The following is a 70,374-nucleotide window of genomic DNA, read 5'->3' on the forward strand; positions in this document are numbered from 1 at the left end:
AAAAAGAAAAATCAATCTGTTGTCAATTTCCTGTTACCTTTTTCCCATAGAGGCACTGGTAGAAGATCACACCAACTGACCACACATCCACTTTATTAGAGATCTTGGGTGGCTCTTTCCCTACCACAAAGCATTCTGGGGGCAGGTACCTACAAGTAGGACAGGGAATTAAAAAAATAATAATCCCCTCAATGTGATCTTAACTAAAATAGTGTGTAGGAAGCAGAAATTCACAATCGATGCTGATCTATAAGCAATCGTACTTAATTATGCACTGAACAAATTAGTGTTGGTGGCACAAGCTAACACACAAGCATACCAGTAAGTCCCAGCTCCTTGCGATGTAAGCTCCATGCCATCTACACCGTAGTTGTCGTCGTCCATGATCTTAGACAAACCAAAGTCTGTTATTTTTATCTCCCCGCATGCTGTGCCGTTCACCAGCAGGATGTTACCTGGATGCAACCACAAGAATCAGGTCAAAAGGTCAGCCAGTTAGAAGCATGGTGATTGTTTATGACAAGTCTTCCAAAACAATAAACCGTTTCTTTAGCTATAGAGATAGTGGACTCCATTTTAAGGGAGTCTGTTTCCCTGTAGGAAACCATTAAGACATCAGCGATGTGTGTTCTGTTGCCATCAATGGATTGACACCTTATAATTGCCTTTTTACAGTTTAATTCATACACACCTGGCTCTGTTAGTTCAATTTTACTGACGAAGTTACAACTGGAGCAACAAAAAAAGGTTTTCAAGGACAAATACCATGATTTGGATACATGACAGCTGTTGAACATGGAATGTTGTTTAAGAATGATTCACATCCGCCAACATCCATGTTAAAGCAAACTACAACCAACTACCCCTTATTAAAATTATAACCTAAATAAATTACTTTGATAACAGAAAAAAACAAGTCTATAATCTTGAACCTGATTGGTCAAATGGCGTGGGCTAATTTTCTATAACAGTAGCTCTGACAATAGTGCCACCTATCATTCAAATCACATGTTTATATACGTATTTAAACTCCACATGATCTAAGACTAAATATCATACAGGTTTGCAGAGAACTTTGCATGTTCCGGTTTATTTCAAACATGGCAAGCTGTTTTATTTGTTTGGTAAGAGAACAACTATTTATAGCTTCTATAAGTGTCGACAGGAACTAACTTGTTTTGTGAACATGCCACAACACGTAACTATAAACGGATAAAAAAAAGTATGACATGTACTTGTCATACGAGCAAAAGGTATGACAAGCAAGGCGCTTCAGGAAATGCTTTGGGTTGAGGACAGGAACTCCATTTCGTGTCTGCATCACGCCATCTTATCATCGCCCACTCAATCAGACAGATGTGCATATATACTGTTCATCTGTCGAAACTACAAAAGATGGGTCTGTGACCGGATGCTCAAACAAGGCACCAACATCCTGAATAGTGAAGCATGTACAGTATTTTCTCTTATGTCCATGGTAATGTTCCAGGACCTAGTTGATGATAATTATTTTAACCTCATCAATAGGACTCCCTGTTGTCACCTAGTTTAAGGTTTTAAAGTGTAACTGTAGTGTTTATTTAGTCTTACCTGGTTTAAGATCATAATGGATAATTGGTGGGCGGATCTCGTTCAGGTATTTCAGGGCGTTGACAACCTGCATAATGATGGACCGGCCCTCTTTCTCAGACATTAGCTTGTGTTGTTTCAGATAGAAATCCAGATCGTTGCCTTCACAATACTCTAGTACTGTGCAGAACCTACACAAACACACAAATAACACACAATCATTTTTTTCTCTTCCAATAGAAACAGCTTTATTTGTGATGCTCATAGTAATGGAAGTGTCATTTTACTGCATGCATTTTAAATCCATTCTTGCAGTCACAACCAGTATGGTCTACAGTGCATCCGGAAAGTATTCACAGCACGTCACTTTTTCCACATTTTGTTATGTTACAGCCTTATACCAAAATGGATTAAATTCCTTATGATTGGTTTGTGCTAGGAACATGCATTGCTAACTGTGGGACCGAATTTAGACAGGTGTGTGCCTTTCCAAATCATGTCCAATCAACTGAATTTACCACAGGTGGACTCCAATCAAGTTGTAGAAACATCTCAAGGATGATCAGTGGAAACAGGATGCACCTGAGCTCAATTTTGAGCGTCATGGCCAAGGCTGTGAATACTTATGTACATGTGATTTTTTTTTGTTTTTTATTTTCAATAAATTTGCAAAGATTTCAAACAAACTTCTTTCATGTTGTTATAATGGGGTATTGTTTGTAGAATTTTGAGGAAAGTAATTAATTTAATCCATTTTGGAATAAGGCTGTAACATAACAAAATGTGGGAAAATTTCTCAAAATATTCTCAAAATTCCGGATGCACTGTGTGTGTACATACAGTGTACGTGTAGGCAGTTAACGTGTCTCTTACGAGTCGGTGTCCAGAGAGAAGTAGTCGTAGAGTTTGACTATTCTGGGATGATCCAGTTCCTTATGGATGCGATACTCTCGGCAGGCATGTCTGAAACAAAGCATACAACAGGCATTGAGTCCTTGTGCCTTAAAAACCTCAAACAGTTTTTGCACGTTTCTTAACCCATGATATCACATGTCAGACAAGCCAATCATAGACATCAATATTTTAAGTCCACATGAAGTCAATATTGATGTTTTGTGGCTTTTAGTATGAATATGTTAGACTTAAGGCTATCTATAAGCTAGTGTGCTCCAGAACTATTGATGACATATTGATGACATCATTCAGCACTTCAGCATCTCATTAGATTTACTGTCCAATCAAACGCTCTCTAGAATCAGAAGTGTCCCGCTCCCAATATTATAAAAAATCCATGTTACTAACTGTGAAGTATTACTTAGCCCAAGCTGTGAGGTAAGTTAAACACTACAGGCCATTTTTTTTTTAAAAATGGGGGCATGTGCTGCCATGACTTCCTGTTTCAGGGGAAATTATGTCAACACATCGAATAACGCTGCACTTTTCAAGGCACTTCACAGGGACTTTAACTTCTCATAGATTCAAAGGAATAGGAAAAAAAAAATGTACACAATTTTCCCATTTCACAAATTCATCAGCGAAAACATGTTTAGTGTCAGAAGTGAGACATTTTTGCTAATGTACCTGACAAGTAAGGAAAGCATACTGCCAGGGCTAATAACTATTATTTATAGACGCGCCATATCGTTAACAAAAGGCACGTCACATAGCTACAACCTGCAGTAGTAATAATCATTTTCAGTTTGCTTCTCTAGAAGCAATATGGCTTAACTGCAATCATATAAAGTGAGTCTGTGGAGGTACAAGTCTTTTCCACTCTGGGTAATGTCTCTGGTGTAGTACACGGAGCTTGCACCCTCAAAGAAAAAAAGCAGTAAGAAGCTAGGAGTTCTCAGCTTGCATCATACAAAAATAAGAGTGTCATTTATGCACCTCCATATGATGTGTTTAACTGCAAAGAAACCACAAGTTTGCTAACAGCCTAGTTATAGGACAGTTTTGCATTGCGGTGTAGTTTTCATCCAGTATTTCCATTTCATCTCATAATTTTGGTGATTATGAAAAGACTGCATCATCCATGCAAGACCATTAATAATTAATCAAAAACAATTTGCACTGAAGGCCAGCGCAGTGTTTCTCAATCCTGGCCTTGCATTACTCCTACCCAGCACATTTGAGCTGTTTTTCCTCCTCTAACTCACCCAGCTCAACTTAGTGTCGTCTTGGTAATTAGCTGAATTGGGGAGGAGGGAAAACACCAATATGTGGAGGGCCAGGGATACTCCTGGTCCAGACTGAGGAACATCGCTCTAGAGCAAAACTTCTGACACTCAACAAGTCTTATCTGATGAACTACATTTAGTTATAAGTGTCCCTCTGACACAAAGATCTAGTTTTTACTAAACAAAAAGCATCACAGAGGGTGAAATGATCATAAATGTCCTACTTGTGGTAGTTTTCCTTCTTCTCATCTCTCCAGTTCTTATTGAGCTGATGAATTTTCACAGCCACGTACCGCTGTTCTGTCAAGTCAAATGCCTAGAGGAGGAGGGCAGAAATTAAAAAGAAAAAGAGTACACTCCAATACATAATCTACACTAACATTTATTCATTTTGCAGACACTTTCATTCAAACAGGGTTCGTACAGATTCTTCAGAATGAAATTCCAGGACTTCCAAGGACTTTTTAAGCACTTTTATTTGTTTTCAAGGACTATAGAAGAGGTGTTCATCCATTCTCTGTACCGCTTATCCTACACAGGGTTGCGGGGAGCCTATCCCAGGGGACACCTACCCAGGGTGCCAACCCATCGCAGGGCACACGCACGCACACACACACACTACTGACAATTTAGAGATGCCAATCAGCACATGCCTTTGGACTTTGGAGGAAACCCCCAAAGCACGGGAAGAACAAGCAAGCTCCACACACAAAGGGTAGCCGTGGGAATTGAACCGCCAACCCTGGCCGAGTGAGGCAAAGGTAATAACCCAAGTCACCATGCCCTCCCACCTCCTCTCCTAAAAAGAGAGGTCATTCAAACATTTATATATTAAAAAAAAAATTATAATAAAAATAAATAAAATATGTCATTATTATTATTATTATTATTATTATTATTAATACACATTTGTATATGGCTCCATTTCCAGCCAAGCTGGATTAAATGAGCATTTCCCAGGCATTGCTTCATCTTCACCATAACGTCAGTATACTCCAGGTGGAGAGCACTGTTGCCAACAACTTTCAGTGGAAAGTCGCTAAATGTTGCTAGCTGACGTCATACGCTAATTAGCATATTCATTACGTATTCATTCAATACTCTGCGTGCTCACATGCTGTATTTTAATACAGATAAGTTCCCAATAAAGCGGTTATCATTTACATAATTTGTGTTGTCGGACAACAGAACGAGGATGAAACATTGACTGAAACATGGCGCATTAAGAGACTACATGTTCACCAGCAGTCACTTCCAAGCTGCTGCTCTGCACTGCTGAAATCCCGATGTATAACCGTGACGTCGTCTGACAAAATCACCACACACACAATTTTAAGACAACGGGTGCGAATGCGCAGAGATTTCGGCTATATTCACACGTAAAATGATCACACAAATTAGAAGCGAAAGAATGTGCTGCTCCACTCTGAGTAGCGGCGAAGACAGGTGTACCTATGGGTGGAAAGCAGGACCTCGCGGGGCAGTACTGGCCACTCTCTTCTACAGGAAGTTGCCAAGGTTTGCCCAAAAAGTCGATAGATTTCCTCGCTAGGTGCTTTTTTATTTAAAGAAAGAAAAAACAAAAATGTGCTAAATGGGTCTGAAAAGTGGACCAGAGCTGTCTCCGTCACAATGAGTGAGTGAATAGTGTGAGGAGGATGAGGGGGAGGGGTTGCAGCAGGGAGTCATATTGGGTGAAAGGATTGTATTCGTTCTATTCGTGTTCTATCAAAAATAAACACTTTAAAGTTTGTTAGCAATTTCGTATTTACTGACACTTTTTTTTTTTTTTTTATAAATAAATTCAAGCACTTTTTAAGCACCACTTGATAAAATATGGCTATTTTCAAGGTTTTCTGGTACTTAAATTTCAAAAAGCCAAATTCAAGCACCTTGTACAAACCCTCTCCAAAGCGACTTACAATTGAGGAAATAATGTGCTATTATAATGAACCTTCAATGTAGAGACACAATTTGTACACTTGAAAAATTAAGTGCACTTTTAAATATTGTATGAGTGGTGAACAAATGAAATGCATTAGCTAGCCTACCAGGCAAGTAGACGCTCCAGTGTGCTGCCCAGCCCAATGTAAGTGACTAGGCTAAAAAAGTGGTAGATAATGTAAAGTAATGCAATGTAATGACATCAGTGCTCTCCTACCTTGTAAACTTCACTAAAGCCACCTCGGCCCAGCAGGTGCAGGAGCAGGTAACGGTCATTCAGCGTGGGGTGATCTTTGAACCTGACAAACGCAAACAAACCAAATAGTGATGTTAAAGGAATGTTTCAGCATTTTCCCCACAACACCTGTTCATCTACCATATCTGTAGCAAATGAGTGATTAGCAGAAAAAAGATTTCGGACATTCTTCCCTGGACTGAGAAAATAAAATAAAACCCGTTTACTCATAACTCACTTATAACAGATGTTTAAGGCCAGTTGTTGGGAGGGACAAACACTAAAGTGAATTTTTGAATTCATTTTTCCCCAAATGCCCTTCTAAATGAAGATCTGATTTGCCATTACAAATATAGTTTTGAGGATCTGACGGCGCATGGACAATAAAAACATCAGGGCAACTGTAAGTACCTGGACTGATTTCTATTGCTCCGGTGTTGAAAAGTTGGATTAAACTAATTAGCAGCTTTAGACTTTATTGTTTGGGAGTAACTGCTGTGGTTTTTACATTCACTTGTAACTTGTCACGCATTTTAAAATGTTTGACAGGATTCCACGACAGCTCTTAGACATCCATTATAAGCAAGTTTCAAGTAAACAGTGGAACGTTATCAAACCGAAGCCTGAAACAGTAAAACAGCAGAGGAAGAGGAGGAGGAGGAGGAGACGTACTGGGAGTTATCTTCATTGTGTATTCTCTTAAGCTCTCGGATGTGAAGATTACGCACTCGTTCCAGCCTCTCCAATTCAACTTGGATCTCGGCTTCCTCCTACGCAGCGCACACAGTTTTTTAGGCGAAACACAGATTGTCATAATAAAAACACACTAAACGCAGAATGCCAAGTCTGTTACAAAAGATTAAGCATGATAAAATAGAGAATAGCAAACATCTGGTTGACTCTGGCGTGCTCTTTACCTTCTTTAAGTGACCAAGTCTCAATTTGAAAATCTCTTCTTGCTCGTGATATTCTGCTAGTGATAACCTATCAGTAGATTTATAGCACAGGAAACAATAATGTAAAACATTTAAAAAGAAATGGATCAATAATGCAGCTGGCAGGTAGAGCTTTGTTCCCTCTGGCTTTCTCTGTACTCACATCTCGTTCTCTGCTCCATTGCTCTTGTTCTTGCGTTTATTGGGTTCTAGGTTGGGTGGCGGAGTCTGGGCTGCGTTGGGTGGCTTCTTCTTCGCCAGGAGCTTCCTCTGTCTTTCGATGTCCTCTCTCTGTGAGTTCACCCGCTCCTGCTGCCTACACACAAAGTGAAAAATAGAAACTCAACTAACAAAGTTATTTAAAAAAAAAAAAAAATACTGCAGTGCTCAATGCTCAATCCTGGGAACATCCAGGCTTTGAAATGTGGGCCACATGCGCCATGTCTTATCTGAGGCTACTCATAGGAGTCATCATAAGTGCAAATTTTAGTTAGTAATGCCCTGTTTGATGATCCAAAAAGGCAACTCCTAAAATAAATGCACATGCATAAATGTATCTGATCGTTCTTTCAGTAGAAATTGTGTGTTTTTAAACAGTTAGAATTAAATGTTTTGGAAATCCAATAATCAATGGTGGTGCATTCCATGGGGGGGGGGGGGCACAAATTATTGCGAGACAAAAATGAACTTATTTAATCTCCTATATACAGTGGGGGAAATAAGTACTGAACGCGTCAAAAACCTTTTCCGTAGATATATTTCCATTGAGACTATTCACGTGAAATTTTCACCAGACTTTGGCTTCAACTCAAGAAATTCACACATAAAGAAACCCAAACAATAAAGTCCATAAATGAAGTGTGTAATAACGAGGAATGACAGGGAAAAAATTTAAATTAGCTTAAATTTAAAACATATCAACCAGACTAATGGTACTATCATGTACTGATGCAATTACAACGTCGTATAAAAAATAAAACATAATGCAGATGCCATTCTATTAGCAGCTGTTGCTTAATTATATTATATTATAATTATGTCCCTAATTATATTGGTCTCTCGACTCTCAAATACTTGGAGATTATGTCCTATATTTTAATCTAATGAGACACATTTCATTTCTGATCATGAATCAGTTCCTGAGTTATGAACCTGAAAATATGGATCACTACTTCTCACTGCTCTAGGGCTTACTTGATTAAATTCTGAAAGGCATATCCATCGGTCCATTGCTCTGTAAAGGATGCACCGTGTCGCACTGTAGTGAAATGGCCCAGTCGGAGACGGTCCTGCATGCTCTTGTCCCTGCACGCCATCTTCTCCTGCTTCGACTGAACACACATCCGCTCACTTAACACATGATTCACGTTATATTAACTTTACCCGCACACGCAGGAGCAAGGAGTGCATACCTTCTCAATGAGCAGCTTCTTGCTCATAGTCACACATTTGTTGAGGCGTTCCTTACAGCGCTCCAACATTCTCTGCTGCTCATCGATCTGTCTGCGCAGGTCACAATTCACCTGAAACACAAACACACACAACCAGTCAAAACTTTGGAGATACTTGACTGAAATATTTTTCACGATCTTAAAAACCTTTTGATCTGAAGGTGTAGGATTAAATGTTCGAAATCTGTGTTGTAGAATATAAATATAAAATATAATTGTGCCAACATATTCATTTGCTTCATTAAAAAACAAACATTATTTACAAAAAAAATAATAAAACGTAATAGTTTACTTATATTCTCAAAAGCAGCCAATAAGTGTCCAGCATAGGTGGGAACTCCTTTAATACTGTTTAAAAAAACAACTCAGGGGGATTCGTCAAGAACCTGGTTGAGAAAATGCCAAGAATACATTTCTGGAAATTCTAGGCAAAAAAGGGCATTACCCCTAGCCAGTTCAGGTATTTCATGTGTTTCCGCTCAAGCACACCTGGTGCAACTAATGAAGCGCTTGATTAGTTGCATCAGGTATGCTTGAGACAACACCTGTTTTGCATATTTGTGCTGTTGTGATGGATTCTATTCAGGTAGTTGAATAATTTTGAGACTGGAGAAGTCATTATAAGTTGCATTTTTCAGTTGAATTTGGGGAAACCACTTGAAGCATTCGTTGTGTTGAACTATTTCAATTGCTTTTGTTTGATTTTATTTGACAATAAACCTGATTTGCATATGGGAATTGAATCATTTTGATTGCAACTGTATGTACAGGAACAATTAAGGAAAGATAGCCCAAAAGTACAGATCGGGTTTGAAAGATAACCCAAAAGTCCAGATCGAGTGAAACACAGGAACAGACACGTCACGGAAGGCCTGATTGGCTCTGAATTTACCTTTAAAATGAGCCATGAATGTTGGAATGTTTAGATGTGCTTTTCTGAAAATCATACCCAGTCCGAGTAGGTCTACAGCAGCAGGACATTAGCTCCTCAAGACTACATGTATAATGAAATACATACATGTCTCCTATGAATGGCTATGAATTAGCACAAGACTACAGACTTCTGGGCTTTGAATCGACTGTAACGGTCAATATAATATTAAATCAATATATTTATGGAAAAGATGCAAGACTGCATCTTTTACTCCAACTTATTTTCTTCTCATGGACTCTCAGTAATGAAAGTGTATAGTCGCATATAAAATCCCAGAGATGCCTGCTCAGTACAGCACTGAAATTATTCAACCACCCTGGAGTTTGCTGGAAAGCAGTCTGTATTTTGGACTTGAATTTTCTAAATGGGGGGAACTTATTTTAGCATCTCAGCAGCATATGTAAAGGCTGAACTAACCTCATATTCCTATGCCTGGGGATATGAAGCCGTGTGCTGTTTCTACAATGCTTACCCTGAGCAAATCATCGATGCGTCCCTCTTTTTTCTCGAGGTCTGAACTCTTACTGCTCTCCAGCGCAGCCAGCTTCTCCAGAGTCATGTCCGACTGAGGAAGAACAAAACCGTTCAAAAGTGCCCCCTAGCATGTATTGCATCATCATCATCATCTTTATTTATAATGCGCATCATGACGTGCAATTGTATGAATCTATGGTACCTGTGTTGCCCGGTGCTGCTGCGTGTGCGTGAAAGCTGGTTTGAGGGCGCACGATGAGTGGGAGTGGTCTGTATTGGAATTGATAGAGGACGGACTTCCTTGCTGCACCTGTCAATCACAAAGCATAAAACCTTCATACCGGCCTTCCTTCACTGAATTAAATGATTATGAACACCATTCCATGGTACATAAAAACAAGCTGCACCATCACTGGATTAATTCTAATCAAATATTTGATCCGACAGCTGAGTGAAATGACCAGGAATGCAGCCGATGCAGCAGACAAACCTGATGGAGTGACAACAGGAGTGCAGAAAAAAATTAAATAAAAAAAATTAATAAAAAGAGCGAGAAATGAAGGAAGGAGAGCGTGAGAGCACAAGACTCACTGCAGCAGGAGGGTTGGAGAGAGAGTGCTGCGGGGAGGAGCGCACCACAGGAGGAATGCCACGTGCCGGACTAGTGCCAGTACCACTACCCCCCGCAAACTGGACATAGAGAGAGAGAGAGAGAGAGAGAACGGTTAGAGTAAAGAGTGAAAGATTAGTAAATAAATCTGTGCGGTTAACAAAAAACAGCCCTCATCGTATCATTGTGCGTTTTGATCTGCAATGCATCAGTATTCACTTGAGGGGTGATGCCATATGTTGTTGTTTACAGGATGCTGGTGTTCTCCCTAGCAGCCATCTTTTTTTGCTACTACAAAGGATTGCTGGATCACTTGCAAATGCAACCTAGGTGCAGCTGTCTTACTGGTCTCATCCTGAAATACTCTCGAACATTGTGTAGCAGTTCTCAGTCTAATGCACAGTCACTGCCTCGAGCTTGCTGTTCAGACTGTCAAAACATATTTAATTCTCAAGGGCATTTGTCACAGACTGTGTAGGTCTTTTTCTACACATTTCTACACAACATGTTTATTTTATGTTCAAGTTCACAAACACCTTTTTCTTTTCAAGCTAATTCTCACTCAAAAGCAGAAGTCAGCTTAGAGTCCATAATAAGTAGACTACAGTGTGTCACTATGCTATTTGCTCGTCAGACCAAACAGCATCCTAAAGCAGGAAGGTAGATGTGTTTGGCGTTTGATTAAGTGGGCTTTAAAATGCGTGTCAGAAACAGAGATGAAAATGCAGTCTATGTTCAGGTGTTGCATGTGAAAATCAAGCTACCCGATCTACAGGACAATATAAAAAGGTTGGTAAAACCTTATTTTTGCCGTGTTTTATTTTTATCTTATTAAAGGACCTCTTTTTTGGTAGGTTAAAAGGCCTCGGCATTAAGTGTTCCGAAGGTCTGCTTATCTGGCTGTACTATACTGCTGGCATTTTCCCTGTAAACCTAATTATCACGAGCCATACCGAGCATTATTAAAATGTACATGATGAAAAAGAACATGAAATATTATAACAACATTAGCAACACCCGTACTATATTCGGGAATTCATCAGCACTGCTGCAAAAAGAACAAAATGCCATCAAAATTCCCCAAAAGTCTTTTTGTGGCTTTTAAGTCATATTTATAACCTAGTGGCCTTGTGGGAATTAACTCACGTTAATCAAGAGGGGACGCACGTGCGCTTATGCCACCCTCAGCCTAAATAAATAAATAAATAAATAAATATATATTATAAAAATAATAATAATAATTTATACCGAGGTTGTCTATAACCAATAAGAAATTATGCACTTTCCTGTTGAAAATGCTTCACAACGCAAGTATGGCTTTTAAGGTTTTAAAAGCTTGCACAAATGATGACTAAACAACCTGCAAAATTGATTCAGATGCATCAGGTACAGATTTCCAGAAATGAAATCGAGCACTGCATTTAAATAATATTGATAATCCGTTCCTGTTTCAGTTCAGAAACGGATCATTACATATACACACACTCAACCTATTAGAACTCACCTCAAAATAATCACTGATTTTGTGTCCTCGGCCTCCTGCTTTCGCTAGGGGGGGTGGGGGGTTGGGTGGAGATACAAATAAAATGAAAAATAAAATTAAAAAAAGTTCTCAGAAATTCTAATGATCAAAACCTCTATTAGATGATATATTGCTGATTCCTCAGTCTTGAAACACAATTAAGTTATGCTATCCTGATTCTAACAACCACATACATTCTGCCTAACATCTGGGGGAGAGAGAGAGAGAGAGAGAGAGAGAGAGAGAGAGAGAGAGAGAGAGAGAGAGAGAACCCTTCAGAGATAAAGTAGAAGAGAAAGTGAAAGTGCGATCAGTCAAGAATTTGAAAATCCGCTACCTTGGCTGTCAAAGGGGTCTCCTTTCCTCTTACGTGTTCTCTGGTCATTCGGCTTCTTCTCAGGTGTCTGTGTATATTTAAGAGAGAGAGAGCACAGATGAAACAGGAATTTATGACTTCAGTTCATTCCGCAATTCCTCTTGGTCGAGACGTCTCCTTGAAGTGTGTTTTCTCACAACTTGCAGACTAGACAACAGGCTCTTTAAGACTAAACAAATCAGTACAGTTCTACTGTGACTGTGTACACATGCCATCAACAATATCCCCCCAAGGAGATGATCCTCTCGCACAGCAAAAAGAAAAACACTTCACACTGGGGAAAAGTAAGCAAGGTTAAGAAATTCGATAACTTCTCCTAATCCTGCTCTTAGCTGCAAGTATTTTAGCCATATTAACTCTTTCAGCATGTTTTAGTAGTAATTATGTAAAGCTTGATGAAGAAACAACCAGCGTCGGGCTGTGACCGGACCATGTTTCTGCATATAACTAATAAAAAGCAACACTCTTTGTGCATCGCATTTTACACTTAATAAAACATAAATGAAATAAAATCATGTTTTGAAAAAATGCAGTCATGTTACTGAGAACCCGCAAAGTTCCCGTAGACTCTATTGTTACGAAGCGATGACACTGGAGACTCCTTCCAAATTTTTTACATTATATATGTTTACAAGCCCCACCAAATCAATGCTTTTGTATTATATATATTAAATTCATTTATTATTGGACTTATATTAGTGTGGCACATCCGCCAAACCGTCCCTGTGAATTAGGGTTTCGACAAGAACATATCAGAAAGAATGCCTTAATATAAACCTGTGATTTGTCTTGTGGCCTCCACTACTGTCAGAGCTGCTATTATAGAAAAATCAGCACCTTCTGACCAATCAGCGCTGTGGGAGAAGCTATATTAAGCGACCACAGGACTTAGTAGGAAAAGTATGCGTATGATCCAGATTGGTGTGTGTGTGTGCGTGTGTAACTAACCTCGAGCTCTTTGTCACTCAGAGAGCCCACACTACACAGACTATGATTGGATGACTCGTTGTGCCCAGAACCCTACGGAGAGAAGCGAAACAGCAAATACATAAACGTGTACAGAGCTTCAAATGTTAAAACATGAGGGCTGAAATGAAATGAACATCCTGTTTACGAGTGCACGGCACTGCTGTGACACCAAGACGGCCTTGAGATCAAGCGAACGCTGCTATTCATTACCCCCTGACATTTTTCCATCCCATTAGGCCAGAGGACTGCAATGCCAACAGTATTCAAGGTTGTACAGAAAGAAGACGGGATGGGGGTGGGGTGGAGAAGAAGTCTTTTTTTTTTTTTTTTTTAATAACTCATCTCTCTCTCAGGCCACTTCAGCCTCAGTGGAAAAAAAAAAGAAAAAAAAAAAACACATGCATTATTCATAATCAAAATAAGACAGGACAATCTGCCGTGACACACCTGACGCGCATCACGAACGAGACTCATGTTTCTAGTGAAATGTTTCCGCTGCCTCTGCACGTCTCACAGTTTAATCATCATTGTGAGATGTGGTTTTTCCACATGCCAAATATGTATTTAAACTAACTTAACACTACCCCACTGTGACAAAATGAAGCAATCCCAAGTGAATCCTAGAAATTTTGTCTTTATGGAATTATGACGATATCATATAGATCTTGTGATACAGGTCACAATATAATGTTGCAGACATGTGCATTTTTTTTTATTTTTTATAACGCTGACCAACACCATTGTTACCTACAGTAACAGGTACAGCTGAGGTCATAAATTTAGATTCGCCTTCCAGGATCTGCAAAATGTTAATTAAAAAAATGTAAATAAAATAGGGATGATAAAAATTGCATTGTTTTTTTTTTTTATTTAGTCCTGCCCTGAATAAGCTATTTCACATAACAGATCGTCCACAACACTACAACTGAATTTACACAAATGAACCAGTTCAAAAAGTTTACACACGCTTGATTCTTAATCCTGTGTGTTGTTACCTGGATGATCAACGACTGTGTTTATGTGTTGTGATAGTTGTTCATGAGTCACTTGTTTGTCCTGAGCAGTTAAACCACCCGCTGTTATTCAGAAAAATCCTCCAGGTACTACACATTCCTCGCTTTTCCAGCATTTTCCGTATATTTGACCCCTTTCCAACAGCGGCTATATGATTTTTAGATCCATCTTTTCACACTGAGGACTATTGAGAGACTCAAACAGAACTATTACAAAAAGGTGCAAATGTTCTCTGATGCTCAAGGAGGCAACACTAGACATTAACAGCCAGGGTGATGTAAGCTTTTGAACAGGATGATCGGTGCAAATTGTTGGCAATTTGTGTAATTATTTAATCTTTCACGCTTTGCCCTATGTCCAAAAAAAAGTTAACTGGAGTTTAAGTTTAGACAGGATGTACTCTGCACTTCAGCCAATCGGGAGACGATCTGGATTTGGCTTAATTCGCATACATACACATTAATGAAGATTCAGGGTAAATACAATGGTGGTTGTCATTCCGGAGCAGAACAATTCAGTAATGAATATCTAAAAGGGCAAGCTGTCAGTGTGTGCACAGATTCATCAGGTCACAGAACAAAATACGTACTTTTCACATAAAATCGCTCAAAACACACTTACGACAAACAAGCAACACACACCAATGGGTTTTCTCACAGATACCAAACAGTCCTTACGAACGGTGTTTTATTTTAGATGCAGTTGTGCACCTCGCCTATTTTTTTTCTGTACACGTCGATTTCGAGTATCATCCACTATCTTATTCTGACATCCTCCGAGTTATAGAACAACTTGTCAGCAAGCTTTTGCTTCCAAGTGACGCAAACTTAAGAGACGTGATGACTTTGGGCTCAACACCACACACAATCACGACAGTAATTCCAGTCCAAATCAGTCTCCATACTTAGTATCAGTTCTTTGTGTCTCTGGTGATCGATTATATCCAGGAGATGTTCAAGTATCACTAATGATGCGTTCATTATAATGTTCACTGCAGAATTAACATTAGCAATGTTTGTAACTAGATATACCAGATGTACATCCTATGGACATGGCACTAACCTGAAGGTCTTTGCAATTACCAGCAAAGGCAAATTTGGCCTCGCTAAGGCTATGATTTTGATGTTTTTATCAATGGACACAACATCAAGAGATCAAATCAGGTAACTGCTTTATAAAGTGACTACATACAGATGTTGTAGACGGAAGTGATTTGCATCAACAGAAAGGGGAAAGCAAAGAAGAGGACAATGATGGAAGGGGATCTGAAAGATCTGAGCAGTGCGTTGGCATGGCAGACCTTGGCGACTCCGACCCCAGTGAATCGAGCCTCGAGCAGCTCCTGCCTCCGAGGATCCAAGCTGTGCAGTTCCTCCATCATGACTGCAAAAAAACAGAGAGAGAGAGAGAGAGAGAGAGAGAGAGAGAGAGAGAGAGAAAGAGGGGATGGTTTGCATCTCATTACGTAGCCATAGTGATGCTGGGAGGTTTGATACCACAGTAATGTCTGTGTGACATGTTGAGTCATGGGCCACTGATGCATGCATTTTCGAGACCTTTCCTAGACTTGATGAGTCTCTCTGATTGCTTTTTCACTAAGCCACTTGCATGAAAACATCCCACAGGCCTGCTGAGACTTACAGCATCGAAAATCAGTAGTCACACGACTCCACATGACACGTCCTCACACAACACACACGTTCAATCTGTGTAGAATGCATTAACACATCATGTCCTAAACTATAACACTGATCTACAAGGACAGTTTAGACCTGAATAACTTCATTAGGTCAGAAGCAGGGCCCAGAGGTGGCTGGAGGGAAAAAACAAAAACACACACAAAACAAACAAACCACGATGCCAGCCAAAAACTAACCAGCTCTACAACGAGCTACCTAACATCCACAGGCTAAATCAATCAAGCCACAAGGCTAGCTACCGAACTATGCAATCATTAAGGATGCAACAAAGTTACGTGTAGCTCATTTAACCGAAATGTGAAATACAAAACGCATATCAAGGAATCACTCAACCTAATAAAAACACTTATATTATCCCCCCTCTCTCTTTAAATGTTTTACATTATCAAAGCAGACGTTAAGTGGTTATCTAGCTAAAAACACCATGCAAGCTAGATAGCTAAAGCTAGCAGACAAACTGTTACTTCAGAGAAGCATTCGTGTAACGTTTTATGCATTAAATAAAAATATAAACAAAAAAGACTAGTTCAGAAAATCTCTCTTTTTTTAAAGAGAGAGAAATGTTTACTTAAAATACATTTTCTTAAACACTTAACTAGCGTGTTAGCTGAAGCTAACCTGATCTGACCCATGGGGTTTGGCACCATCAAGACATTGTTCACTCTTCTGCTATTAAATAAAAGCACAGTTAACAAGCTAATTAGATTCCTTCCAAGTTTTGACAGCCAGCGGAAAATTACTAAACAGCACGGAATCCCAGTTTTACCTGAGCTGTCGATGGTTTCGACTTGTGATGTGTATTTTTTTTTTGGTTTAGTTTGTGACTGCTCTCCTCCTCTTTGTCACTACAGACCTCGTCCTCGGTTAGCCAGACATTCCCGAACAAGGCCTCGAATCCCCGAGTCTCGCCAGCGCTCAGTGTGCGGCGCAAGGCGCGTGGTGCTCGGCTCCGGCTCCGAGCGTCAAGCGGAGGCTGTGGTACCTCCTGACACGAGGCCTCGAGATGGACAACCTTTCCTTTCGGCCTGCTTAAAAACAGTCTATCAACTGATGAGGTTCTCTACGCTCCTTTCTTTTTACAAAGCAATTTCATGCTGCCTACACAGCGATTTCCACCGAGCGACGGTCAAAGCGCATCGAACATGGCTCCGCTTCGAGCGATTTAAATCTCGATCCTCTTCTCGGCTGTTTCTTTGCGATGCCGACTGCGGGTCAGCAGCACCGAACCGGGCTCAACGCCGCCTCAACTAATAAAAAACTGCGCCCAAAATCAAGTTCCGTGTGCACATCTCCCCAAAACAAGCACGACGTGTTTGAGAAGTGAAGCTGGTCCCGGACGGTCAGTTAAATCCGGATCGATTCGGTTCGGTTTCTCATCTTTCGCAATGTAAACAATAATCGGTAAAATCTCATATTTTCTCGTGAGATTGTGCAAGATGTTCGTGCATTCGGCCACGCCCCATTTCTAAATTCCATACTTTCTGTTAAAATGTGTATTTTTCCTCTGAAAGACACTTTAATTAATGGTCGATATATAACGAAAAGCTTTGCATTAACTTTACAGTCTCAGAAATAAAGGTATCAGATTGTACTTTTCCTTGTCTTTGAGGTGGTATCATCAAGGGTATAGCTTTTACACCTTTTAGTATTCATCTGGACATGTGAATAGTGTACCTTTTTAAAAATAATGTAAGGACCTTTTTTTAAACAAGCACTCGTGCCCCTTTTCAAACTTCTCTCAAACAGTGTTTTCAACTAACATTTGTGGGGGTCCATTTACATGTAAATTCCTTGCATATGAAAGTCTGTCTGTGTAACATGACTGAATGGTGATGACACCTTTTAACTTAATTCAGTTGGTAATTAATTCACGGGTATAAATAAGGCACATCAATTCGATGTGGTCATGTTACTCCTTTTGACTAGCAACACAGACTCAAAACTAATTTTTCATTTATGGCCTTTTCTTTTCTTTTTTCTTTTTTAATAGGCCATGTTAAAATCTATGAAGGTATATGAAACCAAGCCCCAACTATCTACTCAATAGAGTGCTCAAAGTTGTAACGTTGCAATTGCTTCTCTCCTGCTCTACACAAATGGTAAATGGTCTGTACTTACATAGCGCTTTCATCCAAAGTGCTTTACACTATGGCTCATTGCTGCATTAACACACACACACACACACACACACCAATGGTCGCAGAGCTGCCATGCAAGGTTCTAACTTGACATCAGGAGCAACTTGAGGTTTAGTGCCTTGCCCAAGGACACTTCGGTATGTGGAGTCACGTGGGCCGGGAATCGAACTGCCAACCCTACGTTTAGTGGACAACCTGCTCTACCACCTGAGCCCCAGCTGCGAAGATGGTGAAGATGAAGTGTGATGTTAACAACTATAACTCTAACAAAGGCTTTGATGGGATTTAAGCCATCCCAGGATCTCATTCTACTCAGAGAAGAAATGGAGAAATGCCACATAATGCGAAAGTTCAGATCTCATGTTGTGTAGCATTTGATTATAAAATGATTCATTTTATCCAGGTGATGCGCAGTTCAGTCCAGATAGTTGTAGGAAAAGCAGACAAAGCCACAATTAAACACAGTAAATCACTGTAGTTATACAAGTTATCCTAAATACAAGAATTCTGGATGAAGATCTTTAGAATTCTGCCTAAAATGACACTAGTAGTTATAAACATCAGTCCTGATTATTTTCATAAGTACAGCAGTAGCTCTCTTACTTTACTGTCTAACGGCAGTAATGAAATTTCTGATGTAGAAAACAAATGCACGAATCTTTGGCTTTGACTAAAAGCTACAAACATAAGTCATAAAGCAGCCAGTCAATGCACAAGTGAAACAATCCTGACACAAATACTATTAATACATACTTATAATAGCAATAAAGTAATATGAATAACTACAAGGAGTGCAGAAATATTACAAAGAGCAATTGCCACTGTTGCTAACATTTTCTTCAAATGTATAAATAGCTTTTTCAATCATTTATTCAACATAAATATCAATAGATGTGATATTGATGAAAACAAACAACCACAAAAAAAACAACAACAACAACTTATGGATAGTTTTACAGGCAGAATAACCTTGTTGATGAGAGAAGTCAGAAGACAAGAGGTCAGTGATTGAGCCTGATAGAAAGTCTATAGTAACTCAGATAAAATTCCTTTACAACCATGTTGAGCAGAAAAGTATACTCAGCAAAAAAAAAAACATGCACATGGTTACATGTCATTTTCCACTGCAAAGACGATCAGCTGTCCTTCCTGTCTCCCTGTAGAGGAGTCTTACATTACAGACATTGCAGTTTATTGTTCTGGCCACATGTGCAGTCCTCATGCCTCCCTGCAGCAGGTCTATGGCATGTTCACACAGGTGAGCAGGAACACTAGGCATCTTTCTTCTGGTGTTTTTCAAGGTCAGTAGAAAGGTCTCTTTAGTGTCCTAACTTATTGTAACTGTGACCTTAATTACCTACCTCCTGTAAACTGTCCATGTCTTAAGGACTGTTCCACAGGTGCATGTGCAATAATTGTTTATGGTTCACTAAACAAGCATGAAAAACATTGTTTAAACCCTTTCCAATAAAGATCTGTAAGGCTTATTTGGATTTTACACAATTATCTTTAAAATACAGTCTCCTAAAAAAGGGACGTTTCTTTTTTTTGCTGAGTATATATCAGAATGTATATTTGATACTTGTTGAGCTTGTAGGTGCATTGGCTACAACAGCAGAAGACCACATCTGGTTCTACTACTATCTGCCGAGAACAGGGATATGAGCCTACAGTGGGTGTAGACTCACGAAACATGAAGAGTTGAAGAATGGAACAAGACCTGACAGTGTTTTTCAAATTCAATCATCCAAAAATGTGTCTACATTCCCATATGTGAACAGAAACAGCATATCTGAACTCTTTTTAATATGTTAATAACATATACTGTATGTTTCCTGAAATTGATCTCATGAGAAATCAGTATGTGCTTTAAGAAAAATGCTTTCTGATCTCTGTGTCCTGCACTGGTAAAGACAAGTGACAAATTAAATACAAAACTGATTCCTTACTTATGATGTCAGGGGCATTCTTCTGGCATGGTTTGGGTCCACACTCCCCCACCCAAACATGTCGCAATAAGTGTTACATCAGTGCTGTCACGAATGGCCAATGCCTACATTTTAAACGTGTATGAGAAGATGGAATTATGCAGTGCCAAAATAACAATCTAGAAATCCAAAAGTCACGTAGTCATGCAAATGTGTAGCTAATTTCAAAACAATAGGAGTTAAATTTATGCAGTCTCTGAGCCTCCAGGAGAGTAAATGGAACACTCATGTGGTGGAGAAATGCTCTAGTAGAGTTCAAGAGCGGGAGAAACTTCAGCAGCAGTCCAGGTTCTCACATCAGCAACATTTGTGCTTTTAAACATGAACATGCAAATAGTTTGCCTTATTTAATTTGTATTTTTATCTCCACAGACACTTCACTTTCTCAAATTAGACTAAAATAAAGACAAAAGACAAAACTGGTATTTACCAAAACCATGCCATCTTTATTTATTTATTTATTTTTACAATAGAAATGTTTAAAATCATATCAAACATGTTCATATGGGCTGTAAGGAACGATAGGACTTCAAGTTCACCATTCACTTTCTTCTACTGCTGCTGTTAGTTCCTGATGCCTTCCAACCACAAAAGTTTGCCGTATTCAGTTTTTATGGTTCAGGATTTCCAAATCATCGGAGTTCCGGTTCTCTGCTCAGTGTGTAATCCAATCCTGTGGATTTCCTTGCTTTCCAGTTTCAGTCTTGACAGGTTGTCTCTGCAGGTTGCTGAGGCTTCGTATTTTTGCGGTATTTGCACTGCACCCAGACTCTGTACATGGTCAGCTGTTTCCCTCTGTTCACCTGCAGCCTCCTGTCCACTAAATTCTGCACCTTCTCCAGACCAGCTCCATAGAACAGATCATGTAGCTCTTCTGTAAAAACAGGGGAAGGGAAAAGAGACGGACAAAAGAATAAAAGCGAGTAGGAAGTGTAAATTATTATTATTATTACAGTTCCCATTTACCATGTTTTATGGCTCCCTTGCTTTCTAACATACTCATGTAATACTCAAGTAATGTAGCAGCAATTATTTTGGAAAAAAGGCAGCCACTGACAAAGACATTACTAACAAGATTGCGGATGCTGTAATGGATGTGCCACTTATTAACATAATCAGGATAGCATCATTTTGCATTAGTCTCAGGCCAGCCGAGTCCATATAAAAGAACAGGGTTAAAAATACCTTGTGTATAAGAAAGGTATACCTACTGAGTTCATCCGTCACTGCCAACAACAACAATGTGGTTGCAAATTTTCTATAAGCCATATTCAGAGTTTAGTTAAGGACATAGTAAGGAGTTAATACTGAAATTGCACACATCGTTGTTTAGATTTCAGTAGTAACTATGAACTTAACTGCTACTCGTGCAGTTGTGTGGGAGTTTACCCTAAAACAAAGGTGTGTCTCAGTTGATCTTGGACTTTAGTTTTTTCTTGGGTGAGATCAGCTAGCAAGGAGCACTATTAAGTCCAGTGCCACTGATGTAATCAAAATATTTACACAGACAATTGTGCATGCATAAATATCACTGTATAAGCAAATAATAATGGTTGAGGCCATATTGTTATATTAAACCAATGGGGTCCAAAAGAGCACTAGTGAAAATGCTTCTATTTTGCATTCATTTCTAATTTAACGCAATCATTTTCATTCAAAATCATTCTACTGACAACAACTTGAGTGAAAAGTGGAATCTTTGAAATATTTACGTGAATTTCAGAGTTTTTTTTTTTAGTATTTGGTATGTTCCCTTTTTGCTTTAATGACAGTGTGCACTCAAGTGGACATGAGCTTGAGAAGTTTGTGCAAAACCTTATGACCCATTTTAAATCAAATCCATTAGAGTTTCGGCTGAAAACGGGCTTCGATAGAAGTGATTAGGCGTGAGGAAAATCTGAGCTTTTGTACAAAGCAGTTAACATGGTGAATATCACAAACTTGCTTACATTTAAATAGGATATGTAATCATAGGAATGCACTATTAGAAATAGTGCAGATATTGAACATTTACTTACTTTTTCACTTATTTAATATTTCAAATTTCTCAAACCTTCTGTTTACTTTTTACTTAAGTATAAACATAAAATAATTATAAAAATATTTTCAGTGTGGTCTCAGACTTTTGGACCCCATTGTATAATACTATTATAATAATATAATAGTACTATTTTAGTCCTACACTAATGGAGGTTTTTGAGTCACAACTGTACTGTAACCATGGCTGCAGTGTTATCTGGGCAGCTGGATCATGATATAGCTTAGCTGTGTGTGTGTGTGTGTGTGTGGGGGGGGCTCTTTACCTTGAGTGAAAAAATAGACTCGCGTTCCGTCTCCTCTGACATAGAAATTTTCAGATAAACACCTTCCTAAAATGGGAGAACACACAACTTAAACCTTGAACAAAATTACTACAAAACATGAGCAGCATGACACACGCACTAGAAACATTTTAAAGTTCTGACCCTTTTTAAAGCGAAGTTGGGCCATGTCATAGCGTCCATAGTCCCGCAGTAACAGAACTCCTCCTGGTTTGAGCAAACTGGCCAGCTTACGGATAGAGCTTTGCATCCTGACGGGGGGGTGGTGATGAATTAATTAAAAGGTGACGTTAATAATCTTATTTTGTATTATAATTTTTAGATTATTAATAATAATATTGATACTATTAGCATCTTACATGAAATTAAACTTTATGATTAATTGGAAATTTCAATATTTTTTTCTTCATGCTTCATTAAATTAAGCAAATTGATATACAAGTATAATAATGTAAATTTAAATGTATTATATTTTTATGTTAACATACTGTACCATCTTAAACATTGGATCTCAGAACAATTTTTGACAGAGGAAAATAGCTTTTTAAGCTGACTGGGTGAAAAATCTGAATGAACGTGTTTAATGTTGATATTAGACAATCATTTTCAGGAAAGGTGCCAATAATTGTGGAGTCGACTGCATGTACACCTGAGGCTAGGGACAAATGACATGAACTCGAATGAATCTCCCCTTACACGTCACTCACTTTTCAGGGTGGAGAGCGGAGAGGACGAATATGAGAACGATGACATCGAGGCTCTGCTCTGGCATTGGATAAGTAGCTGTGACATCACTCAGGTCATGGACGAAGGCGTGACATCGAGATGGGTTGTACTCCGGATTAGACTGCAAATTAATTAATTGGACTGTCAGTCAAGCGACGTGATTAAAATAGATACGAAGACCACAACCCACCAACTGCAAATAAAAATGACAAGTATCAAAGAGGGACGCTAATATTGACTGGGCATCGTGTTCAGACAAGCCACATGGAAATTAACAGAGTACATGTTATTTTTAGTCTTCTTACAATCCTGACACGCTGCACTAGTGTAGTTCAGCAATAAAAATGGATAAATTTCCCCGTCCATCTACCTCCACTAAACAAATCTTAAATTGTCTACTCATGCATTATTCTGGACCGTTACTGAGTACTAACACTAACCTGTTTACCTATTACAGTTAGTGTTTGAATTTTAAAAACCTCTCACATCGCCTTCAAATCTACCGAATGCTCTGTTTTGTGTGTGTCTTAGATAAGTAAATACGTTTGAATTAAAGGTTCGGGATTTTGATTTAAATTGCAGCTCATGACAACAATCAGGATAACAATGGAAAGTTTTAAGAGAGAGAGTTTGTCAGGGTGTTTAATGCCACTGTGCATAAAATCCCTAAAATTCAGGGATTCAGCTTGGAAACCTGACGGACTGGGATGTTTTGGCTTTGATGTGCTGTCCGGTGGGTGCTGCTTTTAAATCTTCTGGATGTATGTAAGATACGCAGGTGAGTGTGTGAACAGTGTCATTTGCGTTGCTGCTGCTTCTGCACATGCACGCAAAATCATGCATCCTGTCAAGTGTAAACCTGCCTCCCTGGTTCGTGTCGGGTCACATCACAGCACCCCAGTGAGGATCGTTTTCCTATAACATCACCCCATTATTACACCATTATTACACTACCCACTAGACTGGTGCAAAGAACATTCCTTTGCTTTTTAGTCACTTTTATTAAACGTGCATGTTACTAACATGTACATAAAAAAATAAAATCATAATGTCCATTAGTGGTCATTTGCCCAAAAGTTTGGGAACCCATGGGTTAAAGGAACAGTTTGGCTCAAAAAGTAAAACGTGTAAATAACGTTACGTCTGAAGTTTGATTCTTTAGTTTTGCACTGAGGCACCACTTACTGAGGTAAGGTATGCTTATAGCTACCAAGTAACTACTGAATATGTGAATGAAATAATTAAGTATAAAAATCCATGCTGAATACTTCACTCTTCAGGCAGCAGCTATAGAATGGCTGACATGACTCCAAACGTTTTGCCCAGAAAGAAAGCAGTCCAGGCTTCAACATTGCTACTACTGTTTTTAAGTTTTTCAGTGGAATTTTGTGTGCTTTTAAAGATAACATGATGCCGTACTGTATCTGAAACAACAAATCATTTTGTTTATGAAGAAAAGGGAATTACAGTCAAGGCAAGTGCAGTTTGCATGCTAAACTGGATGCTATAAACTTCCCTTATTGTTAGCTACATTAGACGCAAACTACATACAGCAAACACGTCTCGGCTGATGGGTCCATGTACAATGCCTTCATTTGTGTTTTTTATTTCATTTTGAAATAATGAAATAAAAATTTCAAAAACAACAACAACTAAAAAAACCAAAAACCCTTATATAAACTAGATGTTCAAAATATTTTTTTTGCTTTTAAAATAAGAGATCTTACAAAAAAACCCCAATTGTATTTCCACTTTGTTTGTTTATCCACCTGAAAATGAATGTAATGGATTTTAAATCAGTTCCTCCAGGATTTCACTGGTTTTTGTGATTGCAGAAATTAACACAAAATCAAGCAAACATCGCAATATTCGGAGGAACTTGCGATTTTTCTAAATTACCGCAGATTCGTGTTAAGACGTGTCATGTGATGTCATCACTACACGCATTCAGCCAAAAGCCTCTTCGATTCACATGCGCTGAACATGAGTACAGCTAAAAAGGTCTCATTTATCAACAAACATCACTGTGAAAGACCGTGCAAAACAATTTCATGCGATTTTTCCTCTAAAATTGAAACAACAACAAAAAAAAACCTCGCAGCAAAATCAAGCATTTTTAGATGCGATGATCACAAAGAAAAAAAACTTACTTTTGATCACAAATGATCACAAAAAACACTTACCTTGACGAGGTCAATAGCTGTGCTAGAGAAATCACAGCAGTACACAAAAAGGCCTGGATCACTGTAGAAGAAAAAAAAAAAGAGAAGTATGACAATATGTTCAAACATATTTGTGAATATAATTACTATGGAATAAAACAATCTATTAAAGGAATACTCTAGCATTTTTTAACCTAATCTTTATCCATAGCATCTGCAGGGTACGAGTGGTTACTACAGACAAGAATTTTGACTCGTTTCCCTGTACTGAGCAGATAAGACAAAATTATTGGGGGCAGTTGTTTGCCACCTCAACAACTGCCCTTAGACTTGCATTTAAAGTGATTTTCCGATAAACAGTTTTTGTTTTTTTTCAGTTTATAGAAAATATAGTTGAAATTGTGGTAAATCACACGTACACTACAGACATGGTGGCTAGAGAATAGATTACAAGCACCAGAATGTTCCTTTAATGCTGTGTTTTATTATCCTAATGTCTTACTTGTTTGTCTTGAGAATCGGGAAGACTGTATTGCCAACTCCACAGCCTACCTAAGGCAAAACACACACGCTTATTTACAGAAAGACTAATAGATCATCACACCCCCCCAAGATATGCATATGTGCCTGCACACATTTATCAACTGTATGCACACATGCATATCACACATACTGTATATCAGCTGACTGACCTCCAGAATGCGGTAAGAGGCTGAGGCTCCAGGAAACACTGCTGTTTCTTCTGCGGCAGGCGCATGCGTCTCTTCACCATTCAGTTCCAGCTTTGCTGTAATCTGCACGAGCTCCTGGTCTGATGTTGTTCCTTCTCCGGAACTCTGCGAATGCCGAGGGCCGAGCTCAGGGAACTCGGTGAAAAGCCAGTGGCGGTCCTTAAAGAAGCGGTTCTCGTGGATGCCATAGAAGTCGTTCCAGTACTCATTTGCTCTATTCTCAAAATCATCTGTTTAAAAAACAAAAAAAAGAAAATAGGAATAACACCTTGAAAAGGTGTACAAACCAACAAGCACACACAACTCCTGGTAGAAAATTTATATTAAAAAAAAACCAATAAACCTGGTCCTACATTATTATGGAATTATTTCACTGTCAAGAGTGATTTTATGTAAATGACACAATGGTAGGCTTTTTTAAAAACCACAAATCCATATGATCTTTTATTTATAGTTACATTAAATGTCATGCAACAAGTTAGTTTCTACTATCACTTACGTTATAACAGTTCTAAACAGTCGCCCCCTTGTCTGCCTCTCTTTTTTCTTTCTTTTGATGTTTTATCATCGTGTTGCAGAGAAACCACAAAGCCATCCTTCCTGAAAACTTTCCCTGTGTCTGAAATCAGCTTTAAAGGAACAGCTTTACCTCTGATTGTTACAAAGAACTGACACTGGGGACTCCTTCCAATAAATAAATAAATAAATAAATACCTGGCCATGTTTTTTTAATTTTTATTTATTGTGTACTTGGTTAGAGTGTTGATTTATATCATGATAGCATTATTGCAAACATCAATATCTCACTAAATATCACAAAAAAAAAGTTCTGAATATAAAAACTTTTTCTATATTAAATACAAAGACATAGCAGTGCCTGTACTTTTACTATTATTTTTAAGTTAACTTTAACACCCAACATATTGTTCACAACAAGATAATTTAATGTGTGTTACTGTGATTAGTGATTAATAGTGAGATGCACACACACACACGCACACACACACACACACACACACACACACACACACACACACACACACGCACGCACCTTGTTTCTCTGCTGGAAGAGGCTCACTGTTCTCCTGCACTTTTCTCCGGGCTGCATCTTCCTGCTCTTCAGACCACTGCACATTATCCCTACACAGAAACAGAAAACACACAGCCCTTATTAACCAGCTCTGTTACACCCCAGTCCACTGTTCTAATGTGAGATTCTGAAACATAAATTCATATCAAATGACTACCTGAGCTAAATGACTATAAAAACAGATCAAGTTGCCAGATTATTAGGTCCAAATACCATATAGGCCACAGTGAAATGCTGGTACAAGTGATCACTCTTAGGATTGTAAAATCACGGAGTACATTCACAGCACGTTATGGGACAAACCTCATTTGTTGGTCGAACTCAAGGTGTACAGTCCTCTTTTTAATGCAGCATTATAGGAAAAATAATCAATAACGGGGTGGTGCGTTACCACACCAAAGATTATTTTCCAATAACAGCATGTCCCAAAGTGTTTTGTTCCTCTTATAGGTCTCTTATAGCATAGGCAGTTTGCCTGTGTTAATTTACACATACGGCATAGCTTTTAACTTTTTGTAGTTAGGTTGAATGTTGTAGGATGTCTTGAAAGTTTCTGTCATATCTTTTCACTTATAACAGCTAAAAACAGTCAAGGTGCATGTACAGCGACTCGCAGCGAAAGGGTGACCGGAGAGCATTCGTTTTCAATGAGGGCTGGTGATTTCCGGCGACATGAGTGATCACTGGCGACTGGATGTAGATGTGTCCAGTGACGTGACAAAGTTGAGAAAAGTTTTGTTTTGGAGTGAGTTGGTGCAGCGACTACCAACGGGAGCGAAGACAGTAGCGCCCACGTGATCCGCCATGCTGCCTGTGAGTCTGAACTGTTTCGTGGACCCAGAAAGTCCGGCAATTGTGCTTTCACCGCAGAATGATAGCCGAAGTGACAAATTCTCACTGGAGAATATGATTTGCATATATATATATATATATATATATATATATATATATATATATATATATATATATATATATATATATATGTGTGTGTGTTTGAAAATTTTATACACAAACGCACTCCATCTAGAATGTTTCATTTTAGTGCCAAGAAAATTGGTTTGTTGTCAAAAATAAAATGCTAGTCGTGCCACCCATTGATAAAAGTTACTATGGAAACCAGTAGTAGACGCCTATGGCATCATCATAGCACAGAAACTGCGATTTGCAGCTATAAAATCACTGTATGTATGAACATACCTTCATCCCTTTACTTCTTTCTGGTTAATAATAAGAAATAAAAAATTGATGGTCATGTTACTGAAAAAGAAAGAAAAAACAAACAAAAATACAAAGCAAAGCCATCCGTTCGATGACTGGAAACTTTTTCCCCAGCTTTACGTCTTGCTGTTATAAAATGCTGACACTGGAGACTCCTTCCAAAAACACTCAAAAAAGGTCTTGATCACGGAAAACCTCACCACATCCACACCACATTTGTCTCCAACTTACAAAACAGTAACTACTATAGGATGAGCACTTTAATATAAACTTGTGATTTGAATTACAGATGGAAGCACTGTCAGGGCTGCTGTTATAGGAAATTAATCAACCTTTTTGACCAATCAGAAAATAAATAAATAAATAAATAAGCAGCTATGGAGCAGCATAGAAGCACATGTCTACATGTGTAGCAGGACAACTCAATGTATTTCAGATAGAATGAGTAAGCGATGACGTAGCAATCACGTGTTCCAGACACTGCGTCCTAAAAAGTGTACTACACAGAGGTTCCCAAACTTTTCCAGGGCAAGGCCTCCCAAATGGCATTAACATTTGACCAAGGCCCCCCTTTTGCAAGATGTCTTTAAAACACATTAAAATACAGATTTCTGAATAGACCCCCCCCCTTTTTTATTAATAACTACATCTTATATCTTTACATTACCTTACATTAGGAATTGATTGTGTGTGTGTGGTTGTCTGAGAGTGAGAAAGAAAAAATCATCATGTATTTATTTATTTTTCACACCAAATTGTTGAGGCCCCCCTGGCGCCCCCTGGCGGCCCCCACTTTGAAAACCACTGTACTACAGTACTGAGCAGTATGTAAATATAGCACGCTGCTTATAGTAACTATGGGAACTTGTTTACTCTCTAGTGCTGTAGTGTATTGCGCGTTTTTGGATGTAGATGTCCGAACAAGTAAATGATTCATTGAGAGCATTCAGTTGAAACCCAGGATGAAGACTGTAAATGTATAAATGTAATAAATACATATTTAAACCCTCCCCAAAATGTCGGGAATGATTCAGTTTAAAACACACCCATAAACCAGCCATATTTATAAACGTTAATAATATGGAAAGGTGTGGAAAAAGAGAAAAAGCACTGTAAGTGTGTTCAGAACAGCTAGTGATATTCTTCACATACCAGGCGTTGTGCTGGAACACTTCCCGCGGGTCTGTAAGGAAGCGGGTACCGAACTGAGGCCGCTTAAGCCCGTCTGCCGGATCTGGTGTCGGTCCATTCGCAGAGTCTGTCATGTTCTCCTCTGCTAGCATACCGGCAATGTTTCCCCCCACCCGTTATCCGACTAACCCCACCTCCTGCGCTAGGATTGGCTGGGAATTCTAGTGCAGTCACCGAGACTCCGCCCCCTCCCCCGCACACCCAGACACAGAATGTAATAACGCACAGCATATATTAACCTTTTACTTTCTGTAAAAAACATTAACGAACCCACACACACAAACAATAACAGCAACTAAAACCACATTTCCTTATGATCACAGCAGAAATTAATTAATCAAGTTAATTTATTTATCTATTATTAATGTGTGTATTTATTTGTTATGTATTATTATTGTTTATTTGTATGTATTATTTATTAATGTATGTATTTTTTGTTTGTTTGTATATTGTCAGTCATTGTTCCTTGTTATTTATTTATTTATATTAATTATTATTTAATAAGTTTTCTATTCTATTATACTGGCACATATGTACAGTACATGTACAGTTGTATTCGCCCAAGCAATGATGTAAACATTGAATTTTCTCAGCTTTATTAAAATGAGTTAGATTTAGATTGTAAAGTTCATAAGAGTTAGTGGCTATTTAAATTAAATAATAACTACAGCAACGATACGATAGTAGTAGTTGATTTTGATCACCATCATTATATCATAAAATAAAACAGCACCACCAACAACAACAACAACAACAATAATAATAATAATAATAATAATAATAATAATAATAATAATAATAATAATAATGGACAGAGCCCTGAAGTACCCACTTTTCATTTTTCTTTTATTTTCTATTCTTTTATTTCTTGGTACGTGTTAACAAAATATGTTCATACACATTGGTTTTATCTGTTAAGAGTTTTAAAAGCTTTAAAAGTCTAGTAATTTTATTTTTGAAAAAAATTTAAACATTTTAATATAAACATTTACATTATTCATAAAAGATGCAAATGCAGTAACAGCTTGCTGATCCCACAGGGGTCAGTTCTGGGTGCACTGCTCTTTTCTATCTACAATACATCTCTGGGGCAGGTGATTGAGTCTCATGGCTTCTCATACCATTGCTATGCTGATGACACCCAGCTCTATTTGTCCTTCCAGCGTGACGATCCATCTGTCTCTGCACGTATCTCTGCTTGCCTGTCAGATATCTCGGTTTGGATGAGGGAACACCACCTTAAGCTCAACCTGGCAAAATCTGAGCTTCTTGACATTCCAGCCTGTCCCTCAATCAACCACACCTTCACTGTACAGCTCGGCTCAAGCACACTCAAGCCAACCAGGACGGCCAGGAACCTTGGGGTAATTCTCGATGACAGCTTCACCTTTACAGACCACATCTCAACAACTGCACGGTCCTGTAGGTTCATCCTGTACAATATCAAGAAAATCAGACTTTACCTCACCGAACAGGCTACACAGATACTAGTCCAGGCTCTTGTTATCTCAAAAGTGGACTACTGCAACTCACTGCTTTCAGGCCTCCCGGCCAGCTCCATCAAACCCCTTCAAATGATTCAGAGTGCAGCAGCACGCCTCGTCTTCAACCAGCCCAAAAGAACCCATGTCACACCCCTCTTCATCTCCCTCCACTGGCTTCCTGTAACCGCCTGCATCAAATTCAAGGCCTTGATGCTCACCTACAAGACCTTGTCTGGAACAGCACCCTCCTACCTCAACTCTCTCCTGAAGGCTTACGTTCCCTCATGCAATCTGCGATCAATCAATGACCGATGCTTAGTAGTGCCTACTCAGCGTGGCTCAAGGTCCTTTTCAAGAACATTCAAACTAACTGTTCCTCAGTGGTGGAATGAACTTCCAACCTTAATCCGGACCGCAGAATCTCTCACCATCTTCAAAAAACAGCTAAAGACCCACCTCTTCTGTGAACACCTAACCAACCCATAAAAAAAAAAAAAAAAAAAAAAAAATTTACTCTGGCACTTACACCTCTACTCTGCGGACTTTGCTTCTTCTGGAACTCAATTAATAGATCTTGTATAGTAGCACTACTTGTGGTGTTCTCTGTTTGATATATCGCTTTGCTTGTATTTTCTCATTTGTAAGTCGCTTTGGATAAAAGCGTCTGCTAAATGAATAAATGTAAATGTAAATGTAAATATAATCCAGTCTCATCATATTAATCATGTTCTAATCTTATTCTAATATTATAATCGTTTAAAATTCATTTATTATTGTAAGCTGTAAAACCAAGAATCACATTCACAGTTAAAATATGAGAAATATTTTCTCTTTGTATAAATGCAAAAAATAATAAAAAATAATAAATAAAATAAAGTTCACAGAAAGAGCCATCCTTGACTTTAGTAAGAATGTCAGTATATCTGTGAATACATGTACTAGTAGTATGTAACATTTTGCTTTGTTATTTTACTTCTGTGGTAAGGTGGGGGAGAATGTTCTGGAAATAAATGTTTATACATCAAAATAAAACACATAAAGCAGTGTGTTTGGGATCATGGCACCAGTGCTGCAGCAGCTCTGTCACAAATTTATTATTATTATTATTATTATTATTTAAATTGTATCGTTTATGATGAAACTGATCATATTATTTGAGAAATTACTTTGTGACATTAGATTCATTCACAAATAAAGTTTATTAACCACATTCATTTTAAACCCGCGCCATCCAGAATTCAGAGAGGGAATGTGTGTGAACTATGAACCAATCACAACGCGGGAGGCGGGACTATAGGAAAACGGGTAGGAAAAATGAATTCGGCGGCATGCTTATATCACAGAGCGCCGCCATGTTGTTTTACATGAACCGGATATAGTCCGACCCCTTCCCCGCCCCCGTTTCTCAAAATTCATGTGAACAACATCGCCATCTATCGGCTGCTACGAAAATAATAGTAGCTCAACAAACATTTGTATTGTTTCTGGTATGATGAATGAAGTGATAATTATTACAGAACCAAACAGAACATCCGAGAGTGTTTATTTATTTAAAAATGGTTTAAAATAAAAACATTGAAATCACAAAATGAACTGCAAGGAAAATTTATGTGGAAAAAGCTACCTATGTGGATAAATGGTTAAATCGAAGTCACACAGATTGCTAAATATATGTTTAAATTAATGTTAAGTAGTTCTCTGGTTTCATGTCTTTCAAGCAGCACTGAACTTCACATAATTATATTCTGTGCATGACAGTAAAAATGTGAAAATCTCTGAAAAGTGGCAATTTTTCAAACTAGTGGGCACAATAAATACAGATTGAATTTTTTTTTATATTTTATATATATATATATATATATATATATATATATATATATATATATATATATATATATATATATAAATATGAAAACGATTTACCATAGGCACTGAATCATATCATTGAGAGCAGAAAAAAACACAGTGGAAGCATATTTTCTGAGATATTCTGCTTTTTTCCATGGCATGAAAAAATAAGTCAATAAAAAGAACACGAGGAATTGATTGGATTTGGCTCTCTGCCTGACATTTTCACGAATGACTGAATCCGCCAAACTCCAAGCTCCATCAGCATCTGAGCCGCTGCTTCCATGGCAACTAAAGTTCCAAAGTAATGCACTGAAACTCAAGAACACGATGCAGTATCTATGGCAACCAAAGTTCCAGTGGGTGATGTGACAAGTGTACATGAGCGCTGTCCTCTGAGGTTTACACCCCACTCACACAATCCCAACACTAAACTACATTAGATGTTCTAATTGGTTGTTGTGACAACTCATCAACTTTTTCAGCAGTCATTATTTCAAAATCTAAAAGCCAGGCTAATTAATTTTAACATGGCTTTAATGTCATGACAATATAAGGCCTACTGCCTAATGGAGGCTCTAGTGATGTGCTGAAGGGTCATGTGATCTGGAATGTGGCCCTGCCAGGAAGGCAATATGTCCCTAATATACTAATAGACTGTGTAAATGCCAGAGGCATCTACTTCAGTTTCTACTGTGTTCAGTTTCCATAAAATTTACATCTACATTGTATGATTTTCATCAAGGAAACTGACAGCATCCTTTTGTTTATATACCTCAGCATTATCCATCATTATACAATGATTAGTTCCAGTCCACTAATTTGATTTGTCGAGCAGCGTTCCAAGAGTGACTATTATTCCTATAACTGCACTAGGACATTTCACTGTATGTATCACGCCACTCGTCTGCGTTCGCCACATAAAATTCCACTTCCTAGATCGAAACCGTTACTACAGTAGAGTTAGTGACATCATCAGTGGACATGGCAAACAATACATTTCAGAAATATAACTTTTGATTTTGAAAGCTCATCAGATGAAAAGGAAGAAGGGATGAAAATTTTACCAGAAGCACCTTTAATGTGAATGTACAATTAGTCAGCTAGCTGACATGCTATAAAGTGAGCATAACTCCTTTGGAATCTATTTCCACTAGCAGAACAAAAACAAACAGAACATTTGGCCATATTGTGTCCGAAATGTCAATTACTCAATGTTAATTTATTTTTTATACAACTACTGTATAAAAGGAATGTCGCATTCGCAATCATGTGGTGACACTGAATGCGATTTTGCTTATATATAGTTAAGATAGTCAAAGATTATCTTTCAATTCCTAAAGAAAGCATTAAAACTCTTTTCATTTATCACATAATCATGCTGGTATTTTTAACATTCCTTACTTTTTATGAATGGTTTATTAATTTATGCATATTTATTAAAGTCTCTTTGATTTGATTTGATTATATATTGTTCATGGCATTTTTTTTTTTTGTTATTTGTTTTCCTATAACGTGTAGAATTGTGTTGGTGACCCTGAAAATACGCTAATGCAAATAACATTAACTGTTTATCTGCTTAAAAATTTGAAGTCATAAGTAAATGTAGAAACACTAACTCCATCATTAACCCTATTTTTTGTAACTTATCATACAGACTGAGTTTTGAGAGTTGTTATAAATTGCTTTGTAAGAATGTAACCATGTTTTGGTCCATGTTTTGGTATATTATCATATACATTAGCAAAGCCAACTGGGCAAACAGTGGAAGTTCTTCTCCAGTAGATTGTAGATTAAGCTGGCTTCGCTGTAAAAAAGAAAAGTACAAGAAGTCATTCTTGCCCACTGCTATCCGACTCTACAATGAGTCAACAAAGAAGTTGGGGAGCTATGTGGACATTGGAGACGATGGACATGTCCACTGATTTTGCATGCCCAGCTACTACACCGGATATTGCACAACAATTTTTACATAGGGTCACTGCACATCCTTACACATGCATTGCCACTTTACCCATGACTTTACTTATGACCATTTTTATACAAACACTACCACAACTGCTCATCTAACTGCTCTGTTTTAAGCCTGCCAACATAATATATGCCAACATAATATTTCATGCATTTAATCTTTACAGGAATCTTAGTACGTAAATAACTTGGATTTTCAATAACTTGGAAGATGCAAAAGGTTAAACATTAAAGACAATTTTTCACAGGTGTCTCTGCTCATATTTGCCAAGGGTGTCAATATTAGTGGAGGGCACTCTATCTATCTATCTATCTATCTAAAACCCTAGAATGTTATGCAAACATACTACATACTGGTTGAGGATTTGCTCATGAGTACATTCATGATAAGATATTTGGGTTTTGGGTTTGAAATTGGTGGCAAATTTGTATGGATGCATTGTATGCCAGCACAGATACTCTTTAGGCATGAAAGTAGTTAGAATGAGCATGAGAGGCAGTGAGAGGACTAGAGATGTGTTGTTTGTGATCTTGAAGAATGATCAGGCTGCTTTAATCAGGCAGGAAGTAAAAGTTAACCGGCTGATGGCAGCCACTTTAGTTGGGAGGTTTTTCTCTTTCGTCTTGTACTCAGTAACTGTGAGTTACATTCATGTGCACAAATAAGTTCTTATACTGAAAAAATATTGAGCAATAATGAGGTATAAATACGACCCCAATTCCAAAAAAGTTGGGACGCTGTGTAAAATGTAAATAAAAACAGAATTGCAAATCTCATAAACCCATATATTATTCACAATAGACCATAAAAAACCTAAAACAGATCAAATGTTTAAAGTGAGGAAATGTACCAATTTAAGGAAAAAATAAGATAATTTTGAATTTGATGGCCACAAAATGTTGTGTTACTAAAAAGAAGGAGAAGAGCGGCGCGTGATATAAAGAAGGGACAATTCAACCAGCATCACATCCCAAATTTATTTTCGGTCCAGTTCTGGAAGCCCAACTCTGCTGGGAAGCATGGAGAGGAAAAGTCCCACAGGAAAGAAATTTCGGAGTAAGCCCCAACTGGCCCGTTATCTCGGCAACTCCATGGACCTGAGCTCCTTCGACTTCCGTACTGGCAAAATGATCATGAGTAAACTGAACAAGAGCAGACGACGCCTACGCTACGAGCACAGCAGTCAGAACAAGGGTAAGCCTGATTTAAACACCTCTCTACCGGCGCGACAGACCGCGTCCATCTTCAAGCAACCTGTTACGAAAGTCACAAACCATCCAAACAACAAAGTGAAGACAGACCCGCAAAAAGCTGTTGATCAGCCAAGACAGCTCTTCTGGGAGAAGAAGCTAAGTGGACTGAATGTGTATGACATAGCTGAGGAGTTGATGAAGACTATGGGTCTTCCCAAAGGCCTTCAAGGGGTTGGCCCAGGGTACTCAGATAAACGCTGCTGTCTGCCATCGCCAGCGCCTTGCACAACAGCAGCGCCCCATCACAGGCCAGCTCTTTGCTGCTGTGGAGAAAAACCCCGGAGTCTGGCTCAACAGCACGCAGCCCCTCTGCAAGGCTTTTATGGTGACCGATGAGGACATCAGGAAGCAGGAGGACCTGGTGTACAACCCGAGGAAGAGGTTGGAGGACGGTCTCATGGCTGATATGCTGGCTCAAGTAGAAGAGACCAACAGCGACACAAAGTCGGTGAAGGAGGAGACCAACGGCAGTTATGAAATGGAGACACTATAGCCACGATTGCATTAATGTTCTCCTGCGCTGACCTACAGGATATTAACCAGGACATAAAAGCTCATGCTGTCTCTTGATGGAAAAGTAACACTTCCTACTTTTCGCAGTGACCCTCCAATTGAACTGTGAAACTTTCTTTCTCACAGGCAGTTTCTAGGAACTTTTTCACCTTTTGTAATTTTATAAAAAAACATTTTGGTTTGTGTTAAATCTGTCCAAGTTGATGTCTTGCCGTACTCCAACTACATGTTCTCACAAGCACAGAGTATGCGTTAAGTGCTATCTGCAACACTTCACATGACCTCATGATGAGAGCTTTTTGATTAGACTATCCTAGATAGGAAGTTTATGCAACCCTGGGTTCTTGTCAAGTGAATTGTCAACCTTATGATACGATTATACTCATCAAGGGGGTTATAAACTCAATAACGGTTAGGACGAAACGTAAAATATAGGCGTACAGATATAACCACTCCCTGTCAATTAACTCTGAAATAGGTTAACATCCCTGGAACTAATCTTTTCATTATCGGTGCTTTTCTTTTCTGTTCTGCAGGTCATTACTACGTTGTGTGTCATTCTTCTTGTCAGTGAGTTTTAACGGCTTACAGTTATACAATTTATATACAGTAACTACAGTAATATAAGAAATGGTAGCTCTAAATTTTTTTAAACACTTAGTGTTAAACATATTCCCCTTAAAGTGCCAGACAGTGACGTATTAAAACTCTAAAATTATTGATGCGCAAAGGGCTTCAGGTGACTCCAGATCAAGACTGTTAATAAGGAAGTTCTTGTCCACGTCGCACTTATAATAACTACCAGGAAGATATTTCATTTTGAAGATCATTTTTAGTGTACAGTCCTCTCTGCTTTTATGATTATAACCAAAAATGAGCACCGATTAATGAGCACTGAACACCGTTTAAAAGGCATTGCTTACCAACACATGTCATTTCTTCTCAATTATCAGGCTTTGTATTTTGTAAAATTGGGGCTAAATGTCCAACAGGTTGTTGGTGGACATTTTATTATTGCTGTGTAAAGAAAGTGTGTATACTAAAACCAACCTGTTATTTGGTGCTGCTTATTCAATTGGTCATTTGTTTTCCACAAATATAGTGCTTTTCTTTTTGGGAACCGCAAATTAAGTTTGTACAAAAAGCTATGACTAGCATTGCCAAAAGCTCAGGGCAGATGTGGTGAGTCTGTTTAGAATTACGGACGTTTAGTCATCATTAGACAAACAGAAAATGAAATGTTACTATGCTAAATAGATTGCTGCTTAGCCACAAAAGGCAAGAGAGACAAAAGATTTAAAATGGGTACTGCTTCGTTGACCAACTCTGTTATGAAATCCAATTCATGAATGATGATTAATTCCCCTCGTCCATGTCGATGTCACAGTTTTCAGCTGGAAATCTGATTAAGGAAGGACTGTTTTGTTGACTTTTTATCAGTGGCCCATATTCACGTTTTATATGTATACTTTTTTTTTTTTTTGGAATACAATTATTCTACATATAAGCTGTTTGATGCAGTCAAAGCTAAATTAAATTAGATTTAGTATTTTATAAAGCTAGTTATTTTGTCTGATTTGGGTTTCACTTTTAATAAATGAAACTTTATGCAGTCTTGGGTGCTTAAGATGATTTGTTTGAAATGGGCTTAATTTTGTACATTTTGAGTAATAAAATGAATCTTTTGATAAAAAAAAGTGTCTTAGAGTGTCTTAGAGAGGCAGAATCTCTCAGAAGTAAAGATGCGCTGGAAACATATGTTGCCCTAAAACCTGTATATATATATTTCAGCATTGCCTTTCCAGATGTGCAAGTGGCTCATTCTATAGTTACAGTTAGATTTATATTGCACTTTTTTAGACACTCAAAGTGCTTTACATAGTATGTGGGGGAGATCTCCTCAACCACCACTGGTGTGTAGCATGATGGTGTGTACCTGGATGACACGACGACAGCCATAGTGCGCCACAGCGTCCATGGTTTCAAAAAAGAATTTAAAATTTCAATTCGTCTGACCACAGACCAGTTTTCCACTTTGCCTCAGTCCATTTTAAATGAGCTTTGGCCCAGAGAAGGCAGCAGCTTTCCTGGATCATGTTCACATATGGCTTCTTCTTTGCATGATAGAGCTTTAACCAGCATTTCTGGATGACACGGCGAAATGTGTTCACAAACAATGAGTTCTGGAGGTGTTTCTGTGCCCATGCAGTGATTTCCATTACAGAATCATGGCTGTTTTTAATGCAGTGCCGCCTGAGAGCCCAAAGAACACGGCCCTTTCGCACAGAGATTTCTCCAGATTCTCAGAATCTTTTAATGATATTATGTACTGCAGATGATGAGATATTCATATCTCATCATATGAATTATATATATGTCTTTGCAGTTTTACATTGAGGAGCATTATTCTGAAATTGTTCCACAAATCGTAGACGCAGTTTTTTGCAGATCGGTGAACCTCTGCCCATCTTTACTTCTGAAAGACTCTGCATCTCTAAGATGCTCTTTTTTTTTTTATACCAAATCATGTCACTGACCTTTTGCCAATTAACCTCCAGCTGTTTCTTTTTAGTAACACTTACTTTTCCACCCCCCCCCCACCCCCAACTTTTTGAGACATGTTGTGGTCATCAAATTCAAAATTGCCTTATTTTTTCCTTAAGATGGTACATTTCCTCAGTTTAAACATTTGATATGTTTTCTATGTTCTATTGTGAATAACATATGGGTTTATGAGATTTGCAAATCATTGTATTTTGTTTTATTTGCATTTTACATGGCGTCCCAATTTTTTTTTGGAATTGGGGTGGTACTTGTTTTGCGTTCCAAACTACATACTACTGTACTAAATAGTATGTCACAACACCATTAGTGTCGTTACTATTTAGGCATACTACTTAGTGTATATTGTGCGGTTTAGGATATAGCTTTGAGTTCTATCTGAATGTTGTGCACTCAAAGTTGTGAGATTTATGCGCTCAGTGGAGGAAGAGCACAGCACAACCCACATTTGGAAATGTTATCCCACATGTAGCTTGCAGTAGCATTTTCCAATCTCAGAGGGAAAAATGCCAAAATCTTATGACTTTCAGGCAATATTTTGATGTTAAACTTTCCACACTTAATGCGTATATAACAGGTTTATATATATATATAAAAAAAAACACCAAAAACACATATTTTGCAAAAAAAAAAATCTGAATAATTCTAATAGTAAATCTCATTTTGCTAAACAAACTTGAGATAATCAGGGATGCCTGGGGGAAAAAAGTGATGTCTATAATGTCTAAACCCATCGTGATACATTTGCTTCCAGACAGCGAGGAACTGCATAATGATTAGCTGTTCTTCTCGAAATTTTCATAGCTCTACTACAGATTTACATATGTAAATGTGTTCATGGTAATGACATCACAACCATGAGAAATTCAAAACAGGCCGTCTTTGTTACATAATCTTCATGTACAGTATGGAAGGAGAAATTATATGCTTTAACCTCAACCATGCTTACATTTTCAAACAAGTTTTTATTTTATTAAACACCAACACAAAAAAATATTTCCCACAAAATAGACTTTAAGTTTATTTCAGTATCTCGCCCCAATTTCCTTGTATTCATTTGAAATACTATTTATTATTATTATTTCAGGTGATTTATTTTGTTGAATTAAAAGTTCAGATCATTGTCAAAGATGCATATCCCAGGCACACTTCTGCCTGTTAGCACAGTCACAGGACTGACATGTCTGCCTCCTCATCAGCGCTAGAATTCTGACATCAATGATTGGTGGAAAGTGTGAAGTGATACCCAGAGAAGTTATGTGACCGTCACTGAGACAAGTGACTGTTGTTGATGAAGGTGTTGGGTCTTTAGGAGTTGCCACTGTACGTCACGTTTGTAAAAGTAGTTGTAGCTCCTTTATACAATGGGTTATTACCCTAAAAGAGAAGAGACACATTTCTTAATGAAACCGTTTGTGAATAAGTTTAAAATAACAAGAATTAGTTATTTGTCCATGAGATGTCACTAGATATACGTGCAAAGGGCACAGCTTGAGCATTCAAAAGCATCCAACTAAGATGCGTGATTGTGGAATATATCCAAACATTGCAAGTCCTATAACTCTTTACGATTTGACTAAGACCATTTCCATTTACACTGCAGAGCTGTTGAATTCTCAAATTAGAAGATGTTGATTAATTTTCTGTAACAGCAGCTCTGAGAGTAGTTCCAGAAGTAACATAAAAGCTGGGCCTATATTAATGTGCTTGTATTAATATGTTATAATTTCCATAGTAACGGTTCATTCAAAGGGCCTTGTATGATGTATGGTCCATGTAATCTAAGCCTAATAATAAATGTATTTTTAAAAATGTCTTGCTGTTTAATAGACAAAAACATATAATTATTGCTATGGTGAAGTTTTGTGATGGTTATTTAACATTTATGGATGGAGTCTCAGGTGTCATCGCTTTGTAACAGTTTTCTGCCATGGGAAAATCTTCAGGACAGAGGATTCATTTACATGACTGTAACGAGCTAAGTTTTTTTTTGTGTTATTAACTTTAAGAGAGAGAAAAAACTAGAGGCTGCGGAGGGGGTGACCATTTTATAGCTGCTATAAAAACTGTCACGATAGAATTGAATCTCATGGCAGTCCTACAACATTAAATGTAACTATAAATGGTTAAAAAGCATGACATCGTTTATTCAGAAATGAAAAATTGTAATCTCTGGGCTTTGTGTTGGGCCATATCACAATGTCTTTTCCTGTAACAGTACATCCCGTTGAGTTTTATTCTTTATTTAATATACAAGCACACAATGTTCTCATAAATTCCCTGCTAAAAAACAAACAAACAACAGCAAGCATCACAGAAATTCTAATGGCTTCCACTACAAATACCATTACAAACCATTCAGCTGGTATCCATCAGCTGATAACCAGCAGTTGGTCCTTAATGGTATCCACTAGACATAACATGCCACCAATAGAAGTCAACAATTCACAGATAGAGACCCACAGGGACCATTACAGTTTCCATTAAAACCACTGCAATAACCATTAAAACCATTACACATTCTATGAGGGTTTCTATTGTTTTTTTCAGCAGGGTTGTCCAGACTTTGAGTGATTATGAATTAATATACAGAATGTATTTTTATATTTTACATTTATGACATTTGGCAGACGCCCTTATCCAGAGTGACTTACATTTATCTCATTTATACAACTGAACAGTTGAGGGTTAAGGGCCGCACTCAAAGGCCCTGCAGTGACTGACCTTCGATCAGCAGCAGTGACTGACCTTCGATCAGATTAGATAATAATGATTGCTAGACAACGTCTGAGGAAAAAAAAAGGTTCCCATAAAGCTTCTTTGAAGACTGATGAGTTCTTAGCTACTGAAAAGGGGGTTCTACTTGGAACTCTCTCTCTGATCAACAAAGGGGAGAGACAAACCAAAACCCCATCATACACCTTTTATAATTTTAGATATAGGCTTAAACTATTTAATATTGTAGCTTGACTGTGTCTTGTTGAAGAAGGCGCTAATTTGCATACCGTAAGATGTTATAGTGTCTTTATTTTGTTAGAGTAACTGTTCACTGTCAGTCTCGGAATGTGTTATATGCAATACCAGCATGTTAATTTATAATAGTAGGATTTACCATCCCACAGAAATTTTTTAAACAAGCTGGTTTCCGTGGTTAACTACAAAGCCTGTTGTATGTGCAGTAAATGCATATTTAAAAAAAAAATAATTCTTGATCTTTCAGCTTTCATCGCAAACACCACAATATTAAAAAGGCTATTTTCTCTTTATTTAAATAATAAAGCACAACTCTTTTGCTCATAATTTGCTGAACAGTAGTGCGATTCATTAAAAATAATCGCTATTATCATTTTAACCATTATTGTGCAGTCCTAGTAGGGATACACAGGCTGTACAGAAATTAAACAGTATATCCTGCCAAAATAAATTACATTGCACATTACATAATAGCCACTGTCATATCCCTGTGCTTAAGGAGACAGCAAGAACAGCTTTAGGTCTTACAGCAGGAGACGAGACATGACATGAAGCCACACTTACTCACTAATATAATAGTAGTTGTTGAGAAACTACCAATTACCCACTCATCCAGATACACCAGACAGCCAAATAATGTGGGTTTGTAGGTGTGTATGTCTTTTGCTTGCGCATGTGTGCGTGTTTGTTTGTCATTCCATCTCACCGCTTCCCACTTGGCCTTAGCTCTTTCTTCCTCAAACTTGGCAAATTCTCGGCGGTCATGAATACTGACCAGCAGCTTCCAAACCAGCAGAGCAGCCAAGCCCAGCAAGAAGATGGAGCCAATGACAGAACCCACCACTACCAGAATATCAGGACCTTTAGGACACTCTATACACATGCAAACACACAGATAGTTAGCGTAGGAAACACATTTTTTAAGGTTATTGTTAGTGTTGTGGTACTTGAGACTGGTGTATAGACCACACATCAGTGGTCTCGGTCTTGTCAAAAACACAGTTGAAACTTGTCTTGGCCTATGAGAAGATATTTTTGATACTACCCGAAACCAAATACTTTGTTTCCGTTACAGCACAAACAAATCTCAATGTGGAGTTATATATAGCGCAGTAAGTTTCAAGTCCCTACATTGCAAAATACTTCATCCTCTATTGTTCAAATTAATATAGCACAAGAACTTGTAATGCACAGCTGTATTTGGTCTCGGAAAGTTGAATTCTCGGAAAGTTTTAATGCATAGCAGTACTAATGCATGCAAAGAAACAAATTCTACGTTTGAATCGATTTTATTTACTTGCTGTGCACTTAAATCTTTTTTTTATTATTATTATTTTTTTGCCTCACACCTCCAAAGTTGGAGGTTCGATTCCCACCTTCGCCCTGTATGCATGGAGTTTGCATCTTCTCCCCATGTTTCAAGGGTTTCCACTGGGTACTCCGGATTCCTCCCCCAGTCCAGTGCTGTAGGCTGATTGGCATTTCTAAATTGTAGTGTGTGAATGGGTGTGTTGTGCTAGTGGTCTCATCTTGATCTTGCCCCCCCTCTCATATTTGGTCTTGACTCTGACTCCATTGACTATGGTCTTGGTCTCAATGCAATCTCACCTAAGGTGGTTTTGAAGCTAACACTAGTTATTGATCTTGTAGAATATAGATTAATCTCTATTACTAGATTAACTGTCAGCTAAAGGCTATTCGGCAATTACTCTTTTTAGTTTGACTTGTTTATAAGTTAGTCGTAGCTCACATCCGGCTCTTAGGAAGCTATAATGTTCTTTAGGGAGTGTCTGTTGTGTCATGCAAGGACCTCTACTGCATCCTTGTCTCAAATGTGCATCCATAAACTGCATGGAGAATGACTCAGTGTGAAGAACAACCTGTGCCAACTCAAAATCTCTGTATCTGCCTGTGTCTGTGTGTCTCACCGGGTTCTTTAACGAGGTAGAGAATGGATTTTCCACTGATGTCTTCATAGTACTGGAAGTGATGAATGCAGTCATCCTCATCTTTGTAGCTGCAGTTCAACGCGCTCTTCTCATGGAAGGCTGGAGAGAGAGAGAGAGAGAGAGAGAGAGAGAGAGATAGAGAGAGAGAGAGAGAGAGCGCTGGGTTGATTATTCAATGTGCAGTCTGTTTAGTGGCTTAAGTTTTGCGCTATGTACAGTACTTAAAGGATTTGTTGCAATTCATGAAGAAAACAAATGATGGGAGGTGAAGGTGAATCGGTAAGAAGCAGAAAATTCCCTGGGTTAAAATAATATACTTTGAGCAGCACATTTCCAGTATAATTATATATGCTCGCAATTAAGCTACATTTTAAAATCCCAGGGAATATGTACAATATTAATGCACTATGAAACATTCAGCAAAGTCCGAATGAACAATAAAGAAGACAGAAATATGGAAAAACTCAGAAACTGAATTCAATATAATGAATACTATACTGAATTCATATATACTATGTATTCGTCCATATTTTATTGTACTTCCCAGCTGTTCGTGGAGCTTTTAAACGTTTAGGCCCAGTACTCACATCTTCTTCTTCTCCAAATATGTCACCTAACTTTGAGATATGTTTGTTGTTAAATTATGACAAGTAATGTACATAAATAAATTGACATGTCTGAGTGTCACAAACTGCGAAAGACTTCCTGTCTAAACCACTTCCTTAAAAGTTACAAAAGTCAACATTATTTTTTAGCTCTGAACTCGACAGTGCTTTTCTCCTGTCCTTTATTATCTTCCCTAAAGTGACGCAGATACAGAATAATAGTAAATGGAGTATGTGTGTGTTATATGTTTGTGCATACCTAGCTCATCCACCAACTGGATTTCATCTCTGCAGATTGCAGTGTTGCAGCTTTTCTTCTCAAACAGTGGTCCTCTCTTATAGTGCTTACACTCCACACAGTCCCTTCACACACATGCAAATAATTATCAGAGTTATCACTACTATCAGACAACCACACACACACACTTACATGCAGAGACACACATGAGGACTCACTTTTTCAAGGTGCAGGAGTCGGGGCAGGTGGGACATTTCTCACAGGTGGCACCGTATGCTCCAGGCAGGCTGCATGAACACACACCGCACAAACACTCACCACGGCCGCTACACAGCAGATCAATGCTGGCCATGCAAGTGTCCGTCCTTGTGGAACAATTACAGCTCTCGCCTGACCAGCCAGGATAGCACTGACAGAACCCACATACACAATCACCATGACCTGAACAAATACATACAAACAATAATAATATGGTTAGAGTTCATAATACTTAAGCAGCTTTCAATTCTAAAGATACACTGTGAAACACATTTTCAGTTATCCATTATTTCTCAGATAAAAACATGAAGTAATGATAAGTTAAATAATTATATACATTATTATAATAACTACCCCAGTCCAAAGACATGCATGGTAGGCTGATTGGCATGTCCAAAGTGTCCATAGTGTATGAATAGGTGTATGAATGTAAATGTGTATGCGATTGTGCCCTCTGATGAATTGGCACCCCATCTAGGGTGTACCCCGCCTTGTGCCTGATGCTCCCTGTGATAAGCTCCAGGTTCTCCGTGACCCAATAGGATAAGCAGTATAGAAGTTGGATGGCTGGATGATTGTAATAAACTTATTATAATAACAATAATTAGTTATTATAGTTAACAAAAACTAAAGGAATATTTTTGTATTTTTGACATACTGTGTTTTTTTGTATACTGTATTTCTATACAAGTTCAATTAAAAAAAATCTATGACAAAACTAGAAACATTGACTCAGAAACAAACTGAAATAAAAAAAAAATCCTTATAGTTGTCATTGTTGTTGAGATTTACATTCTGTGCTCCTATAACTACATAGTTTCTCTATTTATTATATTTTCAGAAGTTACTGAATAATATGCTGTAGGATAAATAACTAACATAAATATGGTTATGAAACTAACAGACCTAAATACTAAATAAAATATCTCTAGAAATAAAACCTGATAGAAACAAACAAAAATAAAATGAAATTAAAGTCCCAAACGAAATCTTACCTAAACTGTAAACTATAGTAAAACTGGTGTGTCACACCTTTAGCCACATCCTCTCTCTGAACCATCCCTTTTAGCATTATGTGTCACTCACCTACTAACGTTTATTTTTGCTTTTAGTCACTTAAAAGATGCCTTGCCCAGAAACGGTCACGGGCAAAGTGAAAAAATACACTGAATTACATTCCACTTCTCCTTATAAATGGTACAAAATCTCATAATTTCTTGCAGTCTAAGCTAGTCTAGTCATCAGTTCTGTTTTACAGTCAAAAATTTATCACATCTCTGCCTGCCTTTTCCTTCCTGCTTTCTTTATTTAATCTGTGCTTGTCTCACCATGTTTGGGCCTGATCCTCTGTGCTTAATGAATGTAATGTTGCCATCAAGTTGCCAAATACTGCCAAATCTTGAAGTATAAAAAAAATGTAAAACTTATTTGTAAACCAAACTTGCTCTTATCACTAACCATTTTAATTTTCTTATGACTATTGCTGAAGCGTTCAGTTTGCCTCCCTACCATGGCCCTGTTCTCATCATGTGGCCTTGGGGGCATCAATTTAAACCGAAATCTAGAGTATTTCCTTTAAAGGTTTTCAAAAGGGAAACCGCGACTAACTGAATTTTGAAATGGCATACGTTCTGCAGAATGCAAACATTGTAGCAGCCTTTTGTCATAACGAAAATAGAAGGCAGAGTGTGTAACAGAAGTCTGATCTATTACTCAATGGATTACTTGAGTAATGGAACACACACACACACACACACACACACACACACACACACACACACACACACACACACACACACACACACACACACACACATTGCACATGTAAACTAGGCGGAGTCTGGGGGATGAGGATCAGGCCAAAAAGTGGAGCTGGACAAGTGTGGACAAAATGCTACATGACTACAATATAATTAATAACACAGTAACCTTAGGGAACAGTCTGTGTCATTTTGCACGTTGTGTTTATATCTGACAAATAAATAGTTTTGGTGAGCAAGTGTCCACAAGTACTGAGTACAATCTTCTTTAAAATACACTGACTAGGCTTGAGCAATACAGTGCTGTGAAAAAGTATTTGCCTCATTCTGATTTCTTCTGTTTTTGTGTATCTCTCATACTAAATTGTTTCAGAAATTAAAACAAAATATAAGATAAAAGAAAGGCAATGTTTTTAAATGCTAATGTTATTTATTGAAGCCAAAATAATTATCCAATACCAACTGGGCCTTTGTGAAAATGTATTTGCCCCTGTGGTTACTAATTCCCTCAAGTCTAGGAAACTGTATTCATAATGTGGTTCAGCTGGACTAGACACAATCAGACCTGATTACTGCAAACCCTGTTCAAGAAAATCAACATTTTAGTAGAACTTTTTCAACAGCATGAAGTTGGTTAAAAGGTCTTAGCCAGTAACACACTATGCAGAAATTTACAGAAATTCCAGAAATGATGAGGAAGAGAGTGATTCATATACATCAATCTGGGAAGGGTTACAAAGATATTTCAAAGGCTATGGGACTCCAAAGGACCACAATGAGAGCCATTATCTCCAAATATAAAAACTCAGCAGAGTATTAAACAGTCCCAGAAGTGGCTGACCTTCCAAAATTCCTCCAAGAGCACAGCACTGACTCATCCATGAAGTCTCAAAAGAGCCAAGGATAACATTAAAGGAACTACAGGCACCTCTTGCATCAATAAAGGTCACTGTTCATGACTCCACTATCAGAATGACACTGGGAAAAAATGGCATCCATGGAAGAGTGGCAAGATGAAAACCACTGCTAACCCAGAAGAACATTAAAGCTCATCTGAATTTTGCCAAAACAAACTTTGATGATTTTGGGAGAAGTTTTGTGGACTGATGAGTGAAATGTGAAACTGTTGGAAAGACAGGGGTCCCGTTACATCTGGCATGAACCAAACACAGAATCCCACAAAAGGAACATCATACCTACGGTCAAGCATGGTGGTGGAAGTGTGATGGTGTGGGGATGCTTTGCTGCTTCAGGTCATATACAACTTGTAATAATTGAGGGAAACATGAATTCTGCTCTCTACCAGAAAATTTTAAAGGAGAATGTCTGGTCTACAGTCTGTAAGTTGAAACTCAAGCGCAACTGGATTCTGCAGCAAAACAATGATTCAAAGCATAGGAGTAAATCCTAGTCCTTGAAGTAAATTAAAGACTGATCTCCAGTTTTAAGAAGTGTTTGGTTGCAGTTATTGCTGCTAAAGGTAGTGCAGCTAGATTTTTAATTTTAAGGGGACAGTTAGTTTTTCACATTGGTTTCACATTGGTGATAAATGTTGAATAACTTTTTTTTTTGCTTCAGTTAAAAATAAGTAAATAAAAACTATTGTGTGTTTACTCAGGTTGTCTTTTGTTTTATGCTGTATTTTGTTTGAACTATTTAGTATGAGATATACACAAAAACAGAAGAAATCAGGATAGGGTAAATACTTTTTCACAGCACTACACAGTCACAATATATATGAAAACATGTAGGCAGCATGGTGGGGAGCAGGAAGCACAGCTCTAGGGTCTCTTTTTTGATCGTAAGCTTGGGATACTGTCTGTGTACAGTTTTGCATGCTCTCCTTCTTTCTGCATGGGTTTTGTCTGGGTTTTCTGGTTTCCTCCCAAAAACATGGTAGGTAGACTGGCTATGCAAAATTTCCCTAGATGTGAATGTGTTGTGAATATATATATATATATATATATATATATATATATATATATATATATATATATATATATATATATATATATATATATATATGTGTGTGTGTTTGTGTGTGTGTGTGTGTGTGTCTGCAATAGACTGGCATCCTATCTAGGGTGTGTTCATGCCTAACGGACAATGGTCCAGCGAAAGGCTCTGGATCCCTGGCCAGGATAATGGTTACTGAAAATGAATTAATTATATTAATATTTGAAGACGTTTTAAGGGTACATAATATGTATCACAATATTCAGTTTTGCTAACAAAATACCAACGAACAAAATACCAACGATCAAACCACTTGACAAGTAGAACCTAAATGGCATCAAACCAAATTGGTAGTATTTCAAACAGCATGAAAGGAGGAAGGAGAGGCTCCTGAACTATAGAAAATCTCTTAATGATGCTAGAAAAGTCTATCTCTCCACCTTAATAGAAGAAAACAAAAACAATTATAGATTTCAACATGGTATCAAAATTAACTATGAATAAATCCACCACAGAAAAAGGCACACAATAACAATTATTATATAGCAGCGAAGATTTCATGAATTTTTTCATTGGTAAAGTTGAAATGATTGGATATGAATTCAGACTATACATTTAAAACTAGACAGTTTTATAACTAACCCTGTAGATGATAATATAGCAATATCAGATCAATGATTACAATGTTTTACTCCCCTTAGAGAGACTGAAGAAAGACTAGCTTCATTAATCTCGTCAGCAAAATCATCAACTTTTATACTAGATCCCTTACCGACATGTTTCTTTAAACAGATTTGTCCAGGAGTAATAACCCCTTCTAAAAATAATCAGTTCTTTCATTAGCACTGGCTATATACCTAAATCATTTAAACTAGCAGTTATTAAACCCCTGTTTAAAAAACCTGACCTCAACCCCTTTCAATTGTCCAGCTATAGGCCAATATCAAATCTCCCCTTTATCTCAAGATCTTAGAAAAGGCTGTAACACAGCACCAATGCTTGAACCTACATAGGAATAACATTCATGAAATGTATCAGTCAGGATTTAGACATCATCATACTACAGAGACAGCACTGGTTAAAGTAGTAAACGACCTACTACTGGCCTCTGATCAGGGTTGAGTCTCCTTATTTGTGTTACTTGACCTTAGTGTAGCTTTTGATACTATAGATCATACTATTCTCCTTGATAGACTAGAAAATGTTGTTGGCATTAAGGGAATGGTCCTCTCTTGGCTCACGTCTTATTTGACCGATCGCTATCAGTTCGTAGATTTAAATTGTGACTTCTCCATGCATAGCGAGGTTAAATTTGGTGTTCCGCTCGGTTTTACTTGATATATGCTACCTCTGGGTCAAATTATTCGTAAACATGGAATTAGCTTCCACTGTTATGCTGATGATACACAGTTGTATGATTCAGCGAAGCCAGATGACAGACAGCAGCTTAATAAAGTTGAGGAATGTGTAGAAGACATTAGACACTGGATGCTTATTAATTTCCTTTTACTTAATTCTGACAAGACAGACGTACTTGTACTAGGACCACATGTAGCTAGAAGTAAGTTTTTGATTACACAGTAACTCTGGATGGCCTTTCTGTTTCATCAAGTTCAGCATTAAAAGACCTTGATGTGATTACTGACTCCAGTCTTTCATTTGATGCTCATGTAGATAATGTTACTAGGATAGCCTTCTTTCATCACAGAAATATTGCTAAGATAAGAAATATAATGTCACTACATGATGAAGAAATATTAGTTCATGCTTTCGTCACCTCTAGGTTGGATTATTGTAATGCCTTACTGTCTGTATGTTCCAGCAGGTGCATAAACAAACTCCAGTTAGTTCAGAATGCAGCTGCAAGAGTCCTTACTAGAACCCAAATATATGACCACATCACCCCGATCTTATCCACACTGCATTGGCTCCCAGTAAGGGAGGATGGGCTCACAGGATGGGTTCCCTTCTGAGTCTGGTTCCTCTCAAGGTTTCTTCCTTATTTCATCTTAGGGAGTTTTTCCTTGCCGCTGTCGCCACCAGCTTGCTCAACAGGGATAAATACACACACTTAAAATCTGTATCCTGTGTTCATATGTTTCTGTAAAGCTGCTTTGAGACAATGTCCATTGTTAAAAGCACTATACAAATAAAATTGAATTGAATTGAATCAGGACCTGCTGAAAAAGTGATTGGTTTTCTGGTAAACACTTTCCCAACAGTACCTAATTGTTTCTCGTTCTTAATTCAGCTATAAATCCAGGGTGTATACTGTGTCTCGCTGATTACATTGCTCCATCTTTATTGCAGAAGTTCATTAGGTCCATTGACTCACCAATAAATCACAATGTATTGCAAAATCACCATCAGAGACTACCAGAATCCTATGGGACACTTTTAAACCTGATCTGAAAACCATCAAATGTCTCTGGAAACCGTCACAGATCATTTGTTAAACCATGTGCACTCTTTATGCTGTGATAACAACACATATGGCGTCCATGATTATGCAAAACAGCCATATTATTTATCCACCCACCCCCAAAACAAACAAACAAACACAATACTCTCATCAACACAGACAGCATATCATTTATCGTCACATACATGTAGATATGGCGTCATCTTATTATCACCCATCCCAGTTACTTAATATAAATGCAACCACCAAAAATCCCTACTCAAAGCTTACAAAAAGTATTTATATTTAAACAAACCAATGATAAAGGCTCTCGAATGAGACGTGACACATCTGCAAATATTATGACACAAAGACCAGGCCCTGATCCACTACAAAGTCTTCACACATAATCCCAAATGAACCCAAACACATACACAGGCAGACGTACACATATTAATCTAAGCTCTACATAAACAACCCCACTGCTTGCGCAACAATATTGTGAATCCACTCTGAATAGTACAGCGTTACACAAGATCTGCTCTACAGCTGAGGCTATGCGCAGACATGCCAAAAGGAGGTAGATAAATCACAAATGGTAGGTACAGTGGTGCCTACTGCAGAGAGCCACTTATTACCTTATATTATTACCATGTATGGTGATGTACTGTTACTTTAGGGAAGGGTAGTTATAACTGCCTTCATAAATCCATCATGCCACTGATGTGTGAATGTGAATGTATATGAGTGCACTTGTTTCTCACCAGAACAAAGTTGCCCTTTGGATCGGATGCAGCTGAAGTCGTCACACTCACAGTATTTGCCCCACACCTTCCCAAAGTCTCTTGAGTGACAGCTACATTGGCCGCACACGCAGTCGCCTCGTCCATTGCAGATAGCTGCACCAGGGGAGGGTTTACAGCTGTCTGTGTCGTTGGGATTGAAGTCGGCCTCGGTGCATTCGCAATGTGGCCCTAGGCGTCCTGAGTCACACCGACACACACCGCACTCCAGTGTGCCATTATTACAGGTGGGGCTAGCAGGCTGGGCAGAATCTTGGCATGAGCAGTTGCATGCGAAATTGACGGTCACCTGGAGTGTTTCTTTAAAACCTAGAGGTTTGATGCTGAATGTATGACTCTTCACTTTTGGACAGCTACGGAGCTTTGCCTCTACACTGAATGACACCTAAATGAGATACACAGAGATACATGTTTTTATTTTGATACAATCTTATTACCATACGTCCCAGCCTGGGAATAAAGGTGAGACTCTAGTGATTATAGAGGATATGTTCTGACCTTATATCACCCTATGTTTGTCAGTTTCTTTCAGGCTTGGTTTTTATTAAAGGTATAGTCAATAATTTTGGTGGGAGGTAGGTGACTGGGGGGGGGGGGACCCTTTCCATTCAGGAGTTCATCCAAAGTCACATCTAAAATATTGGGAGCTTTCTTAGTAAGATTTACAAGTCTGGATTTTGGTGGTCCACATCATTTGTTTATAGTGCCAGAGATGCCACTATGATTGAAGCTCCTCTTAATAGTTATTTAATTGACAGATGACGGAATGTGTGATGAACTGTGCTAATTATTACAAAAGTAACATTAATCTCACATTTATTTGTCTTTTTCATATGTATTTGTATTGCATATATAGAGAGATTTATTAAATGTCACAGCCCAAATTACAGGGAGTGACGACACGAGACATCTACAGCATATTAGGTATAAGTTCAGCTTGTATCAGCATGTTTGTAAGAGACAAGTACATGAGTGCAAAAGAAAAGAATTCCAGACATTTACTGGTGCGAGTCTAAGGATGTTTTCACGCTTGGGTTTTGAACCGACCTGAGGAAGTTTACACTGAGTTAAGTGTGTTTGCTCAAGTTTATAAGCTGTTTTCAGACCTGAGTGTGTGCTCACTTTTGTGGTCCACATTGAACTTGTTTGCACTGGACAAAAATCTTCTCAAGTAAAAAGAAATTGGAAATATATTTACTGGATTTACTATATTTATTGGAAATATATTTACTGAAAAAATGCATGCCATTCTGAGGTGTTGCCCTTGGATGAGGACATGCCATACACCTCTGGACACTATGGTTTGAATGTTGGTAAGACCAAAAACACCAACTACTAAGACGTGATGCACAGAACTGCACAACTAATCCACAGTTTGGTAGAAATTCCTGTGTCTGAAAACAAAGCTGTGATGATGACGCTCCTACTAAATGAGTCTAGAATCAGTTTTTGGGTTGGACTCACGTATTCAGACCAAGTATAAAGACGACCTATGAGAACATGTATGTTTGTGGTCTTAACAGCTGGGAAGGATAAATGTACTCCCTCATTGGTTCAGTACAGATCACTGGAAACCTAAGCACAGTTTGTCTTAACCTGATGCATTAATGCCAGTAATGGTGGTTGTATTTGGTTCCCTTCTTGGTGCAAAGCTGGTGCAAATCCCATGTGACCTGAGGCTGGATGAACAACTGTAATTTAACGAGTTACTCACCGTGTCTCCTATTTTAAGTCCTGAGCAGGATCTAACGCCGGGTACTAACTCTCCGTTGAGGCATGTGGCATTAAACGACAAGCTCAGCTCATCCGGAACATTCAACACCTCCAACTCTGCCTTTGACCTGATATTCTATAGGGGTAAAAGGGCAGAGAGTCACCGTCATGTTGTTCAGTCTACTCTAAACGTACTGCATTTTTCAAACTTATACCAAAACACCGTTGAGTTGTGAATTCAGATTGATCAGAAGGTGGGCTATAATTCAAACCAAATGATATAGTACCAACTAAATTACAGGGACTTGTATGTAATCTAAAACTAATCATCAACTGATTAAAAATAAAAACATATGGCTGATCTAGTGATATTATCTGTAAGGTGAAATAAAACTAATTCATGCTTTTATAGAAAAAGAATCAACTTTGGGGTGGTGAAAGTAACTTCACTTTACGTTGGGCAGCATGACATCCCCCCATTGTTGATTATTTTCTTATAATGGCATGCTCCAAAGTGTTTTATTTCTTTATGTATCGGAATTGTAACTTTCACACCGCTCCCCAATTTAAGCGAAGACATGGATGTCATGTAACAGTGGTGATTTCTAGTTGGGAATTGTGTAGTGTGTATCTTACCGCATACGCATCCAGGATGAGTTCGATGACATTTTTCGAGTCATAAGACAGTTTCCCAACAGTGGTACCAGGAATCAACTTACTGTAATTCTGAGAGATGGGGGGGGGGGGGGGGGGGGGGGGTCGGGGGGGGGGGGGACAGTGAGTGGGTACGTAGGTGCAACAATGTGCAATGTGACAAGACAGTAGGCGGCAATGGCAGCTTTAATGTAAGCATGTGACTGAGTGTGCGTGTGTGTGTGTGTGTGTGTGTGTGTGTGTGTGTGTGTGTGTGTGAGTGTAAGTAAGAATAAGAAGAGAAAAAAAAGTGTGGGTGAAAGCATATTTCTTTCTTTATGTACTCACTAGGTACAGAGGTACCACATTCTCAGTTACTGCAAAGATGAGGTTAATATTATTCTCAGCCAGTTTGTCAGTGAGCATTCCAATGGAGGGATAGTCCTACAATACAAATACACATACAGTAAATCAACCCACACAGATAAAATATCCCTTTATCCAGGCCTGTATCCCAAACTAGTTTCAATAAACTCTATTTCAAATAAATTCTGTCATCCTACATTAGAGAGAAAATATTAATAAACACAAACACAGCTAGCCAGACTGACCAGGATAGCAGTCTTGGCATAGATGTTGTCATTATTAACATAACATTGTCCGTCATTGGGCTGGACAAGGCCTGCGATTCTGCCATCCAGCGCAATGTGGCTTGTAGCATCTGTAGTGAACACCAGGAGGTGGGATGCATCAGGCCGCCACCCAATTTTATCCTAATATACAGATGGAAAGAGATTAAGATTTTCAACATATTTTCTTCTTATTGGTTCCTGACATATAAATCCATTTGAATAAGCTGAAACTATAGAAATTATAATGTATTAGAACAGGTCCATTGATAAAAAGCTGTGATTTGAATTACAGCCAGCACAATTGTCAGAGCTGCGTTTATACATACAGTAATTATTCAGATTTTAATCAAGAGTGTGTGTGTGTTACCTTGCAGACCACAGCCTGCATGATTGCATCAAATCCTCCTTCTGGTGAGTCTCTGTTCCGTGATACTTCCTGTTTTTTCACTTCCTCTGTGAAACGAGTAACCTGCTCCGTAAGTGACAGGACGTTCTTATAACCGAATTGCCGTGAGCAGGTAGTGGCAATGCTGTAACACCCAACAATGCAAAAGGGGTCACGCACAGAAAAAAAGAGGCAGACATAACAATTGTACCAAAGCTATAGCTTGGAGTGAATCCATTTGCATATACTATATATATGAACATTTTTGATACAATCTTACCCAAGGCAGGGATTGCTTATGGCCTCGTCTGGAAACATATACATGTACGGTGAGAGTGTTTTGTCCACAAATGCCCCAAACCCCATTTGCAGGTTACTAGTTTTACTACCCATAGCTTCAGCCAGAGCACTGCCGAGGGAGCGGAGGCTGTTTAAGTCATCTTTCATAGAATAGGACAAATCCATCAGGTAGTAGAGGTCTACAGGGTAATCAGAGACCTGCCGAACGGTCACTGTAAAACGTTTCGAGTCATCTGTTGGCAACGGAGAGAAGGTGAGAGAAAAAGAGAAAGAGTGAGAGAGAGAGAGAAAGAGAGAGAGAGAGAGAGAGAGAGAGAGAGAGAGAGAGAGAGCGCAAGAGAGAGAGAGAGAGAGAGAGCAAGAAAGAGAATATACAGTGATTATTAAAATGGTTAGATCAGGGATTCTCATTTCTCATTCGGTGCCCCTTTAGTGTAAAAATATTTCATGAATTCTCTTATGATCCAACTATTCAAATATTAAGCACATTAGGCAAATATGTACCATTATTTTTTAACTTACTGAAGCTATAACTTTTTATTCCTAAACTTTCTTCCCATCAAACCTAAATAATTGATACCTTTTTTGATATTTGAAACAAAGGTATTACATAAATAGCACTTCTTGGTTTTATTAAAATCGCAGTTAGATTAAATTTGTTATTAACTATGCGTTTTAAAATGACTGAGGTTTAGATTAGGAAATGAATAACTTCCTGTAAGAAGTACATTTTCGAGCAGTTTATTAGGTTTATAACAACATTAACTGAATATTAATGATAACAACTAAATCAGTGGTAATAGATCAATGTTAGTCATAAGGTCAGCTATCATCACATCATTAAAAAATAATAATAAAATCTTGAACCCTCTAGCTATGTCACCTTAATGATCCATTAAGAACCAGAGATATAATATAAAAAAAAAAAAAAACAGCAAATATGCTGACTTATATATATACAAATAATTGTTTGTGTTCAAACTGAGACACACCTGGCCTCAAGGTCAGCTGAATGCGCTGTGGTCGAATCTGAGTGATGTCACCAGTCGAGCCTTGAGCGCGGTCACTGAGGGGGCGGTCCTCTTCCACTACAATGCTACTAACTGGAGACTCAATAAACTCTGCTTTACATCCAGACTGGAGCAAGATGGACTTTAGGTCACAACGGGAAACACTGGAGCTGCTGGGATCCATGTCCTGATACAAATCCATGCACACACACACACACACACACACACACACACACACGAAAGCATAGACACCCATTATTGACATTGTTAAGTGATCAGCACCCAGTGATGATAATACATGTCAAAAATTTACTGAAATGTACTGGGGACAAAATTCATGGCAGGCCAAAAAAGTGTTTTGTGCAATCATGAAATGATAGTTGCTTTAGATGTATTTTCATAATTAGGTGATGGATGAGTATAAATGTCTTTTTATGAGGCCAACAATACTGGGCATGTTAAAAAACTGGTGGGGACAAGCTGGGGACAAACATACAAGCTAAATGCTTGTCATTTTAATGCATTCAATAAGCAACCATTTGATATCTTAGTAAATTTACATTTCAAAAGTCAATTTAATGATTCATTCCTGATAGTTTTACTTGATTGTGTTAAAGTTTGTACATTATACATTTACATACTTGGCTTAACTTTAGCCAACTTTTGTTAACATACTCCGTATACTGTAGGTCTCAAACATATCCAGTATTATCTCTTTATGTTGTTGGAATCTTTTGGTGGTTTAGCGTGACGGTGTAGACAGGACACGGCTTTTCTTTTTTGATGTTGCAGGCTATCTACAAAATGATCAGGCTTCTGTTGGCTTTTGTGTCTTCTAGTTAACTAGATTAACATCAATTTGTGAGATATGGGATTTTTATTATGGTCTCCATGCGAAGTACTGTAGACATAAACAATAATCTTTACAAGAACTGAATTGAACAAGAACTTGTTAGTATTTAAGAATCTCAAAGAACAAAAGAGCACTGAATACTGTGGAAAAAAAGTGCAGTAATTTAGATGTGATGTAAATGATGTTACAAATGATCCGAAGTCTGGTTGGACAATTATTTATCTCACATTCTCTTGGACACATTTGTAGCTGTATTATTTTTCTTCTTGACACATATTTAACACAGCATTTTTTTAAATGCATATTTAACACACTGTGTTACACTTTAAGGAATTTGTTACCAACATGTTAATGAGGATGTGTGACAGGAAATGGTCAACCTTACTACGACTCTGTCTTCATTGGCTACAGTTTAACTTGGTGTTTAATCAGAGCTTTGACACACTGCACAAGAACATCACACACATCATGACATGAAAAAGTGATAAAACACTAATGACACAAGCATTTTGTTAGTAACACTTCTGTGTTAGATTTTTTTCCTTTCACAAGTGTTTGCTGAAAGTTTGTAAGTTTTTACTAACTTTCTGAGAACACCAAGCGCAAGACGGATGAACGGACAAACATTCTTTGCAGGTTCCAACACCTCTGGAGGTACATATGTTTGAGCCTAGGAATATACAAAACACACACATAGAGAATGTAAAAATTTCTGTCTCTTTTCCTGACTCTTTCTCCTACTCCTTCTAGTCTTAGGTATATTGCTCTTGTCTCTTTAGCTTGAGGGCGTGATATTACCTTACTCTTACATGTTAAGTCATGCACCAGAAGCCATAGAGAAGCACAGACATGTACTCATCATTACCAGCAGGGATGATTATGTGGTGTCTCAATGTTCTGACACACGTTTTATTATCCCCCCCATTTTACCCAAGAGCAAAGTTCTAATTTATGAATTAACACTAGATTTGTCTACTTAGTAATCTTAACACTACATTATCTTTGTAAAATATAGTTTTCCATTTATAAACAAACATTTCATAAATAAATCTATACCAACACACACAGATAACAAACACACACTAACTTTATGTGAATGTATCTGTTAATAAAAGAATTATAATGTCCATTACATGTAAGTAAGTAAGTAAGTAAGTAAGTACATTTTATTTATAAAGCACATTTAACACAGTGAAGCTGACCAAAGTGCTGAACAGAGTAAAGAAAAGTAAAACAGAAAACAGAATAAAACCAAATAAAGACAGATAATAGATAATAGTAAAAATTTGATTAAAATGCCTAGGAGAAGAGATATGTTTTAAGCCTCTTTTTAAAAATGGTAATTGAAGGTACAAGGCGAATATCCAGTGGCAACTGATTCCATAAACGAGGGGGAGCAACTGAAAAAGCTCTATCCCTCTTTGTTTTTAACCGGGATCGAGGGACATGCAAAAGAAACCTAACAGAAGATCTTAGAAATCTGTTAGATGAATGTGGTGTAAGAAGATCTTTGAGATAGGAAGGAGCTTGATCATTAAGAGTTTTAAAGACAAACAACAGAATCTTAAACTGAACCCTAAAATGGACCGAGAGCCAATGGAGGGATGCTAAAATTGGGGTGACACGATCATATTTCTTTGCCCTGGTCAAGAGCCTTGCAGCTGCATTCTGAACCATCTGGAGATGAGCACGTAAACTGGCACCATGACACCTTGACAGTAGACAGTAAATTTGCTGTACCATTTTAGTCAATCTTTTACAAAAATGTTAAAGCAAAGAAAATAAAGGAAACTCACCTGAAACTGTAGAAAGTGCTGTTAGAACAGCCAGGACTGTCCAAATATGAGGCAAAAACATCCCCATTTGAGATATCTGTGTGTGTGTGTGTGTGTGTGTGTGTGTGTGTGTGTGTGTGTGTGTGTGTGTGTGTGTGTGTGCGTGTGCGTGAGTTTGCAGAGTAATGAGCAGAAGGTACACTTTTTCCTCATTCTTCAGGGCTCAAGCTCATGCATGACTGAATGGGCGGGTGAAACAACTGACTCTACCTCACCATGTACAAAAGTTTTTTTTCTCTCCCCAGTTAAAGGAACAGTTTGTAATTATCATAATTTACATATGAAATGAAAACACTGATAAGCCATCCATTTCCCCCCAGCTGACTCCACTCTTGTACTGAAATTACATTTGCTGCATGAGTTTCCTTTTATGGACAAGTGGCAAAGCTGAGCAACTCCATTCTAGCTGGAAATGGAGCTAGACCAGAAAAATACTAACAAGATGCCTGAAATTAAGAAACAAGCCAGAACTTTTGCATGTTAATCATGTGATTTAAAGTTAATCTAGAGCATCTTTGGAAGTTCATGATTATTATAGGTCTATGAAATATTACAAACTTTAACAAGTGTACCATATATATATATATATATATATATATATATATATATATATATATATATATATATATATATATATATATATATATATATATATATATGAAATATATATATCTTTCAGCAGGACCACAAAATCAAGGTCCTGCCATGGCCATCCCCGTCCCCTGACTTGAAACCCATAGAAAACCTGTGGGGTGAACTGAAGAGGAGACTCCACCAGCGTGGACTCGAAATTTGAAGGATCTGGAGAGATTCTGTATGGAGGAACGGTCTCAGATCTCTTGCCATGTAATCTCCAACCTCATCAGGCATTATAGGATAAGATTCAGAGCTGTTATCTTGGCAAAGGGAGGTAGCACAAAGTATTGACTAAAAGGGTGCCAATAATTGTTGCACACCTATATTTAGCAAAGGTTTTTTTTTATAAACCTGTTTTGTTTGCAATTGTTTGATATCCATGAGAGCAGAGGGTTTTTGTAAATTTTTTTAACAAAAGATCAAAAGGTTAAAAATAAAGACAAATTTTTTATCAAAGGTGCAAATATTAGTGGATGGCATATAAATTGCAATCAAAAACTTTCAACCCCCATTGAAAATCAGGTTTATTGTCAAAATTTACAGACTTTCAGCTGTTTGCAATGAACACAATGCATGTTTCAAGTGGTTTCCCCAAATTCAACTGCAAATGCAACTTATAATGACTTTTCCAGTTTCAAAATTATTCAACCCCCTCATGGCAAGCATCTTTAGTAGTTAGTAGAGCACTCTTTTGCTGTTGTGACCATCTGCAAATGAGATGCATAGCCAGACACCAGTTTCTGGCAGCGTTCCTGAGGAATCTTATATATATATATAACCATACACACACACACACACACACACACACACACACACACACACATATATATATATAATATATATATATATATATATATATATATATATATATATATATATATATATATATATAATATATATATATATATATATATATATATATATATATATATATATATATATATATATATATATTTATATAGGTAGATAGAAATGCTTTAACTTATGTGTGTGTCATTGTGCAGTGTACATGTACAGAGACAGTGAAATGCAGTTATGTAACTTTTTTATTAGTACTATGGCACTGCTCTGGCATTTCCTGTGACAAAACATTTATCGTATTTTGCACAGTTTCTTCAAATCAGTTTTATGGTCTAATCTATTTTACCTGTATGCATCACCACAGGATGATGGTAGTGACTCAGTCTGTAATGCAATGGAATTTTCCGGTCCTCCCTGTACAATTTTGATCGTGTAACAGGGAAGTCTTAACACAGGAAGTGGAGTTGTATTTAAAAATCCATAAAAGTATGATGAAAGCCTGCATATATCATCATGACTAAAATATTGGGCCATATGAGCACATCTCTGTACCTTGTAATATCTTCCTGTGACTTTTTTGCTGAAGTTTTTAAGGTGGAAAATGGAGTGCTGGCCCAGTGCTGGTCCATGTTTATTACTTTCAGTGTTGTCACTGGCTTTCAGGCTGCAAGAATATAGCCGACTTGATTAGACCACCGGTATGATTTCTACCAGATGGCCTACTTTTAGTTTACCGTTAAATGCAGCACAGCTATTAGATATGCTTGCTTGCATTTGTGCTATTTCTGTCCAAATTCAAAATACACTTAAAAACCTTAAGTTTGTCTGTTTACAATCTTACCTTTATTTTAGGCCCAAAACACAATTGAAATGGCCATAACTTTAACCACATGTTCATAAATGTGATGATATTTGGCCTGCTTTGATTTACTCCCTAGGGAATTATATATATATACATATCCTGCAAATGGATCAATGTATTTTAAATGTCTCTTTCAAGTGAGGCAAGTTCAAGTGAATCATATGTTAATAATATTTCAGCTTCTTTCCAATCAACACTACCTCTCTGTGTGATAAATGATAAATGGATGACAAATGAAAGGAAAAACAAGTGAATTAATAAGTTAGAAGACCACTACAAGCCTCCAACTTCAGTGTATCCTGTTATAGAGCATAGAAGTAATGAAAAATTATAGGAAGGATGTCCCCTCCAGGCATTTCCTCAGTTCATGTTTCGATGGTGATGGTAGAAAGCACCATCAAATACATTGCTCCAAAAACCTCCTATAGGTGTTAAATTAGGTTGAGAGCTGATTACTGTGAAGGCCATATTAATTTTCATCATGTTCGTCCTCATCAAACCATTCAGTGAGCCCTCATGCCCTGTGGAAGAGGGTGGTGTCCTCCCAGAAAAGACCACTCCCTTCAGGATAGAAACGGGTGATAAGGATGATTATTCAGAATATCTTTGTGTTGATTTTCAGTGACCCTTCCCTCTAAGGAGACAAGTGAACTGTGCTATCTTCTGGTTCTCCTTCTGGCATGTACTCGATATTAGTATAACTAATGATGAGTGTAACTAATAATCTGTTCTCTCTTTCTCTCTCTGTTGAGCTGGGATACCTGGTCCTGATACAGTTCTCTTGCTGTGGCTCCTCTTGCTCTCTGGACCTGCCTAATGGATCCTGTTATTCTGCTCCAGCTGTGTTCTTCCTGTTTGGAACCTTTTTGCACTTTGCACCTTTTAAAAACAGATTATGCCTAGGACACACCCTCCTGCTTCAATAAATAATCTCTCCTGGACACTATAGATGTGCAGTTTGTAAGAATCATAAAAAGTAAACTATTCCTATCCGAGGACTCTTATTAACAGTATGATCATACCAAACATTCTATACCCTTTTAACACGTAGTACTGTTTTCCTTGTCTTTAGTGTATGCTGTGATGATTTTTTTCAGTAAATATATTTCCAATGAGGCTATTCACATGAAATTTTCACCAGTCATCAGTATTAACTCAAGAAATCCGGAAATATAAGGAATTCACAACAATAAATTCATAAATAAAGTTGTGTGTAATAAAGTGGAATGACACAGGAAAAAAGTATTGAACACGCTAAGGAAAATTAGTTCTCCAAGGCAAGGTAAAGCAAGGAAGCAGCTGAAATCCATAAGTAGTTAGAAAGTAATTATACCTCCAATCTGTGCAAATGAATATCAGTTGGGTTAGTAAATTGATGGTCTATAAAAAAGCTTTTTGTCACCAAGGTGTCACACAACAAACAACTCATGATGGGTAAAAGCAAAGAGCTCTCCCAAGACCTACGCAACCTTATTGTTGCAAAACATATTGATGGAATCGGATATAGATGTATTTCAAAACTTCTGAATTTTCCACTAAACACCATTGGGGCCATTATCCTCAAGTGGAAGCAACATCACTCCGTCATCAACCGGTCACGCACAGGAGCTCCTCACAAGATTTCTGACCAGGGAGTCGGAAGAATAGTCAGAAGAGTAGCCCAAGAGCCAAGGACCACTCAGAAAGAGCTCTAGAAACACTTGGAGGCAGCAGGTATCATCGTCACAGAGAAAATAATAGGCAATACACTCCACAGCTCACGCTCACCCCGCAAGACTCCATTACTAAAGAAAAGGCATGTCGAAGCTCATTTAAAGTTAGCTACAGCTCATTTGGACAAGCCTATGAAATACTGGGAGAGTGTAGACTGGTCAGATGAGACAAAGTTGAACTTTTTGGCTGTCATACAACACACCATGTTTGGAGAAGAAATGGCACTGCACATAACCATAAAATCACAATACCAACAGTGAAGTGTGGAAGTGGAAGCATCATGGTGTGGGGCTGTTTTTCATCGCATGGTACTTGCAAACTTTATATAATTGAAGGAACGATGAATGGAGCCCTTTACCAGGAGATTCTTGAGAAGAATCTGCTGCCATCCACCAGGATGATGAAGATGAGATGTGGGTGAACCTTCCAGCAGGACAACGATCCAAAGCATGCAGCAAAGGAAACTCTCAATTGGTTTCAGAGAAAAAAAATCAAGGTGTTAGAATGTCCCAGTCAATCACCTGACTTGAATCCAATTGAACATTTGTGAAAAGAGCTAAAGATCAAGGTTCACAAGAGGGCCCCCCGGAATCTTCAAAACGTAAAGACAATATGTTTAGAAGAACGGGCCAAAATCATACCTGAATATTGCAAACGATTAATTTCTTCATATAGGAAGCATCTTGAAGCTGTCATTACTACCAATGGTTTCTCCACTAAGTAGTAAATAAATTTCAGCTAGCACGTTCAATACTTTTTTCCTACACATAACTTTATTTATAGACTTTAATGTTTGGATTTCTTTATATGTGTGAATTTCTTGAGTTAATACCAAAGTCGGTGAAAATGTGAGTTATATCTGAGATATTCATGTTAACGGTCTCACTGGAAATATATTTACTGAAAAAAATGTTGTTGCATTTAATACTTATTTCCCCCACTGTATAATCACACTATCTTTTGTCACCAAAAAAGAGGATGGGTTCTCTTATAAGTTTGGTTCAGAGTTTAGGTAAAATTGCTTCCTAATATTGTTTTAAAACTTACAACACTGCTCATTAGGGATCATTAGGGCTTGCTCATCATGGGTCTAGATCTATATCTGGTTTCCTGCAAAGCTGCTTTGTGACAGTGTCTATTGTTAAAAGCAATATAAAAATAAAATGGAATTTTATTTTATGAATTAAATGTGACTAAATAGAATAGCCGTGACTAAGCGTTTTTTTTAATTTATTTTTTATTTTTTAGATTTACAGTAAATCTATGCTTGCTGTGTCTTTTTTCAGTATACTATCAGGCTTGACTGAACACTAATTATCCAAGGCAGTTATATACAGTATGTAGATGTATTAGCAAATAAATTGAAAAGATTGAAAATTGTTTCTTCTACTTTATAGAAAAGCACAATGAACATTGGTTTACTGTAGAGTCTGAAATTGTTGCATAGACAATATGCTTGGAGACTACAGTCGGTTACATCACAATTTTTTAGTTTTCACTTTTCACATAAACAAATTATATCAGAAAAAGGATAGTGTTGGCCACATTGACATCAAAGAGCTGAAATCTGCCTGGGATTTCATGATTGAGCATGACTTTTACATTATATTACAGCATTTGGCAGATGCCCTTATCTAGAGTGACTTACAATTATCTCATTTATACAACTGAGCAGTTGAAGGTTAAGGGCCTTGCTGAAGGACCCAACAGTGACAACTTGGCAGTGCAGGGATTTGAACTCACAAACTTCTGATCAGAAGGCCAACGTCTTAACCGCTGAGATAACACTTCCCTATGACTTTGCACTTATGCATCCCTTTCACCCATATGACTATATTTATTGGCAAAGAACTTTGACAGTTACATAGTGTTTTAACTGTGGTTCTACAACCTAGTGGAGGACAACCAGGGTGGTTTCCTTCAGAACTAAGTATTGAAGTATGAAGTATTCTCATTTGATTATCAGAATGCTCTGATGGCAGGCTATCAGCACTCTCTGTCAGGGTGCACTCATTATTTAAGCTATAGAAACAGATCAGACACTGAAAGTAGATTGCGGTCTCTGTATGAGAAGCAGCTATACTAAACTTATCCAAATTCTGCACTTCATTGCACTGTTGCATTGTTGCATTCTTCATGTCTCATTCTGCTCCAACTCCTCTCTGTTCCAGTGTTATAAGTGGCTCACTCTTCCAATTTCAAGGAGCTGAACACCCAATCCTCCTTCTCATTTATGTTCCTGCTTTGACAATACAGCAAACAAGCTTACTTTTGTCTTCTTATGGGGCTCCACAGCCCTGTCTGCCATTTACTTCACCCCCTGTTGCGACCATGCAATGTCAGAGGAAGGATAATAGTCAGCTACAGTATATTTACAAAGCCTGTGAGCTTACTACATTGCAACTGGTCAAAAGTTTGAAAGTTTAAGACATCACAGCAGGTTAAGAATTTGTAAAATAATGAAATTATTTACTATGTGCACACACTATGTTTGGCGCATAAGTCATTAGTATCCTAATTTGGAAGCATATTTAAGGTGGTTATATGCTACCGGGCATTGTGTCATTTTTGGGTGACGACCACTTGTGGTGCCACATGTTTTGAGCTGAAGTGGTGCACACTGGGTGAAGTGCCGCTGGCTGATTTCCTTCACCGGTGCTGCATTCTTTTTCTCCAATGCATTTTATTGTGATAAATGGAGCGCTATTGGCTGGCTGCTGGTTACCTTCAGGTATGTCTTTATGCTTTTAGCTTTTATGGTTATTTTATCTGGAGTTTTAATTATGGGAGGTGTGTGTTTCAATTGCTTTCCATGTAAGTTGTGAACTTTAGCTGCCCGATGAATATGTTTCATATGAAACATGATGAATATGTGGTATGTCCAACCGTTTTTGTAATATCATGGTGACCTGATGGGTACATATATTTTGGCTCATATCTTTTTGATAATTTAAGTGAGCGAATGAGCATGTCTGGGTGCATGCTTCTCTGCTTGTGCTGCATGGCTTGAGCTTTCAGTGCTGCTGCTTTTGCTCCTGTGTTTTGTGTGTTTCATTTTGGTTTGTGTTTTTAGCTCATTTGCCATTTTGTTGCTTTTTCTTGTTTGTTTTCTCAGTTATTGTTATTTTTTTTCTGTGCTGTATTGTTTCGCTTTGCTATGTACCATCTCAAACCTGGAAGTTTTTTTTACTGTTAGAGAGGGCCAGGTTTGTTTGTATTGTGAACTCTAACTGTTGTTGGAGTTTCATTATCCCCAGGTTTGAGTATTTTGCTGTCTATTTATTTATTTATTTATTTATTTATTTATTTATTTATTATTGTGGAGCTGGTTATTTTGTGCATCTGTTTTCTTTGTGTTATTACATTGTGTTTTGTTTGATTCCAGATGCTGCAGGTTCAAAGTAGGTGGGTTAGTGGTTTGGGGGATAACCCAAGCCCACTCTGCTGCTAGTAAACCTGAGCCCTGTGATTTGTTTAGTGTTTTTTTTTTTGGTTGGTGTCTGCTTTGGCAGTTGCAAATTATAAGCATGTTGATTGTCATTGAGTATAATTGACTTGAAGTTTTATCATACTGTTAAAACAGTTTTATCTGAAACTATTTATTGCTGCTCTAATAAAGATATATTTTGTAATGATATCCATGTCTCATGGTCCCTCTTTAAAAAGTTGAACCTGTGTGTTCTTTGGGTATTTACCTGGTATAGTCACCAGGGTGGCATAGTCGGATTTTCCTTATTTTCTTATTGTATGTCTTTTCTTCTCCAAATCCCTAGTGCCATATTTTGGCACACTTTTAATTTTTACCAACAACATCCTTTAGAGAGGTTGCTTGTCTACCTTCTCAAATTATCCCCACAACGGTACATACATAATAACACAACAAATGGGCCATGTCTATTTTGACACAATGTGTAAGAACAGTCAACCATGATGAAAATAAAAATATGTCAAACACTAGAATTACTGTCACCAAGATGTGAGTTAACTCAATCTTTCAATGAAGCAGAATTAACTAACAAAACTAGAAAAACAAAGGATTAGAGGCACTATATTTGGCATCTAGAATCCACTTTCTCACAAGAGAATGTGAAAGAGGACAAGTGTAACATGCTGGGAACCTACCTGGTGTCATGGCTATGAGGTGAATACTTTTCTATTGGTACATTGTAAAGAATCAAGCAAATGAGAATACTTCAGTAGTTTTGAAGGAACCCCCTGGCAGTCCAGAATGTAACAATTTTAGATAATTTTGACAAAAATTAGCCACTGTGTAAACTTTCTATGTATGCAATGTTATTTGTTCTGAATGCAGAGGTTGGATCAAGTGCATGCTATCTGACAAACAAGACTCTTTGAGAAGTTTGAGACACCATGTGCTGGGTGTTTATTAACAATAATCCACAATCCAAAATCACTAATCATCAGTTAATGCCTGATTAACAGCAGTGATTTTGGATTGTGGACTACTTTTAAAAGGTGAAACACAATCTTCAAACCACAGGCACAGAAGGCAAATCCAAGAGACTAGCCAAAATACTAGGCATGGGTCAAGACAAATAATTAAGGTAAAACTTCATAATATGTTTCAGTGTCCTTTGTCCTCATATTCTGAGAAATAAGAAGTTATAAGTAGTGGTTCAATCCTCAGGGAAGGGGGACCTCTGCTGGCAGGGGAGGAGAAATATCACAATCTAAAATGACACTGCTGGTTCATTTGATACAGTACATGTGGGTACCTCAGTCTTGTATACCCTGAGGAGTCATTCTTGCCTTAAAAAAAGAGATAATGACTTGATAATTTGCTTCTCTGACCAATCCCTTCCTTTACTGGTCGCTGACTTTTGGTTGTCAACCTCTTCTAGATATGACATGGTTGTGCCATATTCTTTCCAGTTTGGAAACTCTGTAGGATGTTCAAAATTTGGGATAGTTTGTTATAATTAAACCCTGATTGATATGATTTTTGAGCTTTGTCCCAGACTTGTTTTGAAAGCTCTATAGTCTTCAAGATCTTCAAGCTGTTTCAATGTTCTCTGAAAGACTCGTTCCATAAACAGTGAATTTATACTGGGATCAAGTGACACTTTAATTGCATAAATTATGTGGCTTCTGATAGCAAGTGACTGTATAAGAGCTCATTTATGGGTTTGAAAGCAGCAGGAGAGGGAAAACAAGTACAACTTTTACATTTTTATTTGCAAATAATTTGGCAAACTATATTGATTTTTACCACCACTTTAATATTATGGGTTATTAGATTAGATATAATCTTAATTATGCTGTTTTCAGTTCAACACAAAATAAAATATGGAAAAGTGCAGGGGAAAAGGGGGGTGCAGGACTCAAATGTGTAAAGTCAGCAGGGGATTAAGATCAAACTCAGCAGGGGATTTATTAGGAGAAATCCAATAATCATAGACAAAGTATTAATCATGGACATTCTGTCATGGTGGCAACCCTAGTATGAGCTGCGGATAGAGAAGCTGTCAAGCTGAAGTTCTTGATTTAGCTGAGAAGTATAGGAGAGCAGCAAAAACAGTTACAGAAGCGAAAGCTCAGGGATCGGAGGTGCTTGTAGAGGCTACAGAAAAAAACTTTCATGTGGCCTCAACAATGTTCTGGCAAACTATTTTACACCATACAAAAGGGAGCTGAGAACAGAAATGCCAGAAGGCAGCACCAGAAAATTCTGATGTTTTGCCAATCCATCTCTGTGGCTGAGGTTGGAAAACTTCATATTGCCAAGGCTTCAGGGGTGAATGAAATTCTACTGGAAATACTGAAATAACTGGACAAGGTTGGGTTGTGTGCTTAACAGTCCTGTTCAATGTTGCATGGAGATCTGGAATAGTGGTGGCTATTTTTATTTAAAGGTGACCACAGGGTGTGTTCCAATTATAGAGGAATCACACTCCTCTCTGAGAAAGTCTATGGCAGGGTTCTGGAGAGAAGACTCCATCCAAAGTTTGTAGTTTTCATGGACAGGATATCAAGGATGGAGAGGTGTCCAGAATATGGGACTAGAAGTACCATCCCTACAGTTTGCAGATCTCGCTGTTCTCTTTGCACCATTTGATGTGGAACTCTGACATGCACTTAAATGTTTTGCTGCTAAGTATTAAGCAGCAGAAATGAAAAATCAGAACCTCCAAGTTCGAAGCCATGGTTCTCTTCGAGAAATAGTGGGATACTCTCTTCAGGTAAGGGGAGAGACCTTGTCCCTGGCAGGAATTAACTACATTGGGATCTTTTTCACAATTGATGAAAAAAGAGAGATTGTCAAACAGATCAGGCCAGTGACAGCCATCATTGCAGTATTGCTGTACTGGTATCTGGTGGTAAAGAAGGAGTGGTACCAGACAACGCTAACTCTTTACCATTAATCTATATCACTATCCTGATCCATTGTCACAAGCTGTGAGTAGTGAGCCAAAGAATAATGTCATTAGTGCAGTTCAACAATTCAGAAGAACCATGGAGTAGAACCACTACTTATCCAAATAGAGAGGAGACGGTTGAGGTATTGAGGCCAGTTCAGATATCTTACAAGGATGCTGTATCAGGCATGTCTCAATGGACAGAGATCCTAGGGAAGAACCAGAACCCTCTGGAGAGATTATATATCACCACTGGCTTGGAGGAGCTGGAATCTGGGAAGTCTGGGCTGACATTCTCAGGATGGTGCCACTATGACTCCCACCAGGAAAAACAGAATGATTGCATGAACGATATTCTTTTGTGGGATGGAAAAAGAAATATGAACAAAAGTGCCCAAAAAGAGGCCAAGTGTGTATGCAGATCGATTGAATCATCTTTCATGTTGAATCTCACATTGTGTCATGTTCTGAAACAAAAGACCAATAAAAAGCAAAATGTACTTCATACCGTAATATTCGGATGCATTGCTTGCTGTTAGCGAACAAGGCTTGCTGGGATGGGTTTGTACGA

The 70,374-nt window shown here is 38.0% G+C and overlaps 3 protein-coding genes and 1 pseudogene across 5 annotated transcripts in view; 1 reads left to right on the forward strand and 3 right to left on the reverse strand.

Annotated features, from left to right (window-relative positions):
- The window catches only part of tlk2 (tousled-like kinase 2), a 19,295-nt gene extending 2,474 nt beyond the window's left edge, over nucleotides 1-16,821 (reverse strand). Inside the window, exons 1-19 of the mRNA XM_017493766.3 lie at nucleotides 16,680-16,821; nucleotides 15,514-15,596; nucleotides 13,179-13,250; nucleotides 12,192-12,258; nucleotides 11,837-11,880; nucleotides 10,314-10,412; nucleotides 9,925-10,032; nucleotides 9,721-9,813; nucleotides 8,276-8,386; nucleotides 8,058-8,194; nucleotides 7,027-7,179; nucleotides 6,846-6,912; nucleotides 6,601-6,698; nucleotides 5,911-5,992; nucleotides 3,974-4,065; nucleotides 2,443-2,532; nucleotides 1,591-1,760; nucleotides 320-455; nucleotides 38-149 (exon numbers count right to left, since the gene is read on the reverse strand). Coding sequence (XP_017349255.1) covers nucleotides 38-149; nucleotides 320-455; nucleotides 1,591-1,760; nucleotides 2,443-2,532; nucleotides 3,974-4,065; nucleotides 5,911-5,992; nucleotides 6,601-6,698; nucleotides 6,846-6,912; nucleotides 7,027-7,179; nucleotides 8,058-8,194; nucleotides 8,276-8,386; nucleotides 9,721-9,813; nucleotides 9,925-10,032; nucleotides 10,314-10,412; nucleotides 11,837-11,880; nucleotides 12,192-12,258; nucleotides 13,179-13,250; nucleotides 15,514-15,594 — 1,812 coding nt within the window. The 5' untranslated portion in view covers nucleotides 15,595-15,596; nucleotides 16,680-16,821. The remainder of the gene's footprint in view (nucleotides 1-37; nucleotides 150-319; nucleotides 456-1,590; nucleotides 1,761-2,442; nucleotides 2,533-3,973; nucleotides 4,066-5,910; nucleotides 5,993-6,600; nucleotides 6,699-6,845; nucleotides 6,913-7,026; nucleotides 7,180-8,057; nucleotides 8,195-8,275; nucleotides 8,387-9,720; nucleotides 9,814-9,924; nucleotides 10,033-10,313; nucleotides 10,413-11,836; nucleotides 11,881-12,191; nucleotides 12,259-13,178; nucleotides 13,251-15,513; nucleotides 15,597-16,679) is intronic.
- A 3,641-nt stretch (nucleotides 16,822-20,462) lies between these two features.
- mettl2a (methyltransferase 2A, methylcytidine) lies at nucleotides 20,463-29,602 on the reverse strand. Its single transcript, XM_017493753.3, has 9 exons — nucleotides 29,440-29,602; nucleotides 27,031-27,119; nucleotides 25,941-26,209; nucleotides 25,751-25,800; nucleotides 25,270-25,330; nucleotides 23,068-23,207; nucleotides 22,505-22,611; nucleotides 22,343-22,408; nucleotides 20,463-20,913 (listed from the first exon to the last, which is right to left on the reverse strand). Exons 1-9 carry the CDS (start codon nucleotides 29,568-29,570, stop codon nucleotides 20,738-20,740), a joined length of 1,089 nt encoding a protein of 362 aa, XP_017349242.1. The 5' UTR covers nucleotides 29,571-29,602; the 3' UTR covers nucleotides 20,463-20,737.
- Nucleotides 29,603-35,640: 6,038 nt separating this feature from the next.
- Nucleotides 35,641-36,956, forward strand: LOC108279466 (methyl-CpG-binding domain protein 3-like; annotated as a pseudogene).
- Nucleotides 36,957-40,055: 3,099 nt separating this feature from the next.
- On the reverse strand, nucleotides 40,056-59,545 carry itgb3a (integrin beta 3a). 3 transcript variants are annotated; one of them, XM_017493729.3, is made up of 15 exons: nucleotides 59,376-59,545; nucleotides 58,164-58,249; nucleotides 56,709-56,913; nucleotides 55,697-55,949; nucleotides 55,399-55,561; nucleotides 55,011-55,172; nucleotides 54,748-54,843; nucleotides 54,403-54,492; nucleotides 53,768-53,902; nucleotides 52,015-52,438; nucleotides 45,094-45,316; nucleotides 44,897-45,000; nucleotides 44,012-44,131; nucleotides 42,790-42,956; nucleotides 40,056-40,487 (listed from the first exon to the last, which is right to left on the reverse strand). In XM_017493729.3, the coding sequence occupies exons 1-15, from the start codon at nucleotides 59,440-59,442 to the stop codon at nucleotides 40,419-40,421; spliced, it is 2,364 nt and encodes a 787-aa protein (XP_017349218.2). In that variant the 5' UTR covers nucleotides 59,443-59,545; the 3' UTR covers nucleotides 40,056-40,418. The 3 variants fall into 3 exon arrangements, with proteins under 3 accessions (XP_017349218.2, XP_053531575.1, XP_053531578.1); XM_053675600.1 differs by lacking the exon at nucleotides 54,403-54,492; XM_053675603.1 differs by lacking the exon at nucleotides 58,164-58,249 and having other exon boundaries at nucleotides 59,376-59,523.
- Nucleotides 59,546-70,374: the final 10,829 nt, after the last annotated feature.

Source organism: Ictalurus punctatus, chromosome 2 (genome assembly GCF_001660625.3).
Source record: "Ictalurus punctatus breed USDA103 chromosome 2, Coco_2.0, whole genome shotgun sequence".
NCBI lineage: Eukaryota > Metazoa > Chordata > Actinopteri > Siluriformes > Ictaluridae > Ictalurus > Ictalurus punctatus.

Coding starts and splice junctions, on each gene's coding strand:
- mettl2a (XM_017493753.3), bottom strand. CDS start 29,570: ATGCTAGCAGAGGAGAACATGACAGACTCTGCGAATGGACCGACACCA. Junction 26,210..27,030: donor TCTTCCAGCAGAGAAACAAG/GTGCGTGCGTGT, acceptor TTTTTTAAACAG/ATGATTTTGAGAATAGAGCA. Junction 25,331..25,750: donor CCGATTCTCAAGACAAACAA/GTAAGACATTAG, acceptor TTTCTTCTACAG/TGATCCAGGCCTTTTTGTGT.
- itgb3a (XM_017493729.3), bottom strand. CDS start 59,442: ATGGGGATGTTTTTGCCTCATATTTGGACAGTCCTGGCTGTTCTAACA. Junction 54,844..55,010: donor ATGCCAAGACTGCTATCCTG/GTCAGTCTGGCT, acceptor TTTGTATTGTAG/GACTATCCCTCCATTGGAAT. Junction 53,903..54,402: donor TCATCCTGGATGCGTATGCG/GTAAGATACACA, acceptor TTACCCCTATAG/AATATCAGGTCAAAGGCAGA.